Below are 72089 nucleotides of genomic sequence, written 5' to 3'. Positions count from 1 at the left end.
AGTGCTAGAAAAAAAAATTGTAACTACAGGTAAGTCTATAATAAGTTGTCTCTGTAGGTATAGTGAATATCTCCGAAACTTGCACCCCTTAGGAGAGAGATCATTATTATACAGTATTTATAAAGCGCCCATAATTCGCTCAGCGCTGTACATTACAGAGGGGGACAGAACATGTGACAGAACAATACCAATACAATGCAAGACATGAGGGGATTGAGGGCCCTGCTCTTTCGAGCTTACAATCTAGGAGGGAGGGGATGGTGGCACAGGAGGAGATAGCTGTGTGGGATGGAGTGGTAGGAAGAGTGGAGGAGGTCGGCAAGTTAGCAGAGGGTGGGGTAGGCTTCCCTGAAGAGATGGGTTTTCAGGGTGCGCCTAAAGGAGAGGAGAGTAGGTGATAGTCTGATGGGTTGGAGCAGGGAGTTCCAGAGGATGAGTGACACCCTGGAGAAGTCCAGGAGGCGGGCATGGTATTCACTGTTGCTGCAGCCGGTGATGTCACCAGCGCATGCGGTCTGAAGGGACCGCATAGTCATGCCATCCCTTCAGAGCTCCGTGCTGTATCTGCACAATGCAGCCACCACAACTAGGGATTGGTAAGCTATAATATATTACATTTTTGTTTTTATTCTTTTAACCGCTTCCCGACCACCCTATAGTAGAACTACTACTACAGGGCTGTGCACAATCGTGTGTGTGTATACATGCTTTTGTATTTCCAGGTAGGGGGCGCATGCTCCCTAACTGTGCCGCCACTGGCGGCTTCTGCTATGGATCAACGGGTCCCGGCCAGAGATTCCCTGCCGGAACCCAATGATTGCCGTGTATCACTGACTGGGGAGACGTCTGTGTAAACAATACAGATCTCCCCTTCTCAGCTCCAGCACGATACTTTCTATTAATCTGCATAGCAGTGCTCTCCAAACTATGGCCTAGGGGCTGGATGTGACTTTTTGCTTGCCTTTATCTGACCATTGGGGCATTATTCTTCCCACGAAGATGCCTAGGATGGGGCCGTGTTCCGGCCACTGGCGCCAAGGATGGGGCCGTGTTCCGGCCACTGGCGCCAAGGATGGGGCCGTGTTCCGGCCACTGGCGCCAAGGATGGGATATTGCTTACTCCATTGACAGTAGGGCATTTTCTACTCCCCACCAGCCACAATCCTGCCCCCCTAAAGCCTGAAAAACCGTAAACTGACCCTTTGTTTAGAAAGTTTGAAGACCCCTGTTACTTGAGTGACGCCTCTGAGGCTACTGGAACGGCTGACATCACATCCAAGCAGCAGTCTCGGGTGCTTTGAGATTTCTACATCAGTGTTTTTCAATCTTCTGTCAGTCAAGGCACCCTTTAAAACCCTGCAAAAGCTTCAGGCATCCCATTCTAAAATGTAAAAAACTAAACTAGGAGTTTTAATATAATGCAGCAACATCCACACATGGGCACAGGTCACCCAACATTAGAGGTGATTTATTCTTCCAAATCCAATACACAAGCTACTGACTTGTTTTCCAGCTTTTCTCTTTTCCCTCAGTTTCTCTCCCTCACTAATGTGACCCCGGTGCTGATGGAGAGTAGCAGGGGATGGGCAAGCAATGATGCTGTGCAGGTGCCAAATGTCCTCCCTCCTTATCAACCAATTATGTCATTGGTTGTTAGGACACTGGCGGCTGGAAGGTTGTAATGGTGCCCCATGAAAACCTGCGGCTTTGCGTATCTAAGTCGGGCTTCATCCACTTGCTGGCTTGTATACAATTTTTGGCCAATTTTTAGACATTTTTGCCAAAGCACCCCTGAAGAAACGAGAAGGCACCCTGGTTGCAAACGGCAGGTCTACACAAGAAATGCTTTTACATGTAAAACACATGCATAAAATATGTTAAATTATGGGAAGAATGTTGTTGAAATAAATGGTCGGATGATGGGGATCTCTTAAAGCTCTTGTCTGTTGCACCCAGTTCATTTCATCTGACCATAGTTGACTTTTTTCCTGTTTTGGCAGCCTGACAGTCATTCAGCAGTTTTAGAAATAGTTTTCCAGCCTGGATGATGTTGTTGGGACTTGTAATTTAGGTGCTGTTAAACCTCAATCTAGTTTTTATCCTCCACACCAACGATTTTAAGAGCCATTCCCTCTTTCTGTGAAATGCTTGGAAAAAATAATAGTATTCATTTTTCTTTCTTTTTCTTTGCAGAATCCCATATGGACCGCAGTTCATTCCAAGCATCTGTGCCAAGATCTGTCAGTGGCTAAAACCTGTGACTGTGGAGGCCCATGTCTGAGCTCCTTCATCCAGACTATTGTATCAGTTAATCTACATCAGGTGTCTCAGTCGGTGGTCCTGGTGGACTCCATGGGGGGAACTGAAGCCCCCATTGTCTGTTATTTTTGTTCTCTCACCTGTTATTCACTTTTTCTGGATAAATACTTGCAGAGCATTAGGATGTAAAAACAAAAAAGGCAGCGTGTGGCATTTTGAATGTTTTCAGAAATGACAGACCCCATTGGCTGGACTTGTTGGGGCTTCTAGTTTTGAAACAGGAAGGGGCACTGTGTACCTCCAGGTTACTTCTGGGTAGACCTCGTTGTCTTCTCATTGGCAGCGTCTGCGTCTCAGTTAATGTTACTTTGTTGATGCCTCTGGCTCTAACGCACAGGTAGCCTAAAAAGGCTTTCAGTCTCTATTTGCATTTGTTTCCAAACTGTTCTGGAGCAAGGTAGACCTCCATATAGATGACTTAACTGCCAAGAAAGCTGTTACTATATCAGCAAGGAGCCAATCTGCCACGTGAAGATAATGGTGCCTTCTTACATCAAGATGGTTGTCGGGTATACAGTGACCAGCAACCAGGGCAACCCTCAAGCATCAAGGGTTCTGCAAACTGTGCAAGCCCTTCTTGACAAATGGTTTTTATTTACTGTTGATGTGCCTTTTGTGTGCCTTGGTAGCAGCACAAGGTTCTCCCATATTATTGAGGTGAGCCAGCTGAACTGTAGAGCAAGACCATGTGTAGGCCTGCTATTCTCATCTTACTGAACAAGGTCATCGGGCTCATTTATTAATACAAAGAGCAATTTGGTAACTAACACAAAGCAAAGTTTCAGTTTCCTGACCTCCAAAAAAAGAGATTTTCCTATTGGTTGATGGTTTGCTGCTGTTATTTAGTGATCTTTGCCTTGTACTATTATCTGGCCTGACGATCTAACAAAATAGATTGCCTGGGAAAGATTTAAATGTCACCTGTAGGCCTGTGTACGTCTTTGAAAGAACATTGTTTTCTGTAGAAACTATTTTCTAATCTGCACTGCCAGTATCAAAGGGAAACTGGCTACCCTGCAACAGTCATCTGCTGGCACCATAAATTACCACAATTGCTCTCTGATACCTGTATGTAACACCTATAGTGATAGTATTCCGTATATATTCCTTTTTTGTTTGGCACCATTTTATGGATAGTCCCCAAATATACATGCAGGTGCCACTCTCCAGCAAACGTGACCGGGGTTTGGGCAAATTGTAACGCTGCTATAGGTAACAACAGTGGTCACCTTTTACTCACATAGAAAAAAATTACCTTTTTGATAACAAACTGAAGTTACATTTGCTCAAGTCTCCTTACCCTCCCTCCCCATGCAACCCCACTCACTTGCTAGTCTGCATGAGGTGTGTAAAGGGTACATGGGTGGAAGAGAGCTGCTGTGGAGGGGATGGTGAGGTAAGTGGGAAGAATGTGTTGTTACCAGGGGGCGAGGTGGGGATGTGCATTGACCAAGGGATATGGGCAGTAAGGTGGATGGGAGAGAGGAATCTGCTTTAAATGCGTTTTGAGGTAGCTGGGTTCTGTTATGGTGAGTAAGGTGGGTGGGTAGGAGGGAGGTGGTGTGGCCGTAGGTGTATGCACTTTTAGTAGTTGATCTGGATAAGGTGGATGGTGGGGGATTTATTGCCAGCCAATGCTCTCCCTCTGGGCACTTACTGCATATTTACGTCTCCTCTTCCTCACTGATGCCCCCTTTAGCTGGTCTCTAGCTTCCTCTTCAGCCTGTGAGTACTCTGTGTGCCTCTGATGGAGCCAGTACTGGTGCTATAGCTAACCAACCTGACCGGGAAAGAGGAGTAGACATTGATGGCATTGATTAGGGTCTGGTAAATTTTGGTGGTGGAGACAGGGGAAGCAAGAACAGAAGTGGGGCATTTTAAGTATATTAAGGATTTACATTGGTAGTGCTATTTTCTGGCCAAATGTATGCCTAAAATCAGAGTGCGAATATTTTATTATAAAATCTCAGAGCCAGACAGGCCAGTGTTGTAGCCAGCAGGCTTTTTTATTTCACAAGTACTCCCATCATGAGATGTTGAAGATGCTAGCATCCTGGGTATCTGTGGCTGCAGTACTCCTTATGTCATTGACCTTGTGCAGGCATACATCACAAATCACACGTCTTCATTTTTGTTCTAGACTTGCATCCGTTCCAGTTTGGTGACTCCATGCTGAACTGGTGTGGCAGAGGGCCAGGCATGAAAAGAAGATGAACAATGACGGCCTTTTTTCTGCCAAGGCAGGTTTCATTTAAGGAGGCAAGGAAAGCTGTATTTCCCCTAACAGAAATAGAGGGGGCTTAAGCCAGCCATAGATGGTTTGAATCTTTGACGGTTCAGCAGGGACGGGCCAAGATTCAAACCTTCTATGGGCAGGCTGATTCTACCCAAATCAGTCCATTGATTGACTTGGGTTCAACCAGTATGTCAGATTTTTACATGCAGCTATAGCCGCAAGCAGTAATCACTATGTTCTCCTGGCAGGGATGGCTCCCCGCTGGTAGAACATGATCGCTCCACAGGAGGAATTCCACCATCAACACTGTTTAATGGAGGATTCAAGCAATTTTCTTTCCTGTGACCTGATGTTGCATCATCTATGGCCTGCCTTAGAATAGACAGTGTTAAGGATGTAAATTTGGTTTTCTAAAACCAACCCAAAGACTTTGCAAAGGTGGTATTCAGAACGAGATCAGTAGGGCACTGTTTAGGGGCGATTCCAATGTTATTGGCATACATTTTGGATTCAATGTATAGCATCTCAGAGGTGCCCAACAAAGGGGACACTGTTCCTTTTATTCTGAGCTCTGCTGGTAAAATTCAGGACCATGAACCCTAGTAAACAAAGTCAGGCATCAGCTGTTAATTTTTTTTTACTTTTTTTTTTTTTTTTGATGCACTATGTGGCTCAGGGATTTATCCATACCTGGCTTGGGTCTGTAGAGGACCAGGATGTCCATGTTATTGGGTGATCAGCACCAAACTGTGTCAATGTTGAACCTTTACTCTATTTTGCATTGTATGTGCTGGACAGAACCAGTTTTAAATTTAATAAATTTGTTTTATTTATTGTTTGTGGTGTTTATTTTGTGTGGTTGGGGAAATGTTTACTTTTGTTGCTGTAGGGATGCCAATGAGAGATTGTATTACTCATTTCTAAAGACGTTCTAAATGGGTGGCTCTTAAAGGACCAATTCATGTTTATTGCAGTGCAATTCTCTTTTGAATGATAACCCAATTCAAAGCAAACAAACTATGCCCCAGGCCACTGCTCACTCATTGTATGAATCGCTGCTCCACAGTCCTGCAAGGTACAAGCCTGACTGCCTCTGAAGTACACAAACAGATTCCGGATGGCTGCACTTCTTGACAGTTTATTTTAGAAAATGACACACATTGACCTAATGCAATAATGGGGGGTAACATGTTTTGTGCCCACCTGGCACTTAGTCTTAACCCAATGCAATTTCATACTAGTGGGTAACAGGCCCACTCTGCAAAGCATCACGACACGCGACACTTTCTCTTTTCCCAGTAATCTTTCAGGACAGCCTAGAGATATGAAGTCAGGGAATACGTCAGGTCAAAGGTTAAGAGGATGCAAAAGAAAACAGGGCCCACAGGCCTCCTGCATTGCTTTTTAAATACATTTTGTTGATAAAAGGTGAAAAGTACTATACTCACAAAGGACAAGTACATCAAGAGCTCATAAAAGGAGCAGCAATGTCCAGTCCACATTGCATAGCTTCACACAATAGGAACTCTGGACCTCCAACAGACTAACGCGTTTCAAGGTCTTGCCTCTTCCTCAGAGACACCTCTGGGTTGTTTTCTTTTGCATCCAGTGTCTTTGGACTTCCCCCAGTTCTTGAGGGCAGCAAGGCGTGCACCATCCAGGACAGCCAGGATGGAATTGTAGCCTTTGTCGAGTTCATCACCAAGCGTGGGAGTATTTGTGTTTGTCATTTTGGATATTCAAAGGTTAAGAGGAGGTCCACCAGGCACTCACCTTTTTGTGCTTCCTCTGGAGATGTGTTGCCTGAAACCTGGTGAAGGGGGATGATTTCTCTGGGCAGTCTTGAAATGGTGTAGGGTAGAACTTCTCTCTCCTTCACCTACCTTTCTGTGGAATGGTGCAGCGTGGTTCCTGCTAGCTATATATATCTAAATGTGTTTTTGTATTGTTCCATCTATAGCTATATATATATAAAATTACAGTATTTTATTTATTTCAGGTACTTGTATAGCGCTGTCAATTTACATATATATTGTACATTCACATCAGTCCCTAACCCTCAAGGGGTGTACAATCTAAGGTCCCTAACTTACATTCATAGGAAACCGGAGCACCTGGAGGAAACCCACGCAAGCACAGGGAGTCCATACAAACTCCATACAGGAGGCACCATGGTCAGGAATCGAACCCATGACCCATTTACTGCAAGGCAGACGTGCTAACCACTAAGCCACTGTGCCGCCCACAACCTAAATAGAATCTTTATCAAGCTAAATAGAATCTAAATCTAAATTAAACCCTATAGCATGAAATTATACCTTCACCCCTAAAAGTGTATCAATATGTGACTTACTTAGCGTATGCTACTTATAACATATACAGTTTTCCCAAATCATGAAAAATATTTATTTTTTATTCTTTATATCAAAAAGTGTCCATAATAAACAATCGCCAAATTCAAATCAATATATAAAAATCATATACTTGTGTCCTTCAAAAATTATAAAGTCATAAAGTGGTAATTCCCAAAAAATACTGGTGTTTGAGCCTTCCAAGCGCCTCGCACAACAAAGTAAACCTCAAAAAAAGAAAATGTACATAGTGCGTTATCCTTGATAAACCAATATATAAGCAATACACTGTGCAAAAAAACACACGTGAGCAGTGAAAAAGTGAGTTAGTGTGTCAACTGTGACAGTGCATTACTCTCAGTGCAAAAACAAACATCAAACAACAAGTGTCAATATCTGTGCACACTACTATTGGGTAAGGAGTAAATACCCTTACTAAATTAAATTAATAATCACGCCTTAACAACCACCAAGGTATGATACAATTTCAAAGAGTGCACTCCTAAGAGAGGATATTTAAGATGTCATCACAGCCTTATGGATCAATCTCCTTGATGTCATCTGGGTAAAGCAAGCCTGCATACTCCTAATACCAAGCTCCACCAATGCACACCATATATGAAACAATATATGTGGGTTTAAATTCCACCACTCAAAAGCTGTATCAAACATGTCCATAATTCATCCCCAGGGTTAGCAGCATCCAGCTGTAAATGTTTTGTCCGTTTGTAGCACAAGTGCAACACACAGCCAGGTCTCCTCTCAACTCCTACATCGTAGGATTATTATGTCGGGTATGTGGAGAGAGAGGTACAATGATACACTTATGGTGGGAGTGTCACAAAATTCAAGAATACTAGGAGGTCATAGTGAATAGAATTCAGGAAATAAACAGAGGTAAATATTCCTAAGGACCCTGAGACTTGCCTTCTTTTTGGTACCGCGTTTTCGGTTAAAAAATATAAAAAAAAACTGGATTATTGTATTATTTAAATGCAGCAAAAGGACTGATACCCAAGTTTTGGAAGAAACAACAGGCACCGAAAATAAAGGATTGGTTAGAGTGGAGAAGATATATAGAATGGAGGAACTTTACCATATGGATGAAGATAAAATGGAGGTATTTCATACAAGTTGGGAAAAGTGGGTACAGTTTAAAAATTCAGAGGTATACCTAGAATATGTGAAATAAAGAAAAGGGAAAGGGGATAAATATAGTACAGTATAATACCAGTAATGGCTAAGGTTCAGGATTTCTAGAATGAAGTTAAAAATGCATAGTCAAAGGGTGGGGGTGGTGGGGGGGGGGGGTAATAAGTAAGGAGAAGGGTAAAAGGTCACTAAGATTAATGTTATTTCTGGGGAGTGTTATGACAGAAATGTGTAATTTATATTGTCTATTTTATTAGCTTTTGAATTTAATATGGTGATTTGAAAACAAATAAAATATTTAAATAAAAAAAAAAATAAGAAAAAAAAAAAAAGTCATTCCAAACTGGTTGAAAGCCAAGAGGAAAGTGGTCAGAGAAGGTACCAAGAGGCCTACAGCAACTCTAAAGCAGCTGCAAGAATTGATGACAGTGTGGTCATTGTGTGCATGTGACAACAATATCACAAATTGGCTTGTATGGGAGGGTTGCAAGAAAAAAAACACTCCTCAAGAAAGGCCACATGTAGCCACAACTCAGCTTTGCCAAACGCACCTTGAAGATTCTGAGGCCACATGGAACAAGGTGTTCTGGTCAGATGAGACTAAAATTTAATTATTTGGCCTCAACACTAAACAATATGTCTGGCAGAACTCCAATCCAGCTCACCATCCAAATACCACCATTCCTACAGTAACGCATGGAGGGGGGACTATCCTGTTATGGGGGGTTTCTCTGCAGCAGGGACTGGAGCACTTGTCAGTATAAAAGGAAAAATGGGGCAAAATACCATCAAATTCTTGAGGAAAATCTGCTAACCTGTAGAAAGTTGTCAATGGGAAGAAGGTTTACCTTCCAACATGACAAAGACCCAAAGCACACAGCAAAAATGACCACACAGAGGTTGAAGGAGAAAAAGGTGAATGTTCTTGCATTGTCTAGTCGGAGCTCAAACTTAAACCCCAGTGAAAATCTGTGGAATAACTTGAAGACTGCAGTCCACAAACGGTCACCATCAAATTTAACAGAACTTAAGCAATTCTGTACAGACGCGTGGGCAAATATTACAAAGTCCAAAGTTTGTTAGAAACATCTCCCAACAGAATAACGGCTGTAATTAAAGCAAAAGGTGGTTCAACTAAACACTGGCACAAGGGGGTGATCTTTTCTCCAACTCAGTGATTCTGTTTTTGATTGATTTTTTTTTCTGACGTGGTGTTATACCTTTCACTTGGATGTTTTAAGTTGCACTGGATAAAACAAAAACTGTATCTGTCTTCATTTCAGGCTGCAAAGCAGCAAAATGTGATTATTTTAAAGGGGGGAGGGATGATTATTTTCTATACCCACTGTACACAAAAAGCCATATCATGGACACATATGGTGGGACTGCCTGAATTTACAGGACTTTTGGAAGGGAATAATACAAGTCATTCAGGAAATATGTGGGATTACGGTTCAGCGAGATCCATGGATCCTCAAATTAAACCTTTCCAAAACCAAACTCCTAATTTCCCCCCCCCCGCCCGCGCCCCCACCCTCTCCATCACGACCAACAACGCCACCATCAGTCCCACCCTGCAAGCCAAAGTCCTAGGTGTCACTCTAGACTCAAACCTGTCCTTCCAACCCCATGTCCAATCGCTGGCAAACTCATGCAGGCTCCACCTCCGCAACATCTCCAAAATACGTTCGTTCCTAACCCCAGACACTACTAAACAACTCATTCACTCCCTTATTATCTCACGACTCGACTACTGCAACTCCCTCCTCACCGGCCTACCTCATCACAGATTATCCCCGCTTCAGTCTATCCTGAACTCAGTGGCCAGACTCATCCACCTTACCAACCACTCCGCATCTGCCACCCCCCTCTGTTATTCCCTCCACTGGCTTCCGATTGCCCAACGCATTAAATTCAAACTACTAACAATGACGTACAAAGCTATTCATAACACTGTCCCGAACTACCTCACCGACCTGATACCCAAATACCACCCAACCCGTACTCTTCGCTCCTCACAAGACCTCCTACTTTCTAGCTCCCTGGTCTCTTCCTCCCACGCCCAACTGCAGGACTTCTCCAGGACTTCCCCCATCTTCTGGAACTCACTACCCCAATCCATCAGACTGTCACTTACCCTTCTCACCTTCAGGCGCACCCTGAAAACCAATCTCTTCAGGGAAGCCTACCCCACCCTCACCTAACAGCCAATCTCCTCCACTCCTCCTACCACTCCATCCCCACAGCCACTTCCTCCTGTACCACTATCCCCTCCCTTCTAGATTGTAAGCTCCAAGGAGCAGGGCCCTCGAACCCCTCCTGTATTGTATTGTTACTGTATTGTCTCATGTACTGTCCCCCACTACTCTGTACAGCGCTGAGCAAACTGTTTGGCGCTATATAAGTACTTTATTATAATAATAATAATAATGTGTTTGTTTTATAAACCCGAACCTTCAATAAACTTGTTTAGGAATAGGGTACTGTATCATTTACTCATTGCGGCTAAGGGCTTGATCCCCAAATTTTGGCAAGTGCCAGAGCCACCAAGAGTAAAAGATTGGATAAATAGAGTGGAAAATATCTATAGGATGGAGGGGTTATATCATATTGAGGTGGATAAATTAAATACATTTAGGAAAACATGGAGTAGTTGGTTAAATTTTAAAACATCTAAAAAATATCTGGAATTAATTGTAGTCTAGGTGGAATACATTAAAGGAAGTCTAACGGAGATCCCGAGAGAAAGAAAGGATGGAGGGGTATAGATATGGATAGAGAATCGTGAGGGAGGATAAAACGGAAGAGGTTATGGACAGGGGTATGAGGTGGGTGGGTGGGAGGTAAGGGGAGAATGTGTTGCAAATGGAACTAATGTATTGGTGATGTACTTGTGATTTGATTTCTGTTTTATTTTTTACTTATTAGATGTTCTTCTGTACCAGAAAAATGTAATAAACAAATAATTTAAAAAAAAAGTCAAATCATGATTAGTAAAATTAATTTTAGTATTTTCTTTTCTCCTAAAAAAATATGCCTTTGATAAATAGCTGCACAATTATTGTGCAACATAATTATTGCTTCAACTTCCACCATTTTAGTCTCCAGGTTCTACTTTCCGAAAATATATTTACATTATGGCAGTTTACAGCACTTTCTAGCAAAAAAAATGCTGATTTTTATGCAAAAAATGAAAAGATTGCCCTGGCAAACAGGTGGTTAAACATAGATTCAGATGTTGGCGGGGATGTGGAGGTAGAGGCACTATGTATCATATATGGTGGTAGTGTTCAAAAACACAGCAATTTTGGGAGAAAATAGTGCACCTGATTCAGAAAATCGCTGAAGTTGATATTATACTAAACCCAGAGACTTGCATTTTTCATGGTACAGAGTTGTCAGTTAACAAATATAAAGAATCTGGTATGTGGTATTACTTGAATGCAGCAAAGGGTTTGAAACCCAAGTTTTGGAGGAGATGTGAGGTGCCGAAGGTAGAGGATTGGGTCGACCGAGTGGATCAAATATGTAAGATGGAAAAACTTTGCCATATGTATGAAGATAGGATTAAGAGATATTATGTGAGATGGAATAGATGGGAAGAATTTAAAAATATTAAAATTCAAAATTAAACATGGAATGTAGGGGGGCATAATGTAAAATAATACCTATCTCTTCATTTTAGAGGAGGTGGGGTTCCAGGAACATAAGGAAATTGCAGAGTGGAATGGGTGGGTGGGGGAGAGGAGGGGGGGTAGGAAATATAAGTGTAAGTTAAAGCGAAGTGATAATTGTACTATAAGTGTGTTAATGATTTTTAAAGTATGAGTAATATAATTAATTTATTTGCTGGAAAATTAATAAATAGTTAAAGAAAAAAGAAAAAAAAACAGATTCAGGTAATGGGTAACTGATTTTGCCTTATCAAATTAACGTGAATTGTGCATATATTGTAGAATTGACAATGAAAAGCCTGTATGTCTTTATTGTGATTCCAGGCTAGCAGCTGCAGGTTGTATTTATGTCAATGTAATAGTGTTTGCTCTTCACATGTAAGCTGTCTATAATTTGTCCAATATGAACGCCTAAAGTATAATGAATGCTCTGGATGAATGTAAAACAATATACTGTAAGCTCCAAGGATCAGGCCCTCCTTTCCCTCTTGTATTGAACTGTATTGTTGCTGTATTGTCTCCCGTTATATTATAAAGCACTGAGCAAACTGTTGGCTCTATATAAATCCTGTATAATAATAATAATAATAATACTGTAGGTTCTTTTGACTGAGAATATTTGCTTTGGCGCACAGTCCCCAGACGTCCTGTGTGAGCTTTATAAGTGTGGACTATTATATACTAGTGAGGTTTTAGAGAGTCCCTGTCACTAGACTCCACTTCTTATTATAGAGCTTGTTCTCGACAATGCAACATGCCTCCTCCTTTCCTTTCAGTTCCTTACGATTTCAAGAAACACACGTTTCATTGGGCTGCACAGGAGAAATCCAATAGCTTTTCCTATCCTTGTTAAACCCCATAGATGAAGGAATCTCCGGTGCGGTCTGTTTTCTCTTTCATTATCTTTTAAAAGTATGATCTCTAGCTGGTTGTCCAACCTTTCATTAATGCACATTTTCAATATTAGTAAATACCTGGTTGATCCTGCGGTTTCAGTGAACTTCACCATTGTTAGTGGCAACGCAGCTGATCTTATGGCCGCCGTGTTGCCACTCTCTTTGTGCATGCCCAGCCAGTTCCCTCTGTGAAGCTGATCACTTATTCTGTCTTCTTGGAAGCCACCCCATGTGACTCGTTGGCTAGCTGCGACTCGAACATTTTGACTATCACCTGCTCCCTTTCCCTTACTATCCATTCACATGATAATGCTTTTCTTTTTCCTAGCTAATAGGCTCTGTGCAGCAATAGGATAACAAAGTAAACCTCGGCAGGATGTGTCTGAGGTTTGCTGCTTGCTCCACCCAATGACTTCACAATGTGGAGCCACATGACTGCGGAATACATAGGAGAAAGGTATTTGACAATAATACAGTATTTTCACATGTTCTATGGACAGTCCTGAGGCATCCTTTAAAATTATGGACAGTCCTGAATCATCCATTAAAATGATGGACAGTCCTGAGGCATCCTTTAAAATTATGGAGAGTCCTGAGTCATCCTTTAAAATTATGGACAGTCCTGAGGCATCCTTTAAATTTATGGACAGTTCTGAATCATCCATTAAAATTATGGACAGTCCTGAATCATCCATTAAATTTATGGACAGTCCCGAGTCATCCTTAAAATCATGGACAGTCTCGAGTCATCCTTTAAAATGATGGACAGTCCCGAGGCATCCTTTAAAATTATGGATAGTCCTGAGGCATCCTTTAAAATTATGGATAGTCCTGAGGCATCCTTTAAAATTATGGAGAGTCCTGAGGCACCCTTTAAAATTATGGACAGTCCTGAGTCATCCTTTAAAATTATGGACAGTCCTGAGTCATCCTTTAAAATTATGGACAGTCCTGAGTCATCCTTTAAAATTATGGACAGTCCTGAGGCATCCTTTAAAATTATGGACAGTCCTGAGTCATCCTTTAAAATCATGGACAGTCCTGAGGCATCCTTTAAAATTATGGACAGTCCCGAGGCATCCTTTAAAATTATGGACAGTCCTGAGGCATCCTTTAAAATTATGGACAGTCCTGAGGCATCCTTTAAAATTATGGACAGTCCCGAGTCATCCTTTAAAATTATGGAGAGTCCTGAGGCACCCTTTAAAATTATGGACAGTCCCGAGTCATCCCATTCTAAAATGTGAAAAACTATTCTAACAGCAACAGCCACACGTGTAGGATACCCAACATTTATTCTTCCAAAGCAAATACACTTTTGCACACTGGTACTGACTAGTATTCCAGTGTTTCCCTTCTCCCTCAGTTTTTCTCCATCATTGAGCTAATGTGACCCCAACACTGACAGAGAGGGGCACGGGAGGGGCAAACTAGGATGCTGTGCAGGCAGTTGTCATCCTCCTTATCAACTGATGATGTCATTGGTTGTCAGGACGCCGGTGGCTAGAAGGTCGTAATAGTACACAATGAAGACCTGTGGCTTTGTGTAACTAAATGGCAGGCTTGTTCCACCCGCTGGCTTGTATACAAGTTTTGGGCAATTTTTAGACATTTTGCCAAGGCACCCCTGAAGAAACCTCAAGGCACCCTCATTGAGAAAGGCTGTTCTATAGACTACTGCATACATTATATTGTATGACAATGCAAGGCCCCTGCCACTGTGAAAAGGGACGTAAATGGGGTTTGCACATCTGCAGAGTGCAGGGCTTTGGAAGATTGATTCTTAATGGAGAAAGGTGGTTTGTAAACTTTACTCAGGTTTTGGTATTCCTGGATTAGGTGTTGGAGTTTGTAGAGTTTTGGGAGAGAAGAAATCTAACCCACTGTTCGTGTCTTGCAGGAGACCGGCAGACTGTCAGTGCAGGTGAGTCCCTTAAAATGGATTTCCACCCAAAAGTAGAATCTCCACTTATCTGCCTCCTCCCCCCCTCTGCTGCTACATTTGGCACCTTTTGGGGGGGGTGAGACCTGGTTTTGAGGTTCAGCCCCCCCTTCCTTACCCCGGTAGCCCTCTGGGACACTTCACAGGTCCCAGAAGGCTGCGGCCCATTCACAAAGTGCAGCACGCTTTGCGCATGCGCAATAGGGAACTGGCTGTGCAGCTGCAACACTTCACTGCCGGTTTCTCTTAGTCAAGATAGCGGCGCCAGCCGAATGAAGAATTGGCTGGGGGTGAGGACACCTCTGGATCCCTGGAAAGGTAAGTGCCCTAATATTAAAAGTCAGCAGCTACAGTATTTGTAGCTGCTGACTTTTAATTTTTTTTTGGAGGGGGGACTCTTTAAGGTCAGTTCACACCAGAATATGGTGCAGGAAACCTACGTTCTGTGCGCGTTTCCCAGACCACAATCAAAACGCACTTCAGTTATGATCTGCAGGTGTCAATGTTAAGTTAATGATACCCCAAATGCAGGTCGTAAATGCAGTACGTTTGCCCTCACTGTATCACATGGTACAGAAGTACCATGTGAGCCAGTTGCAGTGTGTTTCCAAAAGTAGCGCATGCACTACTTTTGGTGCAGGGTGGTGCAAATTCAGCCCATTCAAAATGAATAGACTGAAATCGCATCGCGCAGGAATGCACAATGTGATTCTGGATGTAAACTGGCCCTTATAATAAAGGACTTGAGCCTAGTTCAGAGCCAGGTGTACCATTAGGAGACAGATGTGCTCTACTCAAGATGCAGCACTCTATGCTGGAGGAGCAATTCCTTGTACATAGGACTGAGAAGATGGAGACGACTAAGTGAGTCTAGGAGACTGAGAGCTGAGACAACTAGGCAAGTCCAAGGAACTGAGGCAATCTGGAGGTCTTGGAAGGGTGAGAGAGCATGGGGTGTCAGAAGATCCAATACCGAGAAGCCAGGGAGTGGGCCCTGCAAATGAATCAACTGGGAGGGCCAGGAGTGCTGAGAGAGGGCTGCAACTGGAAACACTAAGGTACTGTATGAGGTGGTCTGGGAGACCAGAAGCCAAGGTTAAGGACTAAGCTGCAGCTGTAGAGAGAGCCAGGCAGCTTAGCATTATTTATCTTACCTGTTTTGATGGCTAAAGAATAAGTTCACCTTTAGTTAACATGGTACATCCATATTCAGGGTATAACAATATATAATATACCAAAGCACCTACCCTCACTCCTTTGATCCCCCATTGTGACAGTGGGCAGAGGATCCTCTCCCCCCTCCCCCCGCACCCACCGTCACAATTCAAATACAGCGCAGCTGTGTGGGACTCCACTCAACATGGCTGCATCATTCATTTACAGTTTCCTGTGAATGAATAGACTACAAGTACCTTCTGCCATTGCGGTGGATTGCTTGTAGTTTTCAATGAACTGCAAGGTGAGCGTTCTTGTAGTTCATTGATCTTCCAGGACTTCAGTAACTGCCTGCCCGTATGAGAGGTACGGACAGATAGCTGTACTGACAGTCTACAGGGGCCAGACATTGCACCCACGATCACAGGTGCAATGCTTTACAGGTGAAAAAAGTAAAACATTTATTACCTTTTTTTTTTAGTACAAAACTGAACTTCTCCTTCCCCCCGTGTGGGCATCTATTTCTGCTGAACTTTAAGTTTTTTTAAATAAACCTGCGCTGGCAAGCCTTAAAACCACACTTCGAACTGGTGTGGACTCACTATAGACACTTATACCACTGACCTAAACAAACCCCAATATCACAATCGTTGTCTTACCTTACCTTACATATGAACAAGTTGCATTGGCTTCAATGACACTTTAAACTCCCAGCATGCTCTGCAGCCTCTACAACGTCTTCATATGGTAAGGCATGAGGCACTTGTAGTTCAACAACAGCTGCAAATCTATTGGATGCCAATTATAATAATAAAGTACATAGAGGAGCATATTTGTGTCTTGTTCACAGTGATGGAAAACCTTTGATATGGGTCAAGTTTCTTTATCATTTCATGTTGGCCATTTAATGACGCCATGTTTCCTGCAGACTGGCATCAAACACAGTAAAACACTCCACTGCTACTAATTGTGAGACACAAATGAGACATTTAGGAGGCAGATGAACATTCTATTAACATCGTGTCTACAAGGGCATTGAACTGTATCAGACAGCTGCAGTGCATCTCCTGCTATTTTCAGTAACCTCAGCAAAATATGGACAGCCTGCACTGAAGACAATTGTCCTTCACACATTGTACAGTCTGCTGCAGACATCCGGTGCACATGGGGTGTGATAAGCTGTGCCCGTCGGATGTCATTGGAGTCCGAATGAGCCCTCTTTTGCTAAAGCTGGCTTCTGCTCATCAAATTCAAAACTGTGGAAAAAAGATTGTATATTAAACCTGCTGTAACTAATATATCCAGAGTGTTTGTAAAGCTAAGGGCTCTCTTACTCAGCCACTCCGCTCTGTTCAGCAGGGGATCTGTAGGCAAATCCGAACATGAGGGATGTCAGTTTTTTAACATCCATGTCCATACAGTTTGTGTCCAGTGGACACGGGCAAACCCATGATACACTATATTGCCAAAAGTATTGGGCCGCCTGCCTTTACACGCACATGAATTTTAATGACATCCCAGTTTTAGTCCATAGGGTTCAATCAGGGGCAGACTGACAACTCATGGGGCCCCCGGGCAATAGGGGATCACGGGGCCCCTGTGTCCTTGCCCAAACTCAAAAAAAGCCTATGAAAAAAGGTACCAGGGGCATCTCATGGGGCCCCCTACTGACCCCGGGCCCTTGGGCAGCGCCCGAGTTTCCAAATGGTCAGTCCGCCCCTGGGTTCAATATTGAGTTGGCCCACCCTTTGCAGCTATAACAGCTTCAACTCTTCTGGGAAGGCCGTCCTCAAGGTGTAGGAGGGTGTCTATGGGAAGGTTTGACCATTCTTCCAGAAGCACATTTGTGAGGTCAGGCACTGATGTCGGATGAGAAGGCCTGACTCGCAGTCTCCTCTCTAATTCATCTCAAAGGTGTTCTATCGGGTTGAGGTCAGGACTCTGTGCAGGCCAGTCAAGTTCCTCCACCCCAAACTCGCTCCTCCATGTCTTTAGGGACCTTGCTTTGTGCACTGGTGTGCAGTCATGTTGGAACAGGAAGGGGCCATCCCCAAACTCTTCCCACAAAGTTGGGAGCATGAAATTGTCCAGAATGTCTTGGTATGTTGACGCCTTAAGAGTTCCCTTCACTGGAACTAAGCGGCCAAGCCCAACCCCTGAAAAACAACCCCACACCATAATCCTCCTCCACCAAACTGTACACTTGGCACAATGCAGTCAGGCAAGTACCGTTCTCTTGGCAGCCGCCAAACACAGACACATCCTTCAGATTGGCAGACAGAGAAGCATGATTTGTTACTCCAGAGAACACGTCTCCACTGCTCTAGAGTCCAATGGCAGCTTTAAACCACTGCATCTGACACTTTGCATTGCACTTGGTGATAGAAGGCTTGGATGCAGCTGCTCGGCCATGGAAACCCATTCCATGAAGCTCTACACACTGTTGTTGTGCTAATCTGAAGGCCACATGAAGTTTGGAGATCTTTAGCTATTGACTTTGCAGACCGTTGGTGACTTCTGCGCACTGTGCGCTTCAGCATGCACTGACCCCGTTCTTTCATTTTACTTGGCCTACCAGTTGGTGGCTGAGTTGTTGTTGTTCCCAGTTGCTTCCACTTTGTTATAATACCACTAACAGTTATCCGTGGAATATTTAGTAGCCAGGAAATGTCACGGATGGACTTATTGCACAGGAAACACGCTTGAATTCACTAAGCTCCTGAGAGCGACCCATTTTTTCACAAATGTTTGTAGAAGCAGTCTGCATGCCTAGGGGCTTGATTTTATACACCTGTGGCCATGGAGGCGATTGGAACACCTGAATCCAATGATTTGGGAGGCTGGCCTTATACTTTTGGCAATATAGTGCAGCTTTACAGGTGGCTGGATATAACGGACTTGGGTCTGCTTACATCAGGCTACCTCCGATCTGTCAAGTTTAGGTTCAGAAAAGAATGTGCACAGACTCGATCAGATCTGCCTGATTGGAAAGCCTCTGTGAAAGGGCCCTAAGTTCACATTGGCAGAGAGCTGCGGAAAAAGAAACAGGTTGTTTTAAATTCTTGCCGAATAGGGCAGATTCAGACTAGCACCATTAACGCTAGTTGTACGCCTGCCAAACACCCTTAAGGGCTCATTCACACCGTGGTGCAGTTTTTCTGCACACATTTGGCAAGGGCACAACAGAATCAATTGTTCTCTATGTGCCCTGTTCACACCACAACACTAATATCACATGCATATTTTTTCTGTACAGGAATCTACAACGTGTCTAAAACTCATAGAGGCACACATGAAATCTGTCCATCAGTTTTTCTGCATGTATGGCGTGAATGAGGCCTTAAAGTTAATGAGACTGCATGCCAAATGTGACTATAGTGGTTGCAGCGCAATATTACAATGTAAAAGGCCCATTGGGATCAGAATGCAAACTGCAATCTAAAAAGCAATGCACTGCAGATCACTTTTCAGAGCCTGCTACCCATGTGCAACAAGCCTTATGGAAGACAGCAATGCTGCTGACACCCGCAGCCTCTTTGCAGCCATTTTTTAAATTCTATATGCACTCCAGTGAAGTTTGCATTATATTTCTCTTAGGTGAGTTTCATGATAGCGACAACAGTGGACTGTGATTATTGTGTATAATCTATATTACACTGTATAGTCTATATTTAGGGGATATCAAGGAATATTTATGAATACAGCAGCTAGGGTTGAAATGTAACATGTGGCGCGGACATATGAATAATTACACTGTCATTAAGGTGTGTTGGAATTTATGTGACAGGGTTGATCCTCCTCTTCTCAGATGCCTTGCAAGTCCTCCTGGCACCTCCCCCCTGCCAAGTGCCCCCCAATAGCAAGCCTCTTGCTATGGGGGCACTCATGCATGCTTGCTTCCGATCCAGCTCTGTGTGTCCATAGACACACAGCCTCGCTCCTGCTCCCTCCTCACTGGCTGTGATTGATAGCAGTGGAGCCAATGGCTCTTGCTGCTGTCTCTTATCTAAGGAGGGCGAAAGCCAGGAAAGCTGCTGCTCTCGTGCACATTGCTGGATTGAGATCGAGCTCAGGTAAGTATTGGAGGGCTGGGGGGAGCTTCACACAAAAGGTTTTTTATATTCATGCATAGAATGCATGAAGGTAAAAAGCCTTAACCTTTAGAACCACTTTAAGAAATTTTATTAGTTGAGTTTAGACCAGGGCTCGACAAATCCCAGGCGCCAGGTCGCCATGGCATCCAGACACTGCATCCGGGCACCTGGGCTTCCACCGGCCCACTCACTATGTGAAACTCCCATTGCTCAACACCCCAGACATGCAGCATGTGTGAAGCTACTTAAAATGGATGCTTATTGAAGTCTCTCCATACCAGGCTGTCATCAGCAGTCCAGCTGACCGCTCTCAGATTAGCACCGGGGAAGTCCTCACTCTTTGCCTCCCAGTCAGGGAGGAGCTGCCAGTCCAGGAACTGTAAAGGGAACACTTCATTCCATACCACGCGCGACTGTCCCACTGCTTTCAAGATGGCGCTGGGCTCAGTGAGCTTCACGAGGGACAGCTGCTTCCCTAAGTTAGCCGCTGACTCTGAAGACATCAAAGACCTTCCCCGACAATCTGCTCTCTGCTTGCTCCCCAGATGCATCTCGCCTTTCCCAGCTCCGTGAAGTGGTGCGAGAAGAACTGACCAAGGCATCAGCCACCATTACTACTGAGTTCCGGCAAGAACTCCGAGAGTTTGGACACAGTGCTACCTTACTGGAGGTCTGCATGGATGCAGCTACTGTAAGGGTGTGACGCATGGATAAATACTGGTGTGTAGTGTTAAACTGCAATATGCTCTTTGGTCAGTAGATGGCAGAAAAGTACAAGAATCGATTTTGTAGTGACTTTTGCTAAGACAAGATAAATGCTTATTTACCCTATAAAGTTTAATGAATACTAATTTAGGGGCCGAGTAGGACCCTCAGAAGGGTCATAGTGAACTGTAAATGCAGGTTTGAGGCTGCAATTAAGAAATGACTTACTGCATCACAAACTCTATGGGAAGGGGAGGAGTTCCTGTGCTGAGGAGGAAGTGAAGTCTGGGTCTGGCTGATGGATGCTGAGGATGTCTGGAGAATCTGTGTGGGGCCTGGAAGAGTATTTACGGCTCACAGTGGAATCTGGCGACGGCACCTAAGGAAGATTCACAACGAGACCAGGAAACAAGTGACTGTATGGTCCGGTTCGGAAGTGGATCAGGGAAAAGCACCAAGAGCCTGCCAGGGAACTGTAAGTGCGGCTTTGCCGCAGCACATCGCACCACACGTGGTCAGTGACATTTTGGATATACCAGAAAGTTACAAGAGACACACTCCACTTTCCTTTGGATTACAAATAGTATTGCGCAATACTTAGGGTGCACCCCAACGTTATATCTTGCTCAGGAACATTCGGGCGCAGCCAGGCTGCTTTCTGGACATTGGGGAAAGTCCGCAAGTACGGGGTTAGTGTTAGACAGTATTATTCTTACTGTATGGTTATGCGCTGTTATCATTCTGTTTACGTATGCTCAACTACATGATCACTATAACTGTTCAGTAAACGTAATTGTTTTAAAAGAACCGCTGTCTGTGTGGCAACGTGTACCCTCTGAATCTGTGGGCCCAGCCCTCGGCTTTCCTTCACTACTACAGTTTTGGAAGGACAAGAGGAAGGCCTGGAGGAGGCTAAGAGTGAATTAGAAGTCCTCAAAGACCAGCCAGAGGACATGGAAAATACAGCCAGGAGAAGCAACCCGTGCATCCGGGGCCTCCCAGATGCAGCAAAGTCAAAGTTTCTCTCTTCCTCACCACACACCCTCCACCCCGTGCACCCTCCACCCTCTTCCCAAGCAGACCCACCACCGACGTGCAGGAAAGGCTTCTCTTGGCACCAGCCAATAAATGCACACCATGGCCCACCAATCCTCCTCCCTGCAAGTCCCCACGTGCGGTGCTGAGGACCAGCAGGGAGGCAAGCAGAGTCCAGCCCACACATCATGCCACACACCACAACACACACATCAAAAACCTCAGGCCCAGCAACTTCAAGTCTCCGATCCCCACACTTCAAGAGCCCCAAAGGGACAAGCATCCCCCAAAACCATGCAGTGAGAAAGATGTCCCACCCAGCAGCATGCCCGGAGTGAGTCCCTTCCATGTGCAAATTCAAGATCTGCCATCGCCGTCGTCGAAAATAAAGCCCTGTTAGTAAAAAAACCCCACAGACTCCTAACTTTTTTAGCTGTCTCCTAGATTCAAAGCAAATTTGTCAAGCCCTGGTTTAGACATTTCATGGTTATTTGTGCCACTATGGGTTTGCGCTGACATATGGTAGATCTCTAAAGACAGATAGGGGGTTATTTACTAAAGCTGGAGAGTGCAAAATCAGGCTCACTTCTGCACAGAAACCAATCAGCTTCCAGGTTTTATTGCCAAAGTTTAATTGAACAAGCTCAGGTTAGAAGCTAATTGGTTTCTATGCAGAAGTGAGCCTGATTTTGCACTCTCCAGCTTTAGTAAATAAACCCCATATTGTCAGTGGCAGAGCTGCAAGCAAACCTGTAAATTGATCTCTGTGGGAAATGTTCTTGAATAGGGAAACGGATATTATTCATGCGCTCCAGGGAACAGAACATAATGCCATTAGGGCACCTTGGGCGTCATCATCGACTATCAGCCATGAAGAATATATATATGATGTGTCTGTAAATGTGGTACAAAGAAGAGGAAAATTCTGTAAGTACACTGAAGAGCTACCAAGAGCAAAGAAGGGGCTAATTTAAAAAAACAAAATGTAAGTTACATTGGTCCAGCTTGGCCAGGTGAACGTATGTAAGTACCATACCTTGCTGATCCCTATGGAAGTGGAGAATCATTGTAGTTTTCACTGATTATGCATACCTACATTGGTCCAAGCTAGATAAATGGAAGGGGTTGTTTATGTATGTTGCCCTCTGCACTCCAGAGGACTTCTGAAAAAAGCAGAACCCAACATTGAGGATCATTTTTTTTGAGCTGCGAAGCAAACCATTGCAACATATGTACACCCCCCTCCACTGCCTTTGCAACTTAAGGCGGGAGCCAACCCAAAAGGGGAAGTTCCACTTGTTTGCTTCCGACCCCAACCCCCCCCCCCCCCCCCACTGCCGGATTTGACTCTTTTTAGAGGGGAGTGGGTCCCTGGTTTTTACAGTTACCCACTTCCACTTCCAGGGTCAGAACACCGTGGCGATCTGGGCTGGACGTTTGACACCCTCCTAATTCCCACAGCCACTACAAGGCTTCACTTCCAGTTTCCCTTACTGAAGATGCGGGCGCCAGCACCCAAAGCTGATTTGAAGGATCGGCTCGGGTGAGGACATCGCTGGACCCCCGGGACAGGTAAGTGTCAGTATATTAAAAGGCAGTAGTTACAGTATTTGTAGCTGTTGACTTTTATGTTTTGGGGGGCAGAGCCTGGAGCTTTGCTTTAAAGAGGCACTTCAGTTTTTCTTTAAGCCTGGATTCACACTTGTGCGGCTCCATATATCGCATGTGATTCGCACGCACAGGAACCGCACCGCATTCCTGTGCAAATCACATGCAATTTGTGTGTGGTGCGATCAGAGCCATACATAATCTATGGCTCAAATCGCACCGCACCCACACCCGCACCAAAAAAGGTGCAGGACCCTTTTTTGGGTCCGCACTAGAATCGGATCGCATGGGTATATACACCTATGCGATGTGGTTCTGCACATTGCACTGCGTGTTCTGGAACTATTTCCGGGTGCTGTTAACATACACACCTGCATCGGTTCGCATAAACGGGGTGCGATTCTTATGCGGTGCAGAATTCACAAACTCTGTGAATCAAAGACCGCATCAGTGTGAACCAGGGGCGGACTGACCATTTGGAAACTTGGGCACTGCCCGAGGGCCCGGGGTCAGTAGGGGGCCCCGTGAGATGCCCCTGGTACCTTTTTCATAGGCTTTTTCGGGTTTGGGCAAGGACACAGGGGCCCTATGATCCCCTATTGCCTGGGGGCCCCATGAGTTGTCAGTCCGCCCCTGGTGTGAACCAGAGCTAGGTCAGCAGTTACAAATACTGTAGCTGCTTTTAGAAAATCAGGTATTTACCACTGCCTGGGGTTCTCTTCCCCGCTGTGGGTCCACGGTGCCAGCATTTTGGATGTGGGAACTACAGTAGCTATGGCTTCCTAACAGCCAACCAGTCAGATTTCTTCTTGGTTAGATGCTTTGCAGGGCAGGGAAGACTTTGAATCCTATTAGACCTTCAATGTCTTCATAAGAACTACCCAATGGTATCAAATGGAGGGGTTTTTTAACCCCTTCTGATAGCAATAAAGTTAAATTAAAATATACATAAAGTTTTAAAAAATAAAAATAATAAAATGTAATGAAGAACAAACAAAAAAATATTAAACATAGCCCCTACTGCCCTACACATACCCTTATGCAGGCCATAGATGGGTCGAAAATCAGCTGATTTTTCGGCCGAAAATAAAATCGGCCGATTTTCGGATCGTTAGTGGGCTAATTGTTCGGCCGTTTTTCGGTATTTTGGCAGATTTTTTTTATCGGTAAAGTTGAAAAAAAAATCGTCCGATTTTGCCGATTGGCCGATTTTCACGGTAATGATGGGCAAATCGGCCGTTCTTTTTACCGATAAAAAAATCTGCGCATGAGCAGTGACCTGCAAGAGGAAGACAAAAAGAAGAAGAAAAAGAAGAGGATGAAGAAGAAGAAGAGAAAGAGGATGAAGAAGAGGATGAAGAAGAGGAAGAAGAAGAGGATGATGAAGAAGAAGCAGAGGATGAAGAAGAAGAGGATGAAGAGGATGAGGAAGAAGAAGAAGAAGAATAAGAATAGGAAGAAGAAGAGGATGAAGAAGAAGTAGAGGATGAAGAAGAAGCAGAGGATGAAGAAGAAGATGAAGAAGAGGAATTAAGGAGGAGGAAGAAGAAGAATAGGAAGAAGAAGAGGATGAAGAAGAGGATGAAGAAGAAGAAGAAGCAGAGGATGAAGAAGAAGAGGAGGATGATGAAGAAGAAGAGGATGAAGAAGAGGATGAAGAAGAAGAGGAGGAAGAAGAAGAATAGGAAGAAGAAGAGGATGAAGAAGAAGAAGAGGATGAAGAAGAGGAAGAAGATGAAGAAGAGGATGATGAAGAAGAGGATAAAGAAGAGGAAGAAGAAGAGGATAATGACGAAGAAGAGGAAGAAGAAGAATAGGAGGAAGAAGAGGATGAAGAAGGGGATGAAGAAGAGAAAGAAGAAGAGGAGGAAGAAGAAGAAGAAGAATAGGAAGAAGAAGAGGATGAAGAAGAAGAGGATGAAGAAGAGGAAGAAGAGGATGATGAAGAAGAAGAGGATGATGAAGAAGAAGAGGATGAAGAAGAGGATGAAGAAGAGGAGGAGGAAGAAGAATAGGAAGAAGAGGATGAAGAGGAAGAAGAAGAGGATGAGGATGAAGAAGAGGATGAAGAAGAGGATGATGAAGAGGAAGAAGAAGAAGAGGATGAAGAAGAGGAAGAAGAAGAGGATGATGAAGAAGAGGAAGAAGAAGAGAAGGAAGAAGAAGAATAGGAAGAAGAGGATGATGAAGAAGAAGAGGATGAAGAAGAGGATGAAGAAGAGGAAGAAGAAGAAGAGGAGGAAGAAGAATAGGAAGAAGAAGAGGATGAAGAAGAGGAAGAAGAAGAGGAAGCAGAAGAAGAAGAGGATGAAGAAGAAGAGGATGAAGAAGAGGATGAAGAAGAGGAGGAAGAAGAATAGGAAGAAGAAGAGGATGAAGAAGAGGAAGAAGAAGAGGAAGAAGAAGAGGATGAAGAAGAGGAAGCAGAAGAAGAAGAGGATGAAGAAGAAGAGGATGAAGAAGAGGATGAAGAAGAGGAAGAAGAAGAAGAAGAGGAAGAAGAAGAGGATGATGAAGAAGAAGAGGATGAAGAAGAGGAGGAAGAAGAAGAATAGGATGAAGAAGAGGAAGAAGAAGAGGATGAAGAAGAGGAAGAGGATGAAGAAGAAGAGGATGAAGAAGAAGAGGAATTCCAGTCCGGCAAAAAGTGTCCCTGCAGAGAGCTCCGCTATTTCTTTGACAGTTCCGTGACATTTATAGTGGTTGCAACAATGTATCTGTTTCCAAATAAAAACATCTGTATCCTAAATGGATACAAATAGATACATTGTTGCAACCGCTATAAATGTCAAGGAACTGTCAAAGAAATAGCGGAGCTCTCTGCAGGGACACTTTATGCAGGCTGTAGACAGGATGAAAATCGGCCGATTTTTTTTACCGTTGCTGGTAACGTTGGCCGCTTGAACGACCAATTTTTCGTTTTTCGACCCATCTATGGCCTGCATTAAATGTGATTGCATTACACATGTGAGGTGTTGTCACGAATGTCAGAGTGAAAGAAATAATTCTAGAACCAGAGCGCACAGCTAACTCTAAACGGATGCGCAGTAAAAGACTAAATAATATACACTGATTTGGGCTATTTTCACCAGAGAAATGTAGCAGAATAGATTTGGCCTAAATTTATGCAGAACAATTATTTATTTACAGCAGAAATGAAGAAAAATGCTTTTTTTTTTAATTCTCTGTCTCTTTTTTATTTAGCAAAAAATAAAACACCCAGTGATGATTAAACACCACCAAAAGAAAGTTCTATTTGTTTGAAAAAAATTGCATATGGGTACAGTGCTGCATGACCGCGCAATTGTCATTCAAAGTGGGACAGCGCTGAAAATTGGCCTGGGCAGGAAGGGGGTCTAAGTGCCCGGTATATAACCCTGCCATGTTTGCGTGCGCTACAATTCATTTTATTATAGATATGTTTTTATTGTTTGATAAACAGTCGTCCAAATATTATGCAACATAAAAAATTGTTACAACTATCTTTTTATTCTACAGAGCCTCTGCATTCAGAAATGTAACCATTCTCCCACCGCCTTATAGCAGAAATACTTCTACAGGGCAGCACGGGTGCGCAAAATCACGTATATGTATATATATATGCACACGATTTTGAATTTCCTAGTACGTGATGTTGTATTTCCGGGTAAGGCCCTACCCGCGCCGCCATTCACGGCCTCGGCTCTCAATTACCGGGTCCCAGCCAGTGATTACTCGCCCATGATCGCCGAGTATTACCGACAGCAGAGAGACCTGTATATAAACAATAGTCTCTCTCCCGTCAGCTCCAGCAAACTGCTTTGTATGGCTCTGCAGAGCCATACAAAGCAGTGTGCTTACAGTGGAAAGCACACACAGCCTCATAGTAAAACAGCACACAGTTAACCCTTTGATCGCCTCAGCTGTTAAAAAAAACATTTTCACTATTTTTTTTTAACATTCTGTCACCAGTGCGGTACAGCGTCATCATATAACCGGTGTGGCAGTGATCAGGGACACTGGCTGGTGACAGTAAAAAAATAACTAAAACAATTAGTATTTTTTTTTTAAGATTTTTGTTTTAACACACTGCGACCGGAGCAATCTAATGTTACCATAGTAACATTGTACTACTCTGGGGAAGTGATCAGAATTTTTTTTAACCCCTTCCTGCCCAGTGCCATTAGTACGTCAGTGCTTTTTATTTCCCCCATCCTCTGGAACTCACTACCCCAATCTGTCAGACTGTCACCTACCCTCCTCACCTTTAGGTGCACCCTGAAATCCCATCTCTTCAGGGAAGCCTACCCCGCCCTCACCTAACAGCCAATCTCCTCCACTCCTCCATCCCCCACAGCCATTTCCTCCTGTACTACTATCCCCCCCTCCTAGATTGTAAGCTCCAAGGAGCAGGGCCCTCGAACCTCTCGTGTATTTGTTACTGTATTGTCTCATGTACTGTCCCCACTATGATGTACAGCGCTGAGCAAACTTTTTGGCGCTATATAAATACTGTATAATAATAATTAGCACTGATCACTGTATTGGTGTCACCGGGGATGTCAGTGACACCAAGTCAGTTCCCCCCAATGTCATAATGCCCACCGCAGTCCTACAAGTTGCTGATCACCTCCATTACTAGTAAGAAAAAAATAATAAATTCCAGTATCTATACCGCCATTTGTAAACGCTGTAACTGTCAAGTAAACCAATTAATTTACACATATTAGGATTTCTGTTAGCAGAGACATGGAGCAGAATACATTTTGGTCTAAATTTATGATGAAATTTGATTTTATACATTTTTGTACTGGACATGTTTAATAGCAAAAAGTCAAAAACATTTTTTTCAAAAATATTTTTTTTATAGTGCAAAAAATAAAAAAAGTAGAGGCGGTCATATACCACCGAAAGAAAGCTCTATTTGTGCGGGGAAAAAAAGGACATAAATGTAATTTGGGTGCAGAGTTGCATGACCGCGCAATTGCCAGTTAAACTACATAACACAAAAAATGTCCTGGTCAGGAAGTGGGGTAAATCCTGTGGAGGGCAAGGAGTTAATGGGCAACAATGGAGATTTCTACATGTCGGCAAACATGAAGAGTTTGTTCCACAGCAGAAGTGGTTAAGCATGCCATATATTCCTTCCCATGGGGCTAGTGGAGGAGTTTCGGTTCCTCTGAGCCCACCTCACTATACCCCGCCCTGTATGATTTCCTTCTCCCACATCAGCCCCCCTCATTCTGTGCCTATCCCGCGCCCTCCCGTACAGGTCTTGTACTACACGCTTCTCTAATTGCTGATGCCTTTTCTCGCCCATATACCTTTCCCTGAAGTATTATCCTTTTATTGGCTGGCTACGCTGTCAGTCGCCTCTTGGCCCGCCTCTAAACCTAATGAAAGTGTCTAATTGGTCGGAACCGTTTCTCACTTCCGCTTTCTTCAAAGCCGTATTCCTGATTGGCTGACCCGGTAGCCTTGGCGCCCTTTGATGCCGCCGCCTTCCGACAAATGCCGTCACATTGGCTTCGCAGACCTTATCGCCTGTACGGCGTCAACGTCTTCTTTTATTGGCTATAGATTCCAGGGTCTTACACGGGGTCGTCCAATCATCGAAGCCGGTGACCTTCCTAGTTCTTTTTTTTTTTATTAACCCTTGCTTGGTTGCGGCGCGAAAGGCGGGCGGTTCCTTAGCCCGCACCAAAACGTCACGGGCGCTGTTGGCGAATGGGACAAGCGTGGGGGCGGAGCTGGGCAGGCCGCTGGGTCAGTGAGCTCGGCGGGGGGGAGAAGGAACCTCAGACTGTCAGAAGAGCGGCAGCCGGAGCTCCAGGTGAGCGGTGCGCTTGTGGAGGAGGGGGAGGGACTCCGGGTTCCCGCCGGGGTGAGGGTCATGTGATGCGGTGGATGGTCGGTGTGGGGGCGGTCAGCGCCTCCTGTCTGGTGGTGTGTTCTCCTGTCATCGCTCAGTCTGTGGGCCTGATAGAGGGCTCATTGTACCGGGCATCGTTTCCAGGGACGGGGGACGACCCCCATATTAATGTCTCCTATTGTCAATGGAATGTCCCCCCCAATATCCTCAATAACTGGCAGGAGGAAGGAGATCCACATTGTGTGAGGGGTCACCGCAACCGGGGTCACTGCCTGATGAACAGAGAATTCCCGGAGCGGGGACACGGAGCTCAGTATAAGGGGCTTCAATTCTGGGTCACCTCTAGAGGGACCCCAATTCTGCATCCGCTACAAAAGGGGTTTCAACTCTGCCTCACTTTCTGAACCAAAAAAAAATCAGGGGATCCAATTCTGCCTCACCTACAGGGGGGCCCCAATTCTGCCTCACCTCCAGGAGGGGCCCAATTCTGCATCCCCCACAAAAGAGGTTTCAACGCTGCCTCACTTTCTGAACCAAAAAAAAATCAGGGGATCCAATTCTGCCTCACCTCCAGGGGGGCCCCAATTCTGCCTCACCTACAGGGGGGCCCCAATTTTGCATCCCCCACAAAAGAGGTTTCAACTCGGCCTCACTTTCTGAACCAAAAAAAAAAAAATCAGGGGACCCAACTCTGCCTCACCTATAGGAGGGACCCAACTCTGCCTCGCCTCCAGGGGGGGCCCAATTCTGCATCTCCTACAAAAGAGGTTTCAACTCTGCCTCACTTTCTGAACTAAAAAAAAAATCAGGGGCCCCAATTCTGCGTCACCTCCAGGGGGGCTCCAATTCTGCCTCACCTCCAGGGTGCCCCAATTCTGCATCCCCCACAAAAGAGGTTTCAACTCTTCCTCACTTTCTGAATCAAAAAAATCAGAGGCCCCAACTCTGCCTCACCTACAGGAGGGCCCCAACTCTGCCTCGCCTCCAGGGGGGGCCCCAACTCTGTCTTCTTTCCTATGTATTTTAGTCCTGAGATCCCCAGGGCTCTCTCACACACATCATCCCGGACGTGTAACAGATAATGATACATGTTGAATTAAGAACCGTTGGCAGACTGTCCATCTTTTGTAACTTATTCAGATTTTGACTCCATCTTAAGAGCTCTTCACCTCTCCTGGGAATTTTACGTTCCATATGCCACTTACCTTTGACGCTTAGTAAGGGGCCCCAACTCTGCCTCACTAAGGGGTTTCAGTTTTGCTTCGCTTGCTATGGGACTTGAGCTTTGCGTTTCTTACTTAGGGGCTTCAACTCTGACTCACTTCCTGACCCTAAACCCCAAAACTAACACATAGCAAGTCAATGGATGTGGTGGCTGCATTAGTTTTCTGGGGGTTTTTTTGTCTGGCTTTATATTGACCTCTGTGATCAGGTAGTCACACACTACTTGTATTAGGGTAGCTACATTCACTCCTCTACTGTATCTGTGAACCTTACATTGGTGGTCAGTGTGAAGAATGTTCCTTACGTTGGTGGTCAGTGGGAAGAATGTTCCTTACGTTGGTGGTCAGTGGGAAGAATGTCCCTTACGTTGGGGGTCAGTGGGAAGAATGTCCCTTACGTTGGGGGTCAGTGGGAAGAATGTCCCTTACGTTGGGCGTCAGTGGGAAGAATGTCCCTTACGTTGGGGGTCAGTGGGAAGAATGTCCCTTACGTTGGGGGTCAGTGGGAAGAATGTCCCTTACGTTGGGGGTCAGTGGGAAGAATGTCCCTTACGTTGGGGGTCAGTGGGAAGAATGTCCCTTACGTTGGGGGTCAGTGGGAAGAATGTCCCTTACGTTGGGGGTCAGTGGGAAGAATGTCCCTTACGTTGGGGGTCAGTGGGAAGAATGTCCCTTACGTTGGGGGTCAGTGGGAAGAATGTCCCTTACGTTGGGGGTCAGTGGGAAGAATGTCCCTTACGTTGGGGGTCAGTGGGAAGAATGTCCCTTACGTTGGTGGTCAGTGGGAAGAATGTCCCTTACGTTGGGGGTCAGTGGGAAGAATGCCCCTTACGTTGGGGGTCAGTGGGAAGAATGCCCCTTACGTTGGGGGTCAGTGGGAAGAATGCCCCTTACGTTGGGGGTCAGTGGGAAGAATGCCCCTTACGTTGGGGGTCAGTGGGAAGAATGCCCCTTACGTTGGGGGTCAGTGGGAAGAATGCTCCTTACGTTGGGGGTCAGTGGGAAGAATGCTCCTTACGTTGGTGGTCAGTGGGAAGAATGTTCCTTACGTTGGTGGTCAGTGGGAAGAATGCTCCTTACGTTGGTGGTCAGTGGGAAGAATGTTCCTTACGTTGGGGGTCAGTGGGAAGAATGCCCCTTACGTTGGGGGTCAGTGGGAAGAATGCCCCTTACGTTGGGGGTCAGTGGGAAGAATGCCCCTTACGTTGGGGGTCAGTGGGAAGAATGTCCCTTACGTTGGGGGTCAGTGGGAAGAATGCCCCTTACGTTGGGGGTCAGTGGGAAGAATGCCCCTTACGTTGGGGGTCAGTGGGAAGAATGCCCCTTACGTTGGGGGTCAGTGGGAAGAATGCCCCTTACGTTGGGGGTCAGTGGGAAGAATGCCCCTTACGTTGGGGGTCAGTGGGAAGAATGTTCCTTACGTTGGGGGTCAGTGGGAAGAATGTTCCTTACGTTGGTGGTCAGTGGGAAGAATGTCCCTTACGTTGGGGGTCAGTGGGAAGAATGTCCCTTACGTTGGGGGTCAGTGGGAAGAATGCCCCTTACGTTGGGGGTCAGTGGGAAGAATGCCCCTTACGTTGGGGGTCAGTGGGAAGAATGCCCCTTACGTTGGGGGTCAGTGGGAAGAATGCCCCTTACGTTGGGGGTCAGTGGGAAGAATGTTCCTTACGTTGGTGGTCAGTGGGAAGAATGTTCCTTACGTTGGTGGTCAGTGGGAAGAATGCCCCTTACGTTGGGGGTCAGTGGGAAGAATGCCCCTTACGTTGGGGGTCAGTGGGAAGAATGCCCCTTACGTTGGGGGTCAGTGGGAAGAAGGCTCCTTACGTTGGCGGTCATTGGGTTCTTATCTGAGAGACAGGAATTGCGCAAGGATCCCCTGTCAACCTCTGGAGGAATCCTGTCTGTTAGATGGACTTGACTATTAAACTGAAGCTGAACTCCAGCTAACACAGTTACAGCAACAGTCAATTTTTTTCCCTTTTGGGATAACGGTATTATGTAAATATAAGCTGACTGTTGTAAGCACACCTGTCAGTGGTAAATGACTTGTCTCATCCTTCCTACTGCCACCACTGCTGGACAGTTTGGTCTGTTAACAGAAGACGAAAAACAATAGACTTACTGACAGGATCAACGGGTATAAAAAACAAACTGTTAATGGGGGGACTTAGATAAACAAAGACTAATGGGTTAATTCTAGTGACAGACTGTATCATGTGTCTTTTTTTGCAATCGTTGCACTTTAAATGCAAAGGGGCTTCAACTCTGCCTCACTTACTGAACTAAAATAGGTTTTGGCTTTAGATACACTTTTTAAAGCGGACTCTCATTCTAAAACACAAACAAGGAGAGTGAACTCTGCCTTGCTTACATTGATCTTTCAAATCTGGTTCATTTCCAGAACTCCAGTACTGGGGGGGGCCTCACCTTTGCCTCACAAGGGGGGCCTCAGCTCTGTGCCTATTGCATACATTTTTTTTCCTTCAATTGTGGTCTCCATATCTGGATTCCTCACCTAGATGAGGATGACCTATATTGTCCACCCACAGCCTCCAATGATATACACGTTGTACATCACAGGCGAATGTGGAACTGAACTTTCATCTTCAAGGCCCACAGCACATCTGTGCGGGATCAAGGGAGAGTCAACAGGGGGCCGGCGGTTCAAATGAAGACACAGCTAGGTTCCCAGTTCAAGATGGCAAGAGAGAAAAGGACAACGCTGGATTTGCTGGGCTGGTGAGAATGTTCATGCCACATAAAGGAGTGCGAAGGGTAAGTGGCATATGGAATGTAAAATTCATGGGATGGCCGAAGAGTTCCTCTTTTAATATGGTGTGAGAATCGAAATAGGTTACAAGACACGGACCGTCTGGCCAACGTTTTGGAAATGAAAAGCATATTACTGTCTCCCAAGTGTTCCAGGTGATGTATATAGGAGGATCTCAGAACTAAAATACAAAGGGGCTTCAACTCTGCCTCACATCAGACATTTAAATAAAAAAAGGCTTCAGCTTCCAGAAAGCAGCTTCAAGTTTGCCGCACTTCTAGAAAAGGTGCTTCACTGACAGAACTAAAATCCAGAGGAGCCTCAACTCTGCCTCGTTCCAGAACTAAAAACCAAAATTTTGGTTTCAGGGACAGCTTAAATTAAATCTCTGCTCATAAAGCCAATTTAATCTCTCTTCCTCCCCTTCACCTCCCTTTCTCACATTTGGAGATATTATTTTTACTTTCTGCAATATCTTTTTATTTCCATTGTGACGACATTCTCCCAGGTAAATTCTGACACTTAAACCCCTCTCTAGGCTAAATATGACCTCCCTCCCATCCCCCTTTAACCCATCCTGCAGGGTTTTATTTTTCCAAATCCAGTGGAGCACATTGTACTCAACTAAGTTCCCCAGCCGATGCCATTTTTGGGTGTGTGGGGACTGCTAATCCTGCTCTGCAGATGGTTGCTATGCAGAGCCATACAAAGCAGTGTGCAGGAGCTGACGGGAGAGAACTGTATTGTTTACATACAGGTCTCTCCCCCCATTGGTATTACTCAGCGATCACCGGGTGTCGGCGAGGTGTGTGTGAGATTTTGCTCACCCGTGTCGCTCTGTAGCAGTGTTTCTGCTATAGCGCGGACGGCAAGCAGTTAAAATTTCAGTAAAGGCAAAACGTTCATTTTATACTTTTTAGTTTTGGATAGAATGAAGAAGGTTTAGAACCCCTGTCAGGTTTTTATTGCTGTCTGTGCCCCTATTAGGGAGATTCACCTTTTCTGTTCTGTTTACTATTATCATCAAGATCGAAGAAAAAACTCAAATTTCGGGTTGACATCAGAATAGGAATAGAAGGCAAATCTTCCAATGGGGACACTAGTTCTGGTGACAACCAGGAATTCCCTCATTTTGGAGAGATATGCTGTCACTTCCTGTTTTGGCTATGGGGAGGAAAGTGAAGGAAAATTCCCCCCCTCAGGACACAGATGGCAAAAAAAAATGGGACAGAGGTTATACCTTTTCCTTACTCTATGCAAAATGGGAATGTTTTGCTGTTTAGTGACACTTTAACTTTACTCAGTGGACTTCTGGAGCTGGAAGGCTGCAGGAGAGTGTGGATGGGTGAGTGTACCTTGTTTTGGGTGGGGCGGGGGAGCCCAGGAGTGCATTCTCATGAGGTTTGGGATCCTCGGCTTTCCTAGGAAGCTGTGCTGAGATTAAGTAATGTCGCTTTAGCCTAAGTGAGCTTATGAATGTGCGTGTGTATAATTTTATATACATATTTATTTCAGGTACTTGTATAGCGCCGTCAATTTATGCAGCACTTTACATATATATTGTACATTCACATCAGTCCCTAACCCTCAAGGGGTGTACAATCTAAGGTCCCTAACTTACATTCATACATACACATACATGGGCCAATTTATACAGGAGGCAATTAACCTACCAGCATGTCTTTGGAGTGTGGAAGGAAACCGGAGTACCTGGAGGAAACCCACACAGGCACAGGGAGAACATGCAAACTCTAGGCAGGTGGTGCCGTGGTTGGGATTTGAACCAATGACCCTAGTACTGCCAGGCGGAAGGGCTAACCATTTAGCCACTGTGTGTGTGTGTGTAAATATATATATATACACACACACGCACCCCCCCTCTTGCATATACTCTCCTTACCCACTCGAATTGCATTGTAACTGTAGTCTCCCTTTTTTCTGAAGCACTCTGCAAGCTGTTGGCACCAAGTAAAGTCTGCATAATAATGACAATGTACATCTGTCGTTGGGCTGTACATTTTACAGCACAGTGAATCTGCCTTGTACATTGGCAGTCGTGTTTCCATCCCAACATACCATGTGAATGGTGTTTGGACATTCAGATTGCGCCCCTGCCCCATGTACTTCCTGGATGGTGATTTGTATAAAAGCGAGTATACTTTGTGAAAGTTGTGCAATGTGTGAGTGTTTCCTGCACAGTATGTGCCGGGGATTGGGGGGTCTACTTCAATAAACGTCCCAGTTTTTGCAGGCACTACGTGATGTACACAGATTCGCACTCCTCCAACGGCTGATCCCACTGTGGACCTTCTAGACCTATTTATGGCACGGTTTTAAAAATAATTGGGACACGTTCATTAAGCTGTTACCTGCAGACAGGATCGGGAAGAGAAAATATCGAGCTGTATAAACATATATACACTATGCACATAATTACAGCTGACCTGGTTGTTGCATGATGTATGAGATCTATCCAAACAGCTTTGGATCATGGGGCAAACAAAAAGATTTCCAGCTCTGTTCATTCCCTTTGTGTGATCTTGTGCACGCAGTGTCACAGTAACCTGGGCTGCCTAGTTATTGCCAGGGTTAACCCCTTCCTACCCACCCTGACATCCCTTTAACTGGGCTATTACACCCAGGGGGCCAAGACGATCTGCGTAAACGTGACTAATTGGCTGTCACAGTGGTCACATGATTGGGAGCAGGTCCCGCCGGTTCTTGACCATTGGAACACAACGAAAGCTGTCTTTGATAACTTGGTCTGTGTGCTGGTAGTGTGCAATGAATGTGCTCTCAGCATAGAAACCTATGCCATCCATGTGGGAGTTAACGCCCACCCTCTTTGCTGCCACATATGGGTGGCAAAAGGTTCAAATGAAATTCAGCCCTTAGTTTAAGTTACTTTAGCAGCTGATTTAATCACTTCTGACTATACATCATCTTTATCTTTCAATCCTCACCTATGTTCCTGTTTGAACTGACGCCATGAGCACTGCTGCAGGTTTCCTGTTTCAAGGTGGCTTCTTTCTCTTGTAGTTTTCGTGGCGTCACCCTTGTATTCAAGGATTAGAGTTGTCTCTCTACACTGTGTGTGTCAATAGAAACACCCAACCTCATAACCTAGGATAACAAGGCACTTCCCTGCTTCAATCCCCAAGCTAACAGACTGGCGACTGCACTGTCTGCTGTTACCTCTTTCCTATGAAGACTGGATGCTTAGGGAAGCCGCACTGAGAGAGCAGGAGCCAGCAGCATTAAAAGTTGTACATTTATATGTGTAAGACCTAGCGAGCGCACATGAAAGCAGCTATATGCACCAAAAGGAACCACAAAACCTTTCTGTGATAAGCAAATGTAAATGAAGTGCAGCGCTAAAAATATAAAATGTCCAATAAGGAAACAAATCCTATGTAAACAATTCTGTACGAGTATAAACGAAGAGTCCAATGTATTATATCATATGATGACTCGATTAGCCCAGTGTGAAAACTGATACGGTATCCAGGTGAAAAAGTATGGAAAGATTGCCCACTCACCAGAAGCGCAATCTTAATGCGCATATAGAGATCTCAAATGGTCGGAGGTCCTGTGTAGGTACTGCCTGGTACTAGGATGATCCTCAGGAGATCCCTCTATTTGATAATGGGTAGTGGGTATGCCGGTCTGGTCTGACTCGCTTCTTAGGCCTGGACAGGTCACCTGGGATCCTGGGGTGTGAAAGCTCAGTGCAGAGCAATAAAAATATAGATGCTCATAGTGTAGTATTCAAAAAATGTATTGAGCATTGAGATAAGAAGTGTAGGCGGTGTACATACACAGGTAAAAAACACACAGGGTGACTGAGTAGCAGTGCAGCATAAAGCTGCTGAATACACTGACCAGCATAATACAAATGGTGGCCACCAGACCTCCTGATCCGGCGGCGTGACGTCAAGGCGTGCAAGGGCGCCTCCTCCTAAAAGTTGTACATTGCTCTTGCAATATATTTACCAGATTTACAGAGGAATGTTTTTTTATTTTGCTCCATGTGCTAAGCTAAGAAATACTGAGTGTTTCATACTAAAGCAGAAGTGTCAATGCAGTGCAAGGGTTTCATAATGTGGCCCTTCTCCTGTGTAAATTGCCTGCTGATGGTGGTCCAAAAGTTACCGGTAAAGAACAAAGAATACTTTGCTTACTCCATTCTTCTACATCATTCAGGCAGATTCCTGGGGAACGCTGAGAAAGCCAAATCTCATGGGAAATCTCCCAGTCCATTGCAGGAGCGTCTTCTCATGAGGTTTGCTCTGTACTCCCCAAGATCTCCCTCAAAGGAATGGGACATTCACCAACAGAAGGCAGAGGTGAGGTACATGGCAAGGGGCAGGCCCCAGGCTTGTCCTGTTCTTGTGCATTCATTAGCTTATCATTAAAGGATAGGTTCACCTTTTGTAACATATTCCACCCATATTCATTTCTTTACCCCTCTGCTCCACCCCAAAACTTGCACATCTCCCCCTCACTGCTATCATCTCCCTACTATTGCTCTCCACCTCCCCAAAATGCCTCTTCCACTCCTCCTTCTCATTTTCCTCTCCTCCGTTCCCAAAATCCATTCACTATATCCCTCTGCTCCTCCCAAACAATTGTATATTGTGTCCTCACTGCTTCCTTCACCCCTCAACGGCACCCACCACCTCCTCCTATTACTCCACTCTCACACTGACCCCAACACCTCCACTAGTAGTTTCTCACGCTCCTGCACATCCCACTCCCATGCTACCTTTCTCACCCTTCTCCTCCTCCTAGCCGCGGGGGACATCTTCCCGAATCCTGGCCCTCCACCACCTCCCTCACCCGCACAACACCCTCCCGCCTCCAAGTCCTACTGCAACCCCCGCAACTTAGTATCTGTCCCCCTGCTCCCTAAAATCTCCCCCCCATTTTCATGTGCACTCTTGAACGCCCGTTCGGTGTGCAACAAGCTTACCGCCATCCACGACCTCTTTGTTTCCCGCTCCCTCAACCTCCTAGCGATCACGGAAACCTGGATCCAGCCCACTGACTCTACCTCCCCTGCTGCACTCTCCTACGGAGGTCTCACCTGGACCCACTCACCCAGGCACAACGGTCGTAAAGGTGGTGGGGTTGGTCTGCTCCTGTCACCGCAGAGCACCTTCCGAGTCCACCCAAACCCCCCCTCCCTATCCTTCTCCTCCTTCGAGGCCCACTGCGTCTGGCTATTCTCCCCAACCCCCCTGAAGATTGCTGTGATATACCGGCCTCCTGGATCCATACCCCGCTTCCTGGATGACTTCTCCTCCTGGCTACCCTTCTTCCTCTCCTCTGAGCTACCCACCATCATCCTTGGGGATTTCAACATCCCTGTCAACCTCGACAACCCGGACACATCCCGTCTCCTCCACTTAACCTCCTCCTTTGCACTTGTACAGTGCATACAATCCACCACCCACTCCGACGGTAATATCCTTGATCTCGTCTTCTCCAATCGCTGCGCTCCCCACAACCTCACTAACACCCCCTTCCCTCTCTCTGACCACAACCTTATTACCTTCTCTGTCTCCTCGTCCTCCCAACACCTACCCCTCCAAATGTCACACTACTACCAGCCGTAACCTCCGCAACCTTAACCCTGCCTCCCTCCACTCTGCAGCTGATCAACTCCACGACCACATCCTCCCCCTGTCCTGCCCCGACTTGGCTATGACCGCCTACAACAATGCGCTCTCAACAGCCCTTGACTCACTAGCGCCTTTAACCACACGCAACATCAGACCCCGACCGCTCCAGCCCTGGCAGACTGATCACACCTAAACCCTCAAACGACAGTCGTGCCCTGGAGCGCCTATGGCGCAAAACCAAATCCCAACAAGCCTTCACCCGCTATAAATCTGCCTTCCGCACCTACACCTCCTCCCTCCATGCTGCCAAACAGGCCTACTTCTTGACCCTCATCAAGGCCCTCTCCTCCAATCCTCGCCGACTCTTCTCTGCCTTCAACTCTCTACTCTCTCCACCCTCACCTCCACCCAGCACCTCACTCACTGCCCTTGAGATTGCCAATCACTTCAAAAACAAGATTGACACAATTCGCAAGGACATTGTCGCAACTCACACACCCTCTCAACCCGTCCCCTCTCACACAGCTACCCCCTCATCCCCCCTCCCCCTCGACATAACCCGCAGGGACTTCGTCGCTGCTCAAACTCTCTCCAACCCCCCTCACCCTCACTCAGCTACCCCCTCATCACCCCTCTCCCACGGCCCCACCACTGCTCTGACCTCCTCTTCCACCCCACCCTTCATTCCTCATACTGAAGCTCTCCCCACACTCCGCACCTTTGACCTTACTACCATCGAGGAAGTCTCCAAGATCCTCTCTGATGCCCACCTCACCACCTGCCCCCTCGACCCTATCCCCTCACAACTCCTACGACCTTCCTCCTCCTCCATCCTACGCTCCCTCACCCACATCTTCAATCTCTCCCTCTCCTCAGGCACTTTCCCCTCCCCTCTGAAACATGCACACATCACCCCCATACTTAAAAAGCCCTCCCTGGACCCCAATGACCCGAACAACCTCAGACCCATCTCCCTGCTCCCATTTACATCTAAACTCCTCGAGCGCCTAGTCTACACCCGCCTATGCTCTCACCTCAACGACAACAACCTCCTCGATCCCCTACAGTCCGGCTTCCGTCCCCTACACTCCACCGAAACTGCCTTACTCAAACTCTCCAACGACCTGCTAACCGCCAAAGCTAATGGCCACTATTCAGTGCTCCTACTCCTTGACCTCTCTGCGGCCTTCGACACAGTCGACCACCCCCTCCTCCTCAAAAAACTACACTCCCTCGGCCTCAGAGATTCCGCTCTCTCCTGGCTCTCATCCTACCTGTCACAACGCTCCTTCAGCGTTACCTATAACGCTACCACCTCCCCCTCACTTCCCCTCTCTGTTGGGGTCCCTCAAGGCTCTGTCCTCGGGCCCCTTCTCTTCTCCATCTATACCTCCTTCCTTGGCCAACTCATACACTCTCACGGCTTCAACTACCACCTCTATGCCGACGACACACAAATCTATCTCTCAACCCCCCACCTCACCCCCTTGGTCTCAGCCCGAATCACACACCTACTGAGCGACATATCAGACTGGATGTCGCTCCACTTCCTTATATTGAACCTCTCCAAAACAGAGTTTTTTGTCTTCCCCCCAGCCCGGACACCACCCCCCATTGATTTCTCCATCACATCCAAGAACGTTGCCATCAAACCCGCCCTGCAGGCCAGAGTACTTGGTGTCATTCTGGACTCCAACCTATCCTTCCAGCCCCAAGTCCAATCTTTAACAAACTCATGCAGACTCCACCTCCGCAACATCGCCAAAATCCGCACGTTCCTAACCCCAGAAAACACTAAACAGCTCATCCACTCCCTCATCATATCACGACTCGACTACTGCAACTCCCTCCTCACTGGCCTGCCTCACCGCTGGCTATCCCTGCTTCAGTCGATCCTGAATACGGCTGCCAGACTCATTCACCCTTCCAACCGCTCTGTCTCCGCCACCCCCCTCTGCCAATCCCTCCACTGGCTTCCAATTGCGCAATGGATCAAATTCAAAATCCTAACTCTGACATACAAAGCTGTCCACCATACTGCCCCGAACTACATCACTGACCTAATATCCAAGTACCGCCCAGCACGCACACTCCGCTCCTCACAAGACCTCCTTCTCTCTAGTTCCCTGGTCTCCTCCTCCCATGCCCGCCTCCAGGACTTCTCCAGGGTGTCACCCATCCTCTGGAACTCCCTGCCCCAACCCATCAGATTATCACCTACTCTCCTCTCCTTTAGGCGCACCCTGAAAACCCACCTCTTCAGGGAAGCCTACCCCACCCCCTGCTAACTTGCCGACCTCCTCCACTCTTCCTACCACCCCATCCCCCACAGCTATCTCCTCCTGTGCCACCATCCCCTCCCTCCTAGATTGTAAGCTCCAAAGAGCAGGGCCCTCGATCCCCTCGTGTTTTGCATTGTATTGGTATTGTTCTGTCACATGTTCTGTCCCCCTTTGTAATGTACAGCGCTGAGCGAACCATTGGCGTTTTATAAATACTGTATAATAATAATAATAATAATATTCAGGGTGTGACATGTTACAATCGTACCGGCCCCCAACACTTCCGCAGTTTTGATTGACTAGGTAATGAATTTCAAGTAGGATCTGATTCAGAGCTGAGAATCTTGGGCAGCTATATTTAAGTGGAGTTTGCATGTTCTCCCTGTGCCTGCGTGGGTTTCCTCCGGGTACTCCGGTTTCTTCCCACACTCCAAAGACACGCTGGTAGGTGAATTGGCTCCTGTCTAAATTGTCCCTAGTATGTGTATGTATGGATGTGAGTTAGGGACCTTAGATTGTACACCCCTTGAGGGTTAGGGACCTTAGATTGTACACCCCTTGAGGGTTAGGGACTGATGTGAATGTACAATATATATGTAAAGCGCTGCGTAAATTGATGGCGCTATATAAGTACCTGAAATAAATAAATGTTTGTGGGTTGCCTTTTTAACAGGGTGGATTTGATTTAAATCACTAGTCAGTAAGGCTTGATGTAAATCCTAGTTTTCTACATAAAGACTAATTCTTGCTGGTATAACTTTAATATACAAGTAGATGAAGATTTTTAGAATAACAACTTTTCATATTAGTTTTTTTATCCCCAGTTTAATAGGTTAATCCTTCATATTTGGACAACTTTTCTGTTGTACTTAGGAAGGAGAAAAATAATCATTACCTCAATAATAACAATTTAAATAGATTTATTCAACTGAAACAATAACATTCCAGCAGATGTGATTTCCTTAAACATCCATGTTTGGTAACTAATTCGGGTAAACAAAATATATATATTTTAAGAAACTTAGACTGTCAGCCCCTTCCCCCTCACACTTAGTTTCACTTTCTTCTTGTGCAGATCTATTCCACTCCAAACAATCAGAAAAATATTGTTTCTATTCTATTCACTGAACTTCTTGAAACTTCGCACTGAAGGGGTTGATTCTGTATTCATAGGTCTGTAGAAGTTAGGATGAAGGTCTTTTTCTTAACTCTGTTCATGTTATAACATTTTTGCTGTGAAGAAGAGGCATGTGATCTCTGCTGAGTCAAATTCAGTTTTGAGAACTGCAAAAGTAAACCAAACATCTGTGATAATATCTTGTAGGCAGAGAAACTGCCCAATAATCTTACAAAAACCTCTGGAAGAGCCTGACATTGTGAATGGATTCATGGAATTTATTTACCAAAACAATTAAACATATACAACCTTATTCTACATAATTAAAAAACTAATCTTTATTTCATGATGGTATAACCTTTGGATGGTAATATATTTTCCTCAAAAAGCATTTTATTTAAAAAAAATCCGATTTAAATAAAAAAAAATCTGATTTAAATAAAAATAATCTGATTTTTTTTTTTTGTTTTTTTGTTTTTTGTTTTTTTCAAAAATCATTGATTTTTATCCACCCTGCCTTTTAACCTCATCACATCCTATTACTGGTTATCTGTTAATGTTGGGCTGTACAGAGATTTGATGAGGTCACTTAGGATTTAGTCCTATTGTCTGAGCAGGAAATGGTAAATTAGAAAAAGGGCAACAGCATGGAGTGTATGTGTGCTGCCACCTAATTTCTATCACGTTTTTAGCCGTCTTGGGATTCCACAACCAGAATTCCATGTGAGGTGATCTTGGCATCTTTAACATTAATTAAAAAAAAAAGCATTCAGGAGGTGGCAGTAACACTTGTCAGCCTCTGCTATACCGCCCTCTGAAAAAGCGATCCACCGCCAATCTGCTTTCAGAGGACAGTCAGTAGTACTGCGTGTCTAAAGGAACTGATCTCACCACCTCCTGGAAATGCTAGTTGCCGTGCTTGTCCCTGTGGCTTGAGTTCTTTCTAATGCCTAGTACACTCAATGAGAATATCTGACAAATGATCAGACGAGGTTTGTGTTTTTTTTTTTTTTTTTTTTTTTTTTTTTTTTTATGCTAGTCTCATATCGAAAACGAATAGGTTACGAAAATTCTCCTAAGACAGAATACAACTTCGGAAGTGATGTATTTTGTTTTCGAGCATGGCCATGGTCATAGAAATACTATACTAATTACACGAAAATCATTCATTCTGTTATCGCACGATAAACATTTCCGTGCTTGTCCCTTTTTGGATCATTTTTGCATGAACTGTCATGATCGGTTCTCAAAACCTGTGTACTAATGATCAGAAGTTTGGACAACCGCTTTGAATGCGCTTTTTTTTGTTGTGATTGTTTTTTTTGTGATTTTATATTTTTTTTTATTTTTTTTTGCGTTTTGATTTTCTCATCCTGTGTACCAGGCATAGATAACTGAACCAAAAGTATGTTAGAGAAGGTAGAACTACTGATCTGCACACTTGTTAGGAGTCCGCGACTCGGGAAATTTTGTCATTGGTCTGATGTGAAAGCCGTACAGCTAGCATTTGTGTTTTGTGATGCTGCCTCCATGTAATCTGACAGTGCTTTGGTTTAGTGTGATCTGTCTCATAAATGAATGCTCTGCCTAGTTTGTGGATTGGCAGAGTTTAGTGAGAAAAGTTTTTTCTCATAAATAGGATGCACCTGGCTTTGTCTGTGCTGTCCGGTGCTGGGTAGAATGTACTATGGCTCAGATTTGGAGTGCACGATGTAGTTTGCCCTGTCTTGTTTTTGACTTGTTTGTGTGTGTGTGTATCTCACAGAAGTGAGTACACCCCTCACATATTTGTAAATATTTTATTATATCTTTTCATGTGAAAACACTGAAGAAATGACATTTTGCTTCAATGTGACGCAGTGAGTGTACAGCTTGTATAACATGTAAATTTGCTGTCCCCTCTAAATAACTCAACACACAGCCATTAATGTCTAAACTGCTGGCAACAAAAGTGAGTACACCCCTAAGTGAAATTGTCCAAATTGGGCCCAATTAGCCATTTTCCCTCCATGGTGTCATGTGACTCGTTAGTGTTGCAAGGTCTCAGGTGTGAATGGGGCACGGGTGTGTTAAATTTGGTGTTATCGCTCTCACTCTCTCATACTGGTCACTGGAAGTTCAACATGGCACCTCATGTCAAATAACTCTCTAAGGATCTGAAAAAAGGAATTGTTGCTCTACATAGAGATGGCCTAGGCTATAAGAGGATTGCCAAGACCCTGAAACTGAGCTGCAGCACGGTGGCCAAAACCATACAGTGGCTTAACAGGACAGGTTCCAATCAGAGCAGGCCGTGCATGCATGTGCTCAGTGACATATCCAGAGGTTGTCTTTGGGAAATAGACGTATGAGTGCTGCCAGCATTGCTGTATAGGGTGAAGGGGTGGGGGGTCAGCCTGTCATTTCTCAGACCTTACGCTGCACACTGCATCAAATTGGTCTGCATGGCTGTCGTCCCAGAAGGAAGCCTCTTCTAAAGATGATGCACAAGAAAGCCCTCAAACAGTGTGTTGAAGACAAGCAGACTAAGGACATGGATTGCGGGAACCATGTCCTGTGGTCTGATGACACCAAGATAAACTGGTTTGGTTCGGATGGTGTCAAGCATGTGTGGCAGCAACCAGGTGAGGAGTACAAAGACAAGTGTCTTGCCTACAGTCAAGCATAAAGGTGGGAGTGTCATGGCCTGGGACTGCATGAGTGCTGCTGGCACTGGGGGGCTACAGTTCATTGAGGGAACCATGAATGCCAACATATACTGTGACATACTGAAGCAGAGCATGATCCCCTCCATTCAGAGTCTGGGCTGCAGGGAAGTATTCCAACATAACGACCCCAAACACACCACCACTGCCTTGCTAAAGAAGCTGAGGATAAAGGTGATGGACTGGCCAAGCGTGTCTCCAGACCTAAACCCTATTGAGTATCTGTGGGGCATCCTGAAACAGAAGGTGGAGGAGCACAAGGTCTCTAATATCCACCAGCTCCGTGATGTCGTCATGAAGGAGTGGAAGAGGACTCCAGACCTGTGAAGCTCTGGTGATCTCTATGCCCAAGGCAATGCTGGAAAATAATGGCGGCCACACAAAATATTGACACTTTAGGCCTAATTGGACATTTTCACTTAGGGGTGGACTCACTTTTGTTGCCAGCAGTTTAGACATTAAAGGCTGTGTTGAGTTATTTTGAGGGGACAGCAAATTTACATGTTATACAAGCTGTACACTGACTACGTCACATTGTAGCAAAGTGTCATTTCTTCAGTGTTGTCACATGAAAAGAGAGAATCAAATATTGTATATTTTTTTTTACTTTTTGATGGACAAAGTGCTAATCCAAAGATATCTTTAGTGCAGCCACATCATTTCTACTGAAGGAGATCATCCAGTCTGATCTCTGATTCCCACCTATGTTTCATCCATTCTATGAATCAATTTATTAATCTCAGCAAGACTGAGTGTAGGATCACATTCACATGTTGTGATTCTGTACTAGCAATGCTCAAAGTTATATATCGGGTGCCCTTATCTGGGGTCAGTGCAGACCTTTTCTTGGAATATGTTCTACCTAGGTGTCTTAGTCTTTGAACAATGTGCACCCACATAACAAAATGTGCCCTAGGGCCTAAGCAGCCCATCACCAGGTTCAGGCATTGCCACATTCAGTGGGGGGGCGTATTGCCAATTTTTAGCTCCCTGGTCTCCTCCTCCCACGCCCGACTGCAGGACTTCCCCAATTCTCTGGAACTCACTACCCCAATCCATCAGACTGTCACCTACCCTCCTCACCTTTTAGGTGCACCCTGAAAACCCATCTCTTCAGGGAAGCCTACCCCACCCTCACCCAACAGCCGATCTCCTCCACTCCTCCTACCACTCCATCCCTCACAGCCACTTCTTTCTGTACCACTACCCCCTCCCTCCTAAATTGTAAGCTCGAAAGAGCAGGGCCCTCGAACCCCTCGTGTATTGTATTATTACTGTATTGTCTCGTGTTCTGTCCCCCACTATAATATACAGCGCTGAGCAAACCTTTTGGTGCTATATAAATACTGTATATTAATAATATAATAATGTCTATGTAAACACCAATTTGAGATACTGGTATTGGGTATCTGTGGTTGCAATGATGTCCAGGCAGTGCAAGAGGGTCATGTCACAAATTAAAATAAATGAGCTTGTAGGTTTTATATCAGGTATGTCAGACGGGTGCCTCTTGGGAAGCATATGGTCCTCTTACTCCTTTTTTACTGGCCCACGGCCAAAGAATTTACATGGAAGGAGCCCCAGCTGTTCTCCTTCTGATAAAATCTACATTTCCTTACATAATTTTGCAGCTGAATACTTGAAGTGGACCTTTCCCCCCCTTTCGCTGTATTTCACATCAGCACACATCTCTGTTGATGTGAAATTTCATAACACTTTTTATGTCTTTTGCTTTACTTAGTTTTGTTCTTTTTTTAGTTTTTTTTTCTTCTACTTCCTGGTGTTCCCAAAGGCAGTGATAACATGCTACTTTTTTGTTTCACCATCAGATGCTAGTAGCGTCATGCAGGGCATTGGCAAGGTGAAGCTCATGACGTCATGCGCTTCATCTGACCCATGTGCAGGGTGACAATACTGCAGGCATTTTTAAAAATGGAGGTGCAGGGACAGGGAAACCAAGGCAGCAAAGAGGAAGGATAAAAATAGGGAAGAAAAAAGTGAGAAGGATATAAGTGTGATTTGTTTCACTGTTCATGTTTATAAAGTAGGGATGGGGGGGGGGGGTTCCTCTTTAAAGTTAAAGTCAAAGTGGTAATCAAACCCCCATAATGTGTGTTTTTTTTGTTTTTTGTTTTTTTTTTTCTCCACTTGCCCATCGTGCTCTTGCACTCTTCAAAGCACATGCTTGCCCATCCAGGGCAGGCTGGCTGCTTCTTCTGGTTGCCCCTGTGTGCCGATCCTGCAGCCCCCTGGAGATATAATAATGTAAGTGTCCCAGGAAGCTGCAGGACCAGTTACATCATTCTGGCCTAGGCTGTAGTAGCAGTGGTTGGCAGGACTAAAAATTAAAATAAATACAAAAATAGGGGGGAAAATTCCCTGCAATTCCGCTTGTGGAAGGAGAATGTTAAAATGACATCATTGCTTCTGGCTTTCACAGCCTTTGTCGGGCGCTCTCGCTCCATTCCCCTGCAGCTGGCTGACAAGGGATCATGTGATTGGACTGGAGCGGGCTTAAAATATGTACGTTTTTATACATTTTTCTTCCACAGGTCAGCATAGGTGTTAGTAGGGGGAGGAATCATCATTTCGAAGACTAGTTAGGCTTTAGCTAGAATTCTACTTTAAATTGTAAGCAACTTGAGGGCAGGGACTGATGTGAAGTACATTCTATAAATCGCTGCGTGAATTGATGGCGCTACGTAAGTGCTGGAAGACAATTAGTTTGCTTAGTGTGGGTTATAAAGAGTCATTAATTGGCAGCACATGGTGGTAAACGATCAATGAATGTGCAGCGTTACATTTTGTGCTCAGTTTTATTCAGCCTCTGTGAAGTGCACTGTGTCCCTTGAATTGATAAATTCATTGTAATGGCTGTTGTGTCCTCAGTTGACACTGGCTACTGTAATTATAGATTGTACTTAAAATACCGTCTTTTGAAAAAAAGATTGGCGACCTTATAAATAGTGCAAATGTATTGTGGGCTGGACCTTCAACATAATACACATCGAGGATCAGCAGCAATCAAATGTTCCACATCTAGATGATCAATCGTGTTTAAATGGTTTACCACATCTATTATGTTGCTGTTACAATGGATAATTTATGCTTTTTTGTATATGTGCCTAAACTTGTTTGTGTCTCGCTAACTTGGTGGTTGTCGCTTGGACTGCATGAGTCTTCTCATGGTGCTTAGTTGATGGGGGTTGAATGAGTTGTGAATAGAAGGAGTAATTGTAAAAAAGTCTGTTCTGAGATAGAGAGAGATAGATATATATATTTATTATTATACAGTATTTATAAAGCGCCAATAGTTCGCTCAGCGCTGTACATTACAAAGGGGGACAGAACATGTGACAGAACAATACCAATACAATACAATACATGAGGGGATCGAGGGCCCTGCGCTTTTGAGCTTACAATCTAGGAATATATATATCCACCACCCCCCTCTGCCCATCCCTCCACTGACTTCCGATTGCCCAATGCATAAAGTTCAGAATACTAACATTGACGTACAAAGCTGTTCATAATACTGCCCCAAATTACTTCACCGACCTGATATCCATCTGCCACCCAAAACGCACTCTCTGCTCCTCACAAGACCTCCTACTCTCCAGCTCCCTGGTCTCCTCCTCCCATGCCCGTCTCCAGGACTTCCCCCATCCTCTGGAACTCACTACCCCAATCCATCACTGTCACCTACTCTCCTCACCTTTTAGGTGCACCCTGAAAACCCATCTCTTCAGAGAAGCCTACCCCACCCTCACCTAACTGCTGATCTCCTCCACTCTCCCCACCACTCCATCCCTCACAGCTATTTCCTCCTGTACCACTCTCCCCTCCCTCCTAGATTGTAAGCTCCAAGGAGCAGGGCCCTCGAACCCCTCGTGTATTTTATTGTTACTGTGCAGTCTCATGTATTGTCTCCCATTGTAATGTATAGCGCTGAGCAAACTGTTGGTGCTATATAAATGCTGTGTAATAATAATAATTTTTTTTTGCAAACAGTTGAGCAGCTTGCAGTGAGTATGGCATGTTAAGCGTTTCCTGTGCTATTTGCTGTTCTCTCAGGATAACATTTTTTTATCTTTTTTTTTTTTTTTTTCTTGCAGGGGAGCTGTGGTGAGCTCATTGAGCAGCGTGTCCTTTACCAGCAGATGTTGCATGGAGTCTGTTTTCAGTCAGTGATCTGCCTCAGTCAATGTGTGCGAGGCTGGGAGGGAAACAAGATGCATGCGATCGCCCACTTGGAACTGCCGCTCCTATCCTCATCAGATGGGAGGATGAGTTAGCCAAAGACATTTGTGCATTTAATGCTTCCATCTGGGCTTTGATTTGGATCTCACAGGCAGGCCCTGTGTGCCATTTCAGCTTCCCTCCCTCTTATTGCTGCGGATCATCTATAACATGAGGTGCCGAATATATAAAAAGAAAGTCGTCCTCCTCACTTTAGTGGTGGTAGCCTGCGGCCTGGCACTGTGGAACAGTGGCAGGCAAAAGAAAAATGACTTTGTTCAAGACTTGGAGATAGAGAAACCACATGGAAGGGCACATGTGTCTCCAGGGAATAGGAAAATTTCCAACGACTCTGCCCCTGAAAAGATACAGAAACCAGAGGTGGATAACATGACAATGGTGTACAGATCGGTAGTTTTTCAGCTGAATTTTGACCAAACTATTAAGAACTTGGAAAAAATTACCAACCGGCCACAGGATGATCTGGTTATTGTAGTGCAAGTGCATAATCGACCGGACTATTTAAGATATCTCTTGCAGTCTTTACGAAAAGCTAAGGGCATTGAGAATGTTCTGTTGATTTTCAGCCACGATTACTGGTCGGCAGAATTGAATCAGATTGTCGCAAGTGTGGATTTCTGTCAAGTGCTCCAAATATTTTTCCCATTTAGCATACAGTTATACCCCAATGAATTTCCAGGGCACGACCCAAAAGACTGCCCTAGGGACATAGAGAAAAAAGACGCCATTAAGCTTGGTTGCATCAATGCAGAGTACCCAGACTCCTTTGGGCATTACCGCGAGGCTAAATTTTCACAAACCAAGCACCACTGGTGGTGGAAGCTGCATTTTGTGTGGGAAAAGGTAAAGGTATTAAAAGAGCACAAGGGTCTAGTCCTTTTCATCGAAGAGGACCATTACCTGTCTCCAGATTTCTATTACATCCTTAAAAAGATGTGGAGCAGAAAAAATGAAGAATGTCCAGAGTGTGACGTGTTGACCATTGGAAGCTATGCTCGTCTCCAGACGTTTGCTGAGAAAGCAGACAAAGTGGAGGTGAAGACATGGAAGTCTACAGAACACAACATGGGGATGGCCATAACCAGAAACACATATCTAAAGCTCATAGAGTGTGCAGACACTTTTTGTTCTTACGATGACTATAACTGGGACTGGACCTTGCAGCATCTGACAGTCAATTGTCTTCCCAAGTTCTGGAAAGTGATGGTTCCCGAAATTCCTAGGATATATCACATTGGGAGTTGTGGAATGCACCATAAGAAATCTTGCAAACCCACCACAGAAAGTGCCAAAATCGAGGCTATGTTTACAGGCAACCAACCGTACTTATTTCCTGAGAACATAGTGATCAGCCGGCGGTACTCAATGGGTGCTCTGTCCCCACTGGTGAAAAACGGTGGGTGGGGAGACATTAGAGACCACGAACTATGTAAGAGCTATCGCAGACTGCAGTAACTTTGGAACCTCAAAACTTTGAACAATCGCTTTCTGTCTTGGCAGATCGTTCCAGATGAAGGAGTTTACAAGTTTACGCTCTCATTTCAGTGACTTTTTTTTTTTTCTTTTTTTTTTTTTTTTTTTTCGGTTGTCGTCTTATAATTGTCCATTTCTATCTGTGTGGAATCGAAGATGAAATTAATTGCGGCTCTTTTATTTCTTACTAATTGAAAATTCAAAGATGCATCATATAATACATGTCCATGGAAGATCCTTTTCAAAATAAATGAAATTGAAGCGATTTTAGATTGCTATTTTTTTTATTATTGCTGTCTTGCACATTTGAAACTTTGTATTACGATTAGTGCTGAAACTTTGTATGGTTTGTGAAGAATTGGCATATCTGTTCTTTATATATTTACTTTGTGCTATCAGTTGAACAGCTGGTAAACATAGTTCTCTGGTTTTACCAGGAAAGTACAAAGTACCAAGTGATGTGTTTACATTTGCGTTTATGGTGTCAGCAGTTCATGGTGGAGCATGTCATCATTGCGCACAGTGCTTGTTAGGTTGCTGTGAATCTACCTAATTAGGTGTGTTTACCACAAGTTAAATGATGTAGTGTGCACAGGAAGTGTGGCCAGCGTGTAGATTAGAGTCAGATGAGAAAAGGAGAGAAGCGCCTCTAAGTGCGATTATCACACTTAGAGGCGCTTCTCTCCTTTTCTCATCTACAGGCGTTGCTACAGCTTATTTGGAAGCCTTGCCCTCAGTGCCACACGGAGTCCTACGCTCTTCGTACAGTAGCCACTAATACCACCATCACCCCATACTACCATTTCCCAGGACTTTGCAGTGTTTGCGCTGTTACAACCCTTCTTCATTTTTTTTGTAGATTAGAGTCAACCTGTCAAGGAAATTAAAGATTCTGGCCGACTTTTGAAGGTACACCTCCTGCAGAAACCCTTTAGGCTGTGTTAGACAGCTAATAGAAATGTGCAGTATAGGAAGGAATCAGGGAGTGGCAACGCTTTGTCATTTTGAATGTCTTGACATTTAGCTGTGACAGGAAGGTTTTAAGGGCTGCTGCAGATATTTGCAGGAAGGGGTGTCTGCCCTTAATTCAAAGCAATTTGCCCTCCTTACCCACAGAGATTGTTGCTTTAAAGGTGATTTTTTTGCCTATGCTTCTCCTGTGAACCACAGGAGTGCAGTACGTTCTGCACTCCTGTGACCCATTTTCAGCCACTGTTGGCTGACATCACAGAGCCAGTCCAGGCTCTGAAAAGATCCTGACCGTATGGTTGGGATCCGCCCAAAAGCCTGGACTGGCAGCTGGCTCAGCCTCTCAGCGAGCCACTGACAGCCTGAAGCCAGCAGCTTCCATCCCCTCTACAGCCCAGTGCTCCAGTGAGCACTGGAGGGGCAGAGCAGAGAGCTTGTGACGAACAGTCACTGACTTTCTACAGACTGAAGACTGAGCGATCAGCAGTGTTTGATCGCTCAGATCTCAATCATGGGACAGATGCAGCTGGGACTGGTTCTGCAGCCATCTAGGTAAGTATGATTGCTAGCTTTATATACATAAAAGAAAAGTATGGGATTAGAAAAAAAAATAATATGGCTGAAGACTGCCAAATGCTGCTTTTGACATTTTAAATCCCTAAATTCCCTTACACCTAGGAGCTCCTATATCCTAGATACTGTCAACATGAAACTCAACTTCTGGTTTGGCTTGAATCTGAACCCAGACCTGGCCATTTACAGTCTAGTCCTTTTCTGGAAGGTAAGAGGAGGTAGTATACTAGCCTCTCCAATGGTCTGGGACTTCTACCTCCCCTTCATCGCAGTGCTGCCTCCATCAGTTCGCTTTAAGGAGTGTTGTATGTAGCAGTGATGTAGGGGCTAGAAGATGGAGTTGATGTGCAGCAAAGGGGACACAGGCATTACACTGCTGAGAGTGTTGATTGCTGTTTAGTGTCTGGGGTAATGGAGGGGAGGTGAATACAATACCTCTTCTGTTGTAGAGAACTGGCCTTTAACCACTTGGCAACCGTGCTATAGCTGAATGACAGCTACAGCATGGTTGTCCAGTTCTGGGAGGGCGTCATATGACATCCTCCTAGAACGCGCCCTCCCGCGTGCCCCCAGTGGCACACACCTGGCGATCTCCATGATAGCTGTGTCCTAGGGACACAGCTGATCATGTGATGTGGTAAAAGGCCAATCACAGCTGCATTTTACCATGTGATCAGCTGTGTCCAATGACACAGCAGATCACCAGGTAAATGCAGTTGCTGGTTATTGGCTGCACTTTCCTCATGTCACAGCGTGAGGCGAGTACTGCTGATAACCAGCAATTGTCAGGAAACAGATCAGCACTGATGCTCAGTGCCCTGATGAGCAGTGCCGCCCATCAGTGCTGCATATCCGTGCCCAGCCATGCTGCATATCAATGCTGCCTATCCATGCCACCTATCAGTGCAGCCCATCTGTGCCACCTATCAGTGCCCATCAATGCACACCAGTGAAGGATAAGAATTACCTGTTTGCAAAATTTTATAATAGAAACAAAGAAAAACTTTTTTTTTTACATTTTATTTTTTGCTCTTTTTTTTGTTTATAGTACAAAAATATAACACCCAGTGGCGATTAAATACTACCAAAAAGCTCTATTTGTGTAAGTAAAATTATAAGCATTGCATATTAGTACAGTGTTGCATGACCGCGCAATTGTCATTCAAAGTGTGACAGTGCTGAAAGCTGAAAATTGGCCTGGGCAGGAAGGGGGTATAAGTGCCGATTAGGCAAGTGGTTAAGCCATTTAGAGACCTGATGGGGTCCAACGCTGCAACATTCACTTGTAGTCTTGTGAATGTTTGTAAAGCTGAATAAACACATGGGGGGAGATTTACTACAACTGGTGCAGCTGTGTATGGGAGCCAATCAGCTTCTAACTTCAGCTTGTTCAGTTAAGCTTTGACAATAAAACATGGAAGCTGATTGGTTTCTACGCAGAGCTGCACTAAATTTTGCACTCTCTTTTAGTAAACCCCCTGCCCCAAATTGTCTAAATACAAGAGACATTTGCTTTCTTAATTGAATTTGGTGTACTTGATGTATTACAGATCTGTGTAGGAGCTTCTATGATAAGGACCGGTCACTGCTGCTCTCTCACCTTGTGCAGGGTGACCGGTTTTGTCTCCGCCCTCTCCTGTAGTTTTCTGCAGGTGGTGCCACTGAGTCACTCCCATAGCTTTGCCCTCTCCACAGGCTATGTGAAGCACAATGATGATGTAACTGCTGCTTTTACAAGGTGCTATCTGGGTTTGCAAAGGCATTTGGTGAGCACATTGTGGGTTTAAATCCTTTGTGGCTATTGATCGGTAGATTTTTAAATACATTTTTTTGGTTCTGGAGTTCAGCTTTAATGACGTCTTTGTTTAGCAATACAGCAGTAACTAGGATCCATATTCTTTGTGTCACTTTTCTTGAGCTTTGTTTCTCTTCAGTCTTGCATTTCACACCAGCTTAGAGTGGTTAAACCAGCTTGGTAGATTTGTTTCCTGAAACTTGCTGTTCACACACAGGAGGAGGAAGTTATGAAAAACCAAGGTCACAATTACAGGCAGTGGTGGTAGAAGCTGTGTGGTGATCCCTGCGTGTCTAGTTAACAGAACCGATACCAGCCCTGTGCCTGCAATCCGTACGAGGAAAAACTACAAATGAGAGACAATCCTACTAGTTTTGTTTCCTAACTCTGCTGTGAAAAGATCGATTTTGGCTTTGAAGCCTTTGGTTAAAGGGATTTTGTCATGCCTTGTCATTCCTCCCGGAGTTGAGACTAATAGTCTTTACTGAACACGGATTCTGTCCAGCTCCTAAGCTGCATACTAATTCCGAGCATTTGAGGCACCTCTGCATCGGCACGGAGAGCGACTTGCCTGCCTCTACAACTAGTAATTGCTGAGAGGTTTATTTATTTCAGGTACTTGTATAGCGCCGTCCATTTACGCAGCGCTTTACATATATATTCTACATTCACATCAGTCCCTAACCCTCAAGGGGTGTACAATCTAAGGTCCCTAACTCACATTCATACATACACATACTAGGGACAATTTAGACAGGATCCAGTTCACCTACCAGCTTGTCTTTGAAGTGTGGGAGGAAACCGGAGTACCTGGAGGAAACCCACGCAGGCACAGGGAGAACATGCAAACTCCAGGCAGGTGATGCTGTGGTCGGGATTCGAACCAACGACCCGAGTACTGCCAGGCGGAAGTGCTAACCGTTTAGCCTCTGTGTTGTCCTGCCTTTCTCAACCAGGGTGCCTTCAGGCTTCTTAAGGGGTGCCTTGACAAAATGCCCAAAAATTGTATACAAGCCAGCAGGTGGATCAATTCTGCCTTTTAGTAAAGAAAGCCATAGGTTTACATTGTGCATTTTTAGGACCTTCAAGATGCCAGCATCCTAACAACCATTGATATCAGTTGATAAGGAGGCCATCAGGCGCATGCACATCATCCTAGTTTGGCCCGCCCCTGCCCCTGTCCGACAGCACTGGGTTCACATTAGTAGAGAGTGAGGGAGAGAAAATGAGAGAGACGCACTGGAATACTAGTCAGTAGCAGTGTGCAAAGGTGTATTGGCTTTGGAAGAATAAATCACCTCTAACGTTGGGTGTACTGGATGTGTGCAGAATAGGTTTTTACATTTTAGATTGGGGTGCCTTAAGATTGTGCAGAATTTTAACCTCCCTGGCGGTATTCCTGAGTGTAGCTTGGGGTTCACTTTCAGTACCAGAAGCGGTAGCCCTGAGCTCTGAGTTCCCTCCAGCACTTACCTTGTCCTGCGTTCCCGCGATGTCCCCCCTGCAGCGTCCCCGGCTGATGCCGGCATCCATCTTCCGAGTTCCGTTCCCTGCGAGTGTCGGGACGTGCGGGGGACGGAACAGACGGGAAATTAAAAAATTTTACATTCACTCATACACTAAAATCACAAAGTATAACATTCCTGTATCAAACCATTTCACATACATTTTGTCCCGAGTGCTTTGTCCTGTCCCCTGCCTGCATTTTGACTGTTCTTTCTGCCTGGAAACTGAGAAACGTCCATGGCGTCCAAAAAGCGTCCCTTTAGGTTAAAAGCGGTTTTAGACCGGCTAGAGAACAGCGATAGTAAATCAGAACCACTTGCAGAATTGAGTGATAATGATTCGTGGGAAATTCCTCATCAGACACTGAAAACAATTTTGCAACTAAACTCAATGATGTGCGAATTTGGCGCTCTATTTCAAATTTCAGTGTTTTTGGTTTGATTATATTATTGAATTTATTATAATTTGTTATTATTTATTATATTATAATTTATGATTTCGTGTTGCAAGTTTTATCCTACCCGGGATGTTTACTAGACTTGTTCGGACAGATTTCAGAGAGTTATTCCTAAAAATTACAGCCTACAATAAAAAACTACATATTTTCACTGAAAACAATGTACCGCTTTGAGCTCAGAAATACTGACATAATCAGACCGCTAGGGAGGTTAAAGGATGCCTTGACTGAAAAGAGGTTGAGAAACACTGGTATAGATGAAGAATATTGACCTTGTCTCAGCTGGATATAACATCATATAAGCCTGTTGATGGCCCAACTCCAGGCATTTTTTATAATGACGTGGAGAGCAGTTAAAATTTGTTTTATGACCCCAGTGGGGATGGGTATAACTTACCTCCTGTGACACCAGGACAAGACTATGGTGGTCTATGGGACAGGGATACTCAAAGGTTCTAACCTTTACCAGCTGTTCACAAAGGGTTTTTGTGTCAATAAATGGCAGTGCATGAATGGTGCGTTACCACAACACATAGCTGTAAAGCTGGCTTAAAGAGGAATTCCTCTTAGATTTTCAGCTCTAACAAGCAGGGTCCTCAATTTCCTCTTTTATCAAATTGTATTGTAACTGTAATGTCTGCCTTCATTTTGTAAAGCACTGCGCAAACTGTTGGCGCTATATAAATCCTGTATAATAATAACAGTAACTAGACTTAAAATGTCCCTTTCTCCTTTTTCTACATATGTTGACTAACCTGTGTGTACAAAAACAAAACATGTTTACATACAGTGAAGGAAATAAGTATTTGGAACCTGATTGTTTGATTGCTGCTGTTTACAGGTGTCTTTTATACAGGTAACAAAATGATATTAGCAGCACTCCCTTTAAGAGACTGCTTCTAATCTCAGCTTGTTACCTGTATGAAAGACACCTGCTAGCCAGAAATCTTGCTGAATGATAGGGGATCAAATACTTATTTCCCTCATGAACATGCTAATCAGTGTATAATTTGTTAGACACGCATTTCTATTGAATTTTTTGTTGCTATTCTGTCTCTGTGTTACAATACACCGAACATTTGATTTTTAGACCGATCATTTCTTTGTGAGTGGGCAAACATCAGAATCAGCCGGGGATCAAATACTTATTTCCTTCACTGTATGTATACTCAGTACTGTTTAGACCTTGAAGCGGGTACACCCCGATCAAGTACACCCGCCTATGCTCTCACCTCAACGACAACAACCTCCTCGATCCCCTACAGTCCGGCTTCCGTCCCCTACACTCCACCGAAACTGCCTTACTCAAACTCTCCAACGACCTGCTAACCGCCAAAGCTAATGGCCACTATTCAGTGCTCCTACTCCTTGACCTCTCTGCGGCTTTCGACACAGTCGACCACCCCCTTCTCCTCAAAAAACTACACTCCCTCGGCCTCAGAGATTCTGTTCTCTCCTGGCTCTCATCCTACCTGTCACAACGCTCCTTCAGCGTTACCTATAATGCTACCACCTCCCCCTCACTCCCCCTCTCTGTTGGGGTCCCTCAAGGCTCTGTCCTCGGGCCCCTTCTCTTCTCCATCTATACCTCCTCCCTTGGCCAACTCATACACTCTCACGGCTTCAACTACCACCTCTATGCCGACGACACACAAATCTATCTCTCAACCCCCCACCTCACCCCCTTGGTCTCAACCCGAATCACACACCTACTGAGCGACATATCTGACTGGATGTCGCTCCACTTCCTTAAATTGAACCTCTCCAAAACCGAGTTTCTTGTCTTCCCCCCAGCCCGGACACCACCCCCCATTGACTTCTCCATCACATCCAACAACGCTACCATCAAACCCGCCCTGCAGGCCAGAGTACTGGGTGTCATTCTGGACTCCAACCTATCCTTCCAGCCCCAAGTCCAATCTTTAACAAACTCGTGCAGACTCCACCTCCGCAACATCGCCAAAATCCGCACGTTCCTAACCCCAGAAACCACTAAACAGCTCATCCACTCCCTCATCATATCACGACTCGACTACTGCAACTCCCTCCTCACTGGCCTGCCTCGCCGCTGGCTATCCCCTCTTCAGTCCATCCTGAATACGGCTGCCAGACTCATTCACCTTTCCAACCGCACTGTCTCCGCCACCCCCCTCTGCCAATCCCTCCACTGGCTTCCGATTGCGCAACGGATCAAATTCAAAATCCTAACGCTGACGTACAAAGCCGTCCACCATACTGCCCCAAACTACATCACTGACCTAATATCCAAGTACCGCCCAGCACGCACACTCCGCTCCTCACAAGACCTCCTTCTCTCTAGTTCCCTGGTCTCCTCCTCCCATGCCCGCCTCCAGGACTTCTCCAGGGTGTCACCCATCCTCTGGAACTCCCTGCCCCAACCCATCAGATTATCACCTACTCTCCTCTCCTTTAGGCGCACCCTGAAAACCCATCCCCCACAGCTATCTCCTCCTGTGCCACCACCCCCTCCCTCCTAGATTGTAAGCTCGAAAGAGCAGGGCCCTTGATCCCCTCATGTTTTGCATTGTATTGGTATTGTTCTGTCACATGTTCTGTCCCCCTTTGTAATGTACAGCGCTGAGCGAACTATTGGCGCTTTATAAATACTGTATAATAATAATACTTCACTGTATTCAGTCCGCTCTCCCTATGTTTACCAGCGGCAGCTTCATGGAGGAAACCATCCAACAACGGTTTTGGTAAAACCTGAAGTGGTGACATCACCTATAGGCTTCCCGGGCCCATCCATTGCTGGTGCTCTCTCCTCTCCTCTGCAGCCACCGCTGACTGACACAGGTGACCTGGATCATGTGATCGGGCTGAAATAGGTAAGTATATACAGGTTAGTCAGCAGGAGGTGAGAGAGGACTTTTTTAAGGTTAGTTGGACAGGATATTCACTTTTAACCCTTTCGCTGCCAGAGCCTTTTTTTTTTTTTTTTTCTTTTTTGCACACATTTAAAAAATCATTTTAGGCCTGAAGATTAAACAAAACCCCCATATAATAAACATTATATATTTTCTGAAAGCAAACATCCTAGAGCATAAAATAGTGGTAGTTGCAATTTTTTATGTCACATGATATTACCTCAAAGGTGTAGGAAACGCAAAATGTCAGTAAAAAAACACTAAAGTGAATTGTAGGGCAAACAAACACAATAAATTACCCAAAGTTTTGGTAAAATATAAGGCGAGGTTGTGCCGAGTAAATGGATACCCAACATGCCAAACCTTAAGTTTGTGTGCGCCTATGAAATGACGACAAATTTCAGTACCCTATAATTTCTATAGGCGTCGCTTCAAGAGCTCCTACAGGTCATCAGTTTAGCATTACCGAGGAGGTCTTGTGCTAGAATACATGATATATTTTCTGAAAGCAGACGCCCTAGGGCAGTGGTGGGCAACCTTTTTTTTTCAACTGAGCCAAATCTCGCCAAAACCACGATTGAAATTTATTTTGAGAGCTACATTTTTAAAACTGAAAATACATCCCCCCTATAGTAATTCATCCCCCCTATAGTAATTCATCCCCCCTATAGTAATTCATTCCCCATATTGTGTCAATTCACTTACCTTTGCTCCGCGCGTTCCTCTCGCCGTGTTCCCGCGCCGTTCCGGTCTTCAGGGGGGACTGTGAGAGGAGAGGAGTTCGTCACGCTGCCCCGCCTACATCCTGACAGCCAATGTTTGCCATGCTCCGTGGGCCGGATTAAAAGGTCCGCCGGGCCGTAGTTTGCCCATTGTTGGGCTAGCTGCAGAGTCCTGACTTTTGGGGCGGCCGCCCGAGAGGAGGGAGGGGAGCGGGCGCCCGGCACACAGAAGAGCCGCATTAAACTGTGTAAAGAGCCACATGTGGCTCGCGAGCCGCGGCTTGCCGACCACTGCCCTAGGGGATAAAATATTGGTAGTTCCAGTTTTTTTATGCCACACGATATTACCACAAAGGTCTAGGAAACGGAAGATTTCAGTGAAAAAAACACTTAATTTATTAGGGCACAAAAAGGCAATAAATTACCCATTTTTGGTAGAATATAAAATATGAGGTTGCACTGAGTAAATGGATACCCACCATGGCAAACCTTAAATTTGCATGCGCTTGAGAAATGGCGACAAACGTTGGTACCCTATATTTTTTCCATAGGTGAGACTTTTAAAGTCCCTTTTATAGGTGATCAGTTTAGCATTACTAAGAAGGTCCTGTGCTTGAACTATTGCTCTCACTCCAGTGTGTGCGGCGATATGTAACGCGTATCGCAATCTGCATTTTCATGCGTAGGTGCCCAGATGTGTGTGTTTGTGCATATGTGCATATACGTGGCAGTGGGGCCTCAACATAAATTTTTTTTTTTTTCACATAAGGGAACAAAGTTCCCCCACGTGATGATTTTTAGGTGACAGGTTCTCTTTGAGACATGCAGGATCTCTTAGACCCTGCATGTCTCCTCTGGGCTCCACTCAATGCATTGCAAATACTTCTTGCCTGTGACAGCAGTGACCCGGAAATGACGTCACACATGTCAGTTTCCGGGTCACAGAAAGAAGGGGAGGAGTTTGTCCACTCTCCTCTCTGGCTGTCGGCACCTATCGTGGTGCTCCCTGGGAGTGCGCATGCGTAAGGAGGCCTGATACCGGGGGCTGTGGAAGTGATCGTGCGGCAGCGCAGCCATCCGACTGCTTCCACCTGACCGGCAGGAGTCTGTCTGTCAGTTTTATACACACATCTCCAAAATACGTCCGTTCCTAACTCCGGAAACCACTAAGCAACTCATTCACTCCCTCATTATTTCACAACTTGACTACTGCAACTCCCTCCTCATCTGCTTACCTCACCGCAGGCTATCCCTGCTTCAGTCTATCATGAATGCTGCGGCCAGACTCATCCACCTCACAAACCACTCCGTATCCGCCCCCCCCCCCCCCCCACCAATCCCTCCACTGGCTTCTGATTGCCCAACTGATAAAATTCAAAATGCTAACACTGATGTACAAAGCTGTTCATAATACTGCCCCAAACTACATCACCGATCTGGTATTCAAATACCACCCAAAACGCACTCTCCGCTCCTCACAAGACCTTCCATGTCCGCCTCCAGGACTTCTCCAGGGCTTCCCCCATCCTCTGGAACTCCCTACCCCAATCCATCAGACTATCACCTACTCTCCTCACCTTTAGGCGCACTCTGAAAACCCATCTCTTCAGGAAAGCCTACCCCACCCCCTCCTAACCTACTGACCTCCTCCACTCTTCCTACCACTCCATCCCACACAGTTATTTCCTCCTGTACTACTATCCCTTCCCTCCTAGATTGTAAGCTCCAATGGGCAGGGCCCTTGAACCCCTCGTGTATTGTTACTGTACTGCCTCATGTATTGTCTCCCATTGTAATGTAAAGCGCTGAGCAAGCTATTGGTGCTATATAAATCCTGTATAATAATAATAATATATCTCCTAGATTGTAAGCTCCAAAGAGCAGGGCCCTCGATCCCCTCATGTTTTGCATTGCATTGGTATTGTTCTGTCACATGTTCTGTCCCCCTTTGTAATGTACAGCGCTGAGCGAACTATTGGCGCTTTATAAATCCTGTATAATAATAATATACACAATCCAGGTCGCTGCAGCCACCAGATTGTGTATAAAACACCGCCGCTGTCAGGTCTGTACAACATACGGACTTGGTGGTGAAGGGGTTAAGAGTTCAGCTTCACAAAAAAAATTCCTTCCTCTTCTGCTCTGCATTAGTTCTGCGAAAGACTAAAGCCGGTTGTAGCTCGAAATTCAGTCGGTTCAGCAATTATCTAATACTGAGGTCAAATTGACTTTGGTTTATGACCACAGTGGCAAGAAAATCTGAAGGAGGAAGATGGAAGTTTTATGAAGAACAAGCAAATTTCTAACAATTCGGCTCCATGCACACTGGCATTTATTTTACGCTCCTAGAAGCTAATAGTGTTACCCTATGTGTCCAGGCACACTATTTTATGCTAGAAGAGTTTTTCTATCTTCAGCATTTAGGCAGAAGAAAAATGTTTTTGTAGAGTTTGTGGGTGCTGAATGCTTCTAAACACAAAAAAAAAGTTTAAAAAGAAGCTGTCAATTTTTTTTGTTATCTACTGTAAAAACTCTAACAAGTGCTAACACTCCTAAAGGCCACTACAAGCCAGCACAAAGACACACTTATCAGCATTTTTCTTCCACTTCTTGCGGTTTTTGAGTTTATAAAAAATGCAAGTTTGCACGGAGCCTAAGTCCCCTTTCAGATGGGCAGACCCGTCCGCATGATCCACCTGCTCTGCAGGAGATCTCTCCGCTGGTCCCCGCTGAGAAGGTGGATGACAGGTCTGTCTGATCTGCTGCTGCAGAGAGGACATAGACACAGCCCACTGATTTCAATGGGACGGTCGGATGGAAACGGACCGCCTATCCGTTTCTACCCGATTGTTATCCGGTCTGCTGGATGGATGAGGGACAGATCCTCATTCGCCTGTTTTTTGTCGTACAGGATTGGATCTGTTGTCCACTGACACACGCCAGGGAAGTGTAGATGGACTGATTGGTTCCACCTGAAAAATGTGCAGACGGACCCCATCGGTCCACTCGTGTGAAAGGAGCCTAAATGTGGTTTTCATTCAGGAAACTACATTATTATTATTATTATTACATACAAAGCTGTCCACCATACTGCCCCGGACTACATCACCGACCTAAAATCCAAGTACCGCCCAGCACGCACACTCCACTCCTCACAAGACCTCCTTCTCTCTAGTTCCCTGGTCTCCTCCTCCCATGCCCGCCTCCAGGACTTCTCCAGGGTGTCACCCATCCTCTGGAACTCCCTGCCCCAACCCATCAGATTATCACCTACTCTCCTCTCCTTTAGGCGCACCCTGAAAACCCATCTCTTCAGGGCAGCCTACCCCCACCCCCTGCTAACTTGCCGACCTCCTCCACTCTTCCTACCACTCCATCCCCCACAGCTATCTCCTCCTGTGCCACCATCCCCTCCCTCCTAGATTGTAAGCTGGAAAGAGCAGGGCCCTCAATCCCCTCATGGTTTGCATTGTATTGGTATTGTTCTGTCACATGTTCTGTCCCCCTCTGTAATGTACAGTGCTGAGCGAACTATTGGCACTTTATAAATACTGAATAATAATAATAAATTATACAGTATTTATATAGCGTCAAAGGGTTTGCTCAGCGCTGTACAGTAGCAAGGGGGACAGAACATGAGACAAGACAGTAACAATACAATACACGAGGGGGTCGAGGGCCCTGCTCATTCAAACTTACAATCGAGGATTGTATTCATTCCTTTTCGATCTACTGAACAGAAATTGAAGAAAAATATCATGACTTGGACACCAAATGCTAAAAAAAACCCTGACAGGAGCTTTCCAGTTAAAATTTTGGGCAAAATCAAAAATGACGTATGATGCAGTCTGGTTAGCTTTAACACAGCAGTGTTTGCCGCCCATAAAACAGTTTTATTTCCCATTGATTTTGCCAGCAAGGGCTCTTTTACACCTTCAGCAGCCCTTTCTACCCTCTGAAAAGCGGTCTGTGGTGGGTCACTTTTCAGAGGATGTTTGCCCGTCGGCTGGGAGGTGATATCACTTGAATGGGTTGCATGCAGCGGCTGTACTGCCTGCCCAATGGAATAGGAGAAATATTTCCTGTTACAACCTCATCCAGGTGCCTTTTTTTTACTTACGGGAGCTGTAATACTGCTGCTCAGCCTCCTATATTTGTAATGTGTATCCCCACATTCTGCAGTCTGATGGTTCCTGTACAAATCTTTTCACTGATTCCCGGTCCCCTGAGCTTCCAGTGCTGTATGGGTTGACAGATTGGCTGTGTGTGTGAAGATCCTATCCTCGCCGCTCACAGAATTCCATGCATTCCCTTCAAAGAATGCCAACAGTTCTGTGAGTTGAAGAGGGAATCCTGTCATTCATCTGTCTCCCCAACACTTGCAGAACGTCACGGAACAGAGAAAGCCTTGCAATTCGATTGAACTGAGAAGGTACATCTCTAGAACACCGACATGTTTTGGCAACAAACCTCACCTTCCTTTTAGGAGCTAGTTCTTTCTGGATCTTTATTCCCTGATTTTTATGACATCGGGGATTGTAGCAATGGTAAGCAAATTATTCATTTAGATATTATTATTATACAGGATTTATATATCGCCAACAGTTTTTGCAGCGTTTTACAAAATGAAGGTAGACATTACAGTTACAATACAGTTTGGTACAAGAGGAAACAGAGGGCCCAGCTCGTTAGCGGTTACAATCTAGGCTTGAGTGATACAAACAGTAATAGCTGTGGGGGGGATGAGCTGAAGGAGGAAATAAATGGCGGTTTACTAGGTAGATGCAGGATAGGCTTCTTTAAAGAGAGGTTTTCAGGGATTGTCTAAAGGTGGATAGATTAGGAGACAGCCGGACAGATTGGGGTAGGGAGTTCCATAGGATAGGAGAAGCTCGGGAGAAGTCCTGGAGGCGAGCATGGGAGGAGGTGACATGGGTGGGATTGTCTGTCTGTTTTGTGGAAGGACATGTTCAATAAGGGTTTGTGTATACTGTAGAATGCTAACTTTTATCCACAAAGGGCTCATTACCATGGGCTTTGCTGTTTGAGGAGCAATCTGCGTTTGAGTCACTCTTCAGATCGATCGAGTTGTGTACAACCAGCCTGCTGGAGTTTGCATGCAATTATTGTAAGCGGCTGTCATATCTGCTAGCAATAGTCACTGTCTTCTCCTGGCAGGGACGATTTCCCCTGCCAAGAGAACCCAATGGCTCGGCGGTGGGAGGGATTCCCCTGCCAACACTGACTGTGGTTGCAGAAAAGAAAACTTGGTCCATCTATGACCTGCCTAAGGCTAGGTTCACACTTTCAGGTTGGTTGTGGGTGTGGGAATGGCACCTGTTCCTGTAGCCATATCGAACTGCTCTTGCGAGATGGGTAGGGCTGCCATTCATTCTGAATGCCTCCCCCATGCATCTCAACCCTCAGCCCTCGTGCACACGGGACGTTTTGATAACGCTGGTAATGTTAGGTGAGTTTTTCAGTGTTTTTGCATTAGGACTTAGCGGCGTTTTCTCACATTTTTCTGCGTTTCTGATTTTTAGAATTTTTTTGACAAAAAAATTTTTTTTTTAGGTCGGGTCAAAAAAAAGTCCAAAAATGTTGGTTTGCGGCGTTGTGCCATGTTTTTCAGCGTTATTTACAGCTAAAAAACTCCTAGAAACCCACTAATCCTGGGGTTTTTTTTTTCTTCCAGCCACAAAACCTCCCAGCCAAAAAAACGTTAATTCCAGTCTATGTGTGTATGGACACATAGGATAACATGCTGGGGGGTTTACTAGCTGTAGAAAAAAACGTCAAAAGCTCTTAAATGTCCAGTGTGCATGAGGACTCACCGTGTTTGTGGGAACTGCAGGGACGCCACATGATCAAAAAGACCACGCAGCTGCATTTTTAAAAAAGGTGCATGCACCTTTTTCCTGCAGAAAATGCGTCACAGCAGCAGCCCATTCAAATGAATAGGCTGCCGTGCCCAAGCAAACTCAGGCCGCACGGCACACAATAGTGTCAACCAGGGGAGGACTGAGATCTCATGGGCCCCCGGGCAGTAGGGGATCATGGGGCCCCTGTATTCTCGCCCACACTCAAACCACACCCAAAAAAGCCTATGAAACGTACTAGGGGCATCTCATGTGGCCCCCTACTGAATAGGCCCCCGGGCAGTGCCCGAATGGTCAGTCTGTCCCTGGTGTCAACCGGGCCTAAAGCGGGAGACTGCTAATGTGGTCAAGCTATTGTTAGCTGACTTTAACTGAGAATGGATAGCAATATCTGCTCACAGTTCTTTCTCCACAGCCTTTATCAACACTGCAACTGGCATTTTGCAGCCCATTTATAAAATGCATGCTGAGGAACTGAGCCTACGGCAGCAATGGGTAAACTACGGCCCGGCGGACCTTTTAATCCGGCCCGTGGATGTGGCTGTCAGGATGTGTGTAGGCGGGGCAGCGTGACGAACGTGAGGGGAGGGGAGCTAGACTCCTCTCACAGTCCGCCCTGAAGACCGGAACGGCGCGGGAACACGGCGAGAGGAACGCGCGGAGCAAAGGTAAGTGAATTGACACAGGGGGGACTTGGCTTACTACGTGGGGGGGAATAGTACTGTGAGGGATGAATTAATATGGGGAATGAATTACTATATGGGGGATAAATTACTATATGGGGGATGAATTACTATATGGAGGATGAATTACTATGGGGGGGATGAATTACTATGGGGGGGATGAATTACTCTAGGGGGGATGAATTACTCTAGGGGGGATGAATTACTCTATGGGGGATGAATTACTATATAGGGGATTAATTACTATGCTTACTATGGGGGAATATTACTATACTTACTATGGATGACACATACACATCATTCATCTACTCTTGGTCCGGCCCCCGGGTCCAATATATGAACCCATTGCAGCCCTCAAGTCAAAAAGTTTGCCCACCCCTGGCCTACGGTGTGTGCACATATGGTAAAATAGGCATTTAAAAATGCAGGCGATGTACCTTCTTCATTGGAGCCCTCACACCATTGACAAAGAAATCCTGACACAGGTTCTAACCCTTCCCCAGTAGAAAAACCTCTTGACATTCATCCAGAAAGTAGTCAGTCCTGGCCTTTTTGGATTTACCAGTCTGGTAAGCACATTGAGGACTGAGTGACTGGTCCCTCCAGAGAAGTCTCCATCCACTTTGTGTCGTTTATTTGTGCTCAGTGTTTATCGGCGTAGTGTTCATCGTTCCTCAATAAGTCATGGTGCTTGGCATTATGCATGCCGGCTTCTGAGCTTCTGACAAGTTGGCAAGGATATGGTGTTACCATGGCAGCCAATGTAGAGTCAATGGGCAGCATGTTTAAGCAGTCTGCTGTGCTCCACATGGAGTGGGTGAGGGGGCGATAGTTTAGGGTTAGGTGGAACTCTTATTGTCAAATTCTTCAATAAAGGTCTGAAGTGATTGTAGCCATTAGTGCACTTGCAACAAAAACCATTGAGTACTGTCAAGTGCTAATAATACTTGTGAGCTAATATGGTGATAATCAAAAATGTGCTATATTAATCTATCATAAAAAATCAAAAAATGAATACACGTGGTTCGCTAGCTCCATACACTAACTCATAAACAGTGCCAAAAAATCTTAATAAAAATATCAGTGCTGCGCTCCTGTGTTATTTACCTATACTGAAATGTGATAGTAAATAAATAATATCAAACTAATACAATTTTGTGATTAATGTGCATGTGCAAATGGTGTTAAGGAGAAAAAAAAACAAAAAAACTTTTCAATATGATAAAACAATTGTGATCTCCAGAAATGTCCGTATACAATGAACAGTCCTCTTGAGAGAAGGAAAAACCTGTGATAGTCAATTTATACCAATAAATACTGCTCTATTATGCGCTCACCTCCTTGTTAGCCCAAAATATTAGGCTAAAATCGCTTTTGCCCTAAAGGACAGATGTAACTAATCGTGCTCCAGACGGGTAATTCCTCATAGCATTATATAAATATTCCACCTGGTAGTTCTCCAAATATATGCTCACTGTGCTGGATGAGAGTGGATGGATGGATGTCTCACCTCCAGTACTGTCTGTGATATATATTTTTTTTATTTGCACTAACATTGATGTTTTCAGGACAAGCTTTCGAGGTGAATCCCCTTCTTCCAAGGTTCAAGCCATACTCCGTACTTATAAAACACAACCAAAAACCCTTGCGCTGAATCTGTGCGCAAATGTAGAAATAATCTCATTAAAGTGATGATAAACAAATAATGACCACTGCTCCCACCTTAAAGCGGGGTTCCACCCTTTGTTTTTAATGTCCCTCTGTTAACACTGTTCCTGTGGTGTCCGGCACAATTAAGATAATCATTTTTTTTTTTTTGATATTGTAAATGCCTTTAAATCATGTGCAAAGACACACTTCCGGTCCCGGCCGCCTAGGTGATGATATATGAAGGCGATTCGCAACATCTCCTGGGATGTCGGGTCCTGTATCCCAGGAGTCTTTTTGGGTTCCTAGCTGCTGACTATCGCATTAACCCCCCTGGCGGTATTCCCGAGTGTAGCTTGGAGTAAAGTTTCAGCACCACAAGCGGTAACCCCGATCTACACTTGGGCTTACCATGCGGCGCTGCTCCGGGATCTCTTCTTGTCTTACCTTGTCCTGCGCTCCCGCGATGTCCCTCCTGCGGTGTCCCCGGAAATGTCCTCTGGCCGATGCCGGCATCTGTCTTCTGGGTTCTGTCCCCTGCGAGCGTCGGGACGTACGGGGGACGGAACGGCGGGAAATTTGAAAATGACAAAAAGTGACATTCACTAAATACACTAAAATCACATAGTAAAACATTACTGTATCAAACCATTTCACATACATTTTGTCCCGAGTGCTTTGTCCTGTGCCCTGCCTGCATTTTTACTGTTCTTTCTGCCTGGAAATTGAGAAACGTCCATAGCGTCCAAAAAGTGTCCCTTTAGGTCAAAAGCGGTTTTAGATCAGCTAGAGAACAGCGATAGTAAATTAAAACCACTTGCAGAATTGAGTGATAATGATTCGTGGGGAAATTCGTCATCAGACACTGAAAACGATTTTGCGACTTTGCTCAGTGATGTGCAAACTTGGCGCTCTATTTCAAATTTCAGTGTTTTTGGTTTAATTTATATTATTGAATTTATTATTATAATATTTTTTTATTATTTATTATATTATAATTTATGATTTCGGGTTTCAAATTGTAACATACCCGGGATGTTTACTAGACTCTTGTTCAGACAGATTTCAGTGAGTTATTCCTAAAAAATTACAGACCTACAATAAAAAAAAAATACATATTTCTATGCAAAAAGATATGTACCGCTTTGAGCACAGAAATATGGACATAATCAGACCGCTAGGGAGGTTAATTCAAAACCTGAAAGTGTCATTACTGTGCAGACGTGAGATTGAGTTGTGCATGCTGGGATAGCCAGCAGCACCAACTTTAGGAAATATAGACTTGCGGCCTTCAGATGCCCACATCCATCATGGCGCCTGCCTGCTTCCAAGATCAAGGTAAACTTTTTTACTTATTTAAAACTAATTAGAAGGCTATGCCAAATAACAGCACAGTGGCTAAATGGTTAGCACTTCCGCCTGGCAGTACTCGGGTCGTTGATTCGAATCCCAACCACAACACCACCTGCCTGGAGTTTGCATGTTCTCCCTGTGCCTGCGTGGGTCTCCTCCAGGTACTCCGGTTTCCTCACACACTCCAAAGACATGCTGGTAGGTTAATTGGCTCCTGTCTAAATTGGCCCATGTATGTGTATGTATGAATGTGAGTTAGAGACCTTAGATTGTACACCCCTTGAGGGTTAGGGACTGATGTGAATGTACAATATATATGTAAAGCGCTGTGTAAATTGACGGCGCTATATAAGTACCTGAAATAAATAAATATATTTATTAGTGTTAAAGAATTATCAATACTGGGTCAGTTTTTAAAATAAATTTATAACTAGCGAGTGAAACGCATTCTCTAGTGACCAAATACAATGGAATAAAATGAAAGGAAACAATCGTGATATAAATCAATCAACTAATGTGAAAATAAAATCCTTCATAACATTTAGATGTCACTTTCAGTGTTGTGATCTCATTTGCTCAATATTCCCAAACCAAAATCACCCCATGTTCGTGAATCAGCCTTCCCTTTTGGGTGTGCACTCACCAGACCCACATGCCTTCCACTCTCATGGTCGGCACATATCGCTTGTAAAATCTCCAGTTCTGGTATCAACACTTCATTAGATGCTGGTATCGTGCGCTCACCACTGCCGGATCCCACAAAATTGCCACTTCCAGTTCACAACTCGCATCTAATATCATTCGATTATAATAAGCGTTTTTCTAGTACATTTTGTGAGTGGATTTTTACTTCTTGAATAAAGTAGAGATTATTGGTTACTGTACCATTTGAGTTTCTCTTATTTTTATATGACCATGATATCTGGTAGAGAGGAGTAAGGAGATTTATGAAGTTTACATGGTGATACCAAAACTGGAGATTTTACAAGCGATACGTACCGACCATGAAAGTGGCAGGCATGTGGGTCTAGTGAGTGCACACCCAAAAGGGATGTTTTTGTCACAAGCACGGGGTGATTTTGGTTTGGGAATATTGAGCAAATGAGAAGATCACAGCACAGACAGTGACATCTATATGTTATAATGGGTTTGATTTTCATATTAGTTCATATTAGTTGATTGATTTATATCACGATTGTTTGTTTTTTCTTGTTCAAACATTTTTATTAACAATAAACGGGGATGACACAAACAAGGAGACATTGTTAATACATATTAGGCATTAGTACAATAGGATACAATAAAATGAATGAGGGTCAAGGCATTAACGTCTATACATTTCTAACGGAAACAGGTGAATAGAAATCAATGACAGAATGCAAGATGGTATCAGTCAATCATGGTAATGTCTCCCAAGTGCATTAAAGAAATAGGGGGAATTCTGGAGGGGGTCAGACAGGGGGGGAAGGGGAAGAAGAACAACAACTATGACTCCATGAATATTCATCAAGTTCACAACAGCCTCTATGCGCTACGCACGAGGGGTTATGTACCATATCCTTGTCGTACAGTACTGAACTCAAGGGAGAAGCAGTGACTTGTCAAAGTTAGACGGAAGGAAATGCTCTACCCAAGGGCTCCATATGCGCAGGAATTTAGGGATCGTGTGATTGTTTGTTTTTTATTTCATTTTATTCCATTGTATTTTGTAATTGTGGGTCTCGCCCCTGACATCCTGGGACAGCTCTTTGGTCCTTGCCATGGTGGAGAGTTTTTGGAATCTGTTTGCTCCTGTTTACAGGTGTCTTTTTATACAGGTAACAAAATGAGATTAGCAACACTCCCTTTAGGAGACTGCTTCTAATCTTAGCTTGTTACCTGTATGAGAGACACCTGGTAGCCAGAAATCCTGCTGAATGATAGGGGATCAAATACTTATTTCCTCATGAACATGCAAATTAGTGCATAATTTGTTAGACATGCATTTCTTTTGAATTTTATGTTGCTATTCTCTGTGTTACAATACACCTACCATTCAATTTTTAGACAGATAATTTCTTTGTGAGTGGGCAAACATTCAAAAATCATCAGGGGATCAAATACTTATTTCCTTCACTGTATGTATACTCAGTACTGTTTAGACCTTGAAGAAGGGGGTACACCCTGAAATCTTGTAATGAAAATTTCAATGTTTACAAAGGTGAAGAGATTCCAAGAAGCACTCCAGTATGGGTTTCTAAGTACGATGTCATGCAATTCCACCTTCAGTTGCCTGAATGTGTTTAGGTAAAAGTATTTAATCTGAATTGAATGTGTTCACAGATCTGAGTGGATTATGTCCGGTGTATGTTGCAGACTGATTTGTTGCTGCACTTTGACCTCTTTCTGCTCTTGGGCATTGCAGTTACCATGTATAATGTAGAGGCAGAGGTTTGCTCTGGGGTAAATAGGCAATTAGCACAGAGCAAATCTCTCAGGGCCTGCAGTTGTGTTCATAGCTCTTGGTTTTATATATGCTCATTAATTTAAAAGTATCATTTTAGTGAGTACTGTTGTCTTGCTTGGAAACGGGAGTACTGCTATAAACAAACTTGAAGATACAATACAGTCATGTAGTCAAACATGAAACACGCAGAAAAGTGAAAATCTTGTAAATTGATAGAGAGCACACTGTACCTGTTTGGGGCTACTTGTATCTGAGCATTTCTTTATTGCCCAGTCCACTCATTCCCTTTTGCCAGTGATTTGGGAAACCATTTTGCTTACCAGTTTCATGCAAGCTATTCCCAAATACTCACAACACTGACTTGTCTTTTGCAGAAAACCTGATCTATTAAAATGACAGTATTAAGAAGTCTCTCTCTCTCCTTTCTTCCTCTTCCCTCCTTCCTCCTCTTCTCTCCCCTCCTTCCCTTCCTCTCTTCTCTTCTTTTCTCCTTGCCCCTCCCTCTCTTCTCTTCTTTTCTCCTTGCCCCTACCACATTTCCCTCTTCTTGCCCCTCCCACATTTACCCCTCTCTCCTCCTTTTCCCTCCCACACTTCCCTCTCTCCTCTCCTTGCCCCTCCCTCATTTCCCTCTCTCTTCTCCTTGCCCCTCCCTCACTTCCCTCTCTCTTCTCCTCGCCCCTCCCTCACTTCCCTCTC

The 72089-nt window shown here is 44.8% G+C and overlaps 1 protein-coding gene across 1 annotated transcript; it reads left to right on the top strand.

Annotated features, from left to right (window-relative positions):
- The first annotated feature begins 28759 nt into the window (after window positions 1-28759).
- MGAT2 (alpha-1,6-mannosyl-glycoprotein 2-beta-N-acetylglucosaminyltransferase) lies at window positions 28760-50737 on the top strand. Its single transcript, XM_089662509.1, has 2 exons — window positions 28760-28979; window positions 48855-50737. The coding sequence occupies exon 2, from the start codon at window positions 49150-49152 to the stop codon at window positions 50452-50454; it is 1305 nt and encodes a 434-aa protein (XP_089518635.1). The 5' UTR covers window positions 28760-28979; window positions 48855-49149; the 3' UTR covers window positions 50455-50737.
- Window positions 50738-72089: the final 21352 nt, after the last annotated feature.

Source organism: Staurois parvus, unplaced genomic scaffold, assembly GCF_062004578.1.
Source record: "Staurois parvus isolate SC_StPar_1 unplaced genomic scaffold, SC_StPar_1.0 ptg001483l, whole genome shotgun sequence".
Lineage (NCBI taxonomy): Eukaryota > Metazoa > Chordata > Amphibia > Anura > Ranidae > Staurois > Staurois parvus.
The sequence above is the reverse complement of the archived record's forward strand: the minus strand, read 5'-3'. Positions and strand labels throughout refer to the sequence as shown.

Excerpts from the sequence above, each read along its gene's own strand:
- MGAT2 (XM_089662509.1), top strand. The coding sequence starts at position 49,150 with ATGAGGTGCCGAATATATAAAAAGAAAGTCGTCCTCCTCACTTTAGTG.